The sequence below is a fragment of the Cupressus sempervirens genome, chromosome 6 (genome assembly GCF_028749045.1).
Source record: "Cupressus sempervirens isolate cs-2001-9-10 chromosome 6, ASM2874904v1, whole genome shotgun sequence".
NCBI lineage: Eukaryota > Viridiplantae > Streptophyta > Pinopsida > Cupressales > Cupressaceae > Cupressus > Cupressus sempervirens.
The window spans coordinates 410,050,495-410,122,583 of record NC_143123.1 but is presented as its reverse complement, the minus strand read 5'-3'; the positions used below and the strand labels follow the sequence as shown (position 1 = coordinate 410,122,583).

Below are 72,089 nucleotides of genomic sequence, written 5' to 3'. Positions count from 1 at the left end.
GAGTGCCACTCTTAAATACCACACATTAAGAAAAAAGTTAAACTTTAAAAAAATAGTCAACTTTGACTATTAAACACTTTTACTCTAAGAATCAATTGTTTGTATATGATTTTTACAATTGAAAATATTTAAGTGATTATTTTTCATCATATTCAGGATACCATTCATTCTCATAATAAACTGTTTCTTGTGACTCATTGACACTTTACAAATGGCACTTTCTTGTATAGAGTTTAAAAAGGAATTTCGTGGCGTGACACAATCTGCCCATAGACTTGGTCGCCCGATTCCCATGTAAGTTTGAAAAAGCAGCACGTCCAAATTAAATCAAGTCTGCATTATATTAATTGAGACTCTCCCTGTTCACATCATGCTGACAAGCTTATATTGAATTCCATCTCCAATAATTCTTCACTATCGAATTAAACCTGTCCAGTTTCGTGCGAATCGAAACATGAATTATTGGACGATGAAAGTGACCTCATACTTTTCTAAATTAAATACTCACTTTTCAACATTATTATAATCGACCATACAAAGTGATAAATATCTTTTACGTATGCAAATGACTTGACTAACATGATTGTGCATAAGAGGCGGGTTATAATTATTATCATCTAAAGAATTGATAAAAGACGCGTAATATGTGATATTTACATTTCATGAGCTCAACAAACTCCATCATTTCGCACGTAGGCTGATGGTTAAAACAGATCTAACAGACTTTGCAAATCAGAAGAGCATGATATTTTTTATTTTATTGGTATTATATCTTATATTTGTAATCATTACACTTCATTTTAGGTAGAGGAAATCGTGACGAAGTTCTCCTGATTATTCAAAGTAAAGATGTGGTTTCTGACATTTTGACGAAAGCTTATAATGCGACCAAGTCCTCTTGATTGTTCAATGTAAATGCGAGAGGAATTCTTCACGCTCCTCATTAACATGCAGCCTTTACACGTAATCGTTACGTTGGGGTGGGGTAGGGTATGGTTTCATGGGCGAGAGTTATCTCTAGTGCGGACACGTTGACAATACATTAGATTCTTGTGTGATTTCAAAAAAGTTATTTTATTTTAAAACAATATTATAGTAATATATTATAATTAATATTAAATCAATGTAGTTATAATGTATTTAGGGTGGTAATTGAAACATTTTGTTATTAAGATTCAAAGTCCAAGATTATTGCACTCTCAAGCTTTCTACTTATATTGGATCAATGTGCTCGCAAGCTTGAACTTGTGGAATCATTGGAAACATAAAAATTCACAAATGTCAGTTATGATAGTTTTGTCAATAATAAATTATCATATAAGATTGTAATATAATACCTCATTTTTGTTAAAGAATGATCTTGCTGAAAGATAAAAGCAAAAAATTATAGAAATAGAGGAAAAAATAAAGCTGGTTAATAATGAAATTCTATTATTCATTCATTGTGTATCAATTACAAAATATGAGTATTTATACAAAACCAATCAAATCATGGTGAAATACCCAACAATAACTGACACAAGTAAGTTTTATCCCAAATTAACATAATGCAACATGTAGATAGTCTGGTTTCACCATCCAAACTGGAAGTAAATTAGAAGTTAAGATTTAGAGGAGTAAGGGGTTATTAGTTTGAATTAATCACCAACACCCCCCCTTAATTCTAACTAAGGAGAAAATAAATATCTAAAGAAAAGAGAGAGGAAGGAGGGAAAACCCTAGTGGGAATATACACCCCCCCCAAATAGATGCTAGTAAAGCAATAAAATTACCATGCTACAATTTCTTTCACTCCAAGAAGCTCTCTAAGAAAGTGAATTAGGAGAGAAGATAGATCCCTCCGCAATGTGTAGTCAATAGTATATGCTCGAAGCTAAGTGCAGAAGGTGGTCCATGATCTTCAAACAACATTCTTCCCTTTAGGAAGAAACAAATTTGAAGATGTATGGATCAAGTCTCCCCAATCCTGAAAAGAATATGTAGGAAGAAATCTCAAAATGTATGATGCCTTTGAAGACTACTCCATGGTCTCTATGTAGATCTTGAAATAGCTGAATCTTTTATAAAATAATGAATAACATAATCAAAAGATGCATTTTTCACCTCAAAAGGAAAATAGATATCCTCCTAATGTTGTGCAAATGTATCCAAAATCATATCTATCTGTGAAGAATGACCATATAGAGAAGGAAGAAGAGGACTAGAAGGTTCCCTCGTGACAACTAAAGAAAAGTCACCTTCATCAAAGAGAAGATGAAAAAAATTAGTGTTGTCATCTAGATCTGAAATGAGGGATTCTACAAACAAAAATGATATGTCTGGTAGAAATCTATCCTAATGAGCTAAATCTAGAAGACACAAATGATCCTGTTGCAAAGAAACATTGGAAGCTTTCGATGAAGCAACTCTAATCGTTGAAAAAACAATAGGAGCACCAGGGTTATCAATAAACTAATCATCCACAAAGGATGTGTTGACATAAGATGAGGCAACTGAAATCTTAGTATCTCCCATAGAAGCTTGGTTATCCAAGGAATTATCACTTCAGATAAAGAATCATGTCTCCATACAATTGCCAGATGATGGTCCAAGCAATGAAAGGGCACTCTATATGCTCTATATGATATAAAATATCCTCAAAACTAGTAAGAGATATTAGTCCATAGATAATATCATTACTACTCAACCATGCAATTTTCTGTTCATAATCACTTGACTTAGAAATATGTCTGAAGAGATAGGGCAACAGATCTTCTCTATCCCCTTTTTCCAAGATAGATAATTCTTTGAGGTTAGCTTGACAACAGAAGGATAAAAACAATACTAGATGCCATTGATCTCCCCCCAAAATGAAACGTTATCTCAATTCATGATTACAAAAATAAAAACATTAACAACCCCCAATCTAATGAAAAAGTTTCATTCTAAACAAGCTCTGGGCTGAAATACCTGCAAATAAACATGAATACTTCTTCTTCCAGCTCCCTTTTCTTTGATACTATGTAAAAATTTCTACAACTATAGATCTAGCTAGGAATTGAAAATAAACATGCAGAGAAAAAATATTGAAGAAATACAGAACTTCAAAAATTGAAAAAAATGTATTGATTACATTGTGCTCTCCATTCTTTTATTACATATTGCATGATTTATATAACACATCAATGCATGAATTTAGAAATTTGAAGCTAGCACTTAATTATTTGGAGTAATTATGATAAAATCAACCTAGTTGTCTTTGAGTTTAAACATGCAAAGAAGATTGGAGATTGCGGTATCACCATTCAAACTGGGGTTCACTGCTTAAAATGTTGAGTTAAAATTAATAACATCAACTATTTTTTATTGAACATTTTATGAAAAGAAACTATATTGAGATTAAATTCTTAGTAGTGCATTTTTATATCAAAATGGATCTTTAGGTGTCATGCTAGCATGGGGAATATATGATAAGCAAGGTGGATTTTGGAGCAAAGGTTTACAAGCTAGTGTCTTCAATATGCTCTAGAAAACATGATCAAAACCTCTAGTGATTTACCCAATAGTTCTAGTGTTTCCAATATATTGTGGATGTGTTGTATGCATGTGTTACATCATATCTCTTGGACATATTCAAAACATGGTAACATGAAATTCTAGAGGAATAGTTGGATGGGTAAGACTGCCTTAAAAAATCCTTGCACATATGACCTTTAGAAAACCCTTCGAAATCTAGATTGGGCAAACCAAAGAATATATGATTGATGATCATGACCAATAGAGGTGGATTTCTCTTGAGGAGATCATGGAGGGATGTTTGATGCTTGCAAGGAGATTCAACATAAGACTAAAGGCTTTCCTATCTCAAGAAAGGGTAATAGAAAGATGTAGAAAGGAAATGTCAATGGTTCTATCTTAGTGAAATCAACTTATTTCCTCTTATTTAAGAATGAGCATTGTATGTGTGATAGCTAGTAAGGCTATATGAAAGGATTGCAACCTCAATAAAGCTACTTCCTTCTTTTGGGTGGCCTAGAAGCATACAATCTTGACCAAGGATCGATTGAAAATTTTGGGGTGCAAGGGTCCTTCAAAATTGCTCTTTATAAAGTAATAGTGGGGATAATGACCATTTGCTTCTTCAATTTAGTTTTTCTACACAATTTTGGCAATCATTCTTGAACAAATGAGGGATGAATTAGATAATGCCTCATAATTTCCCCTCTCTTTTGGATTATTGGTATTTTAATATTGGAAATCCTAGTCTCTAGTATATCTTGCTTGTTGCTCCTATCATTTTATTTATAATTTATGGTTGGAAAGGAATAGAAGGGTGTTTTAGGATATGGAAAAACCATCTTCTAAACCTTGAGATCTTGTTGAGACCTCTCTAGAAATAGTTGGTTTGGTGTATTATAAAGATTGTTGGTATATCAAGGGTATGATGTGAAGGTGTTAGATGATGGTAGGCCTACTTTTAGATGGCTTGGGAGTAGAAAACATATTAGGGAAGCAAATATTAGTCATAGTATTTAGTAGCACCCTAGTGTAAATAAGATCAAATTTAATTTCAATGTTGTTGTCAAAGGAAACCTTAAAAGGGCTTGAGGTAGAAATATTTCCAAGGACCATCTAGGTTGATGTTGAGGTTGGTGTATAGAATAATTTGGGGTGGGGTCAATATTATTGATGAAGTTCATGATCTATGGTTTGGTCTCAAGATTGTCATAAATCAAAATAGGGATAAGCATTGGGAAGATTAGAATTCAATATTAATTATTGATTTAATGAAGGGAGGTTCTTCTCATTATCAAAAGTTGAACAATATTATATATGTACTCATATTTTTCTTTCTTTGTATAAGAAAACTTGCAACCAACTTATAGAAACTTCCACATAACCAACATAACCCATTACCCATTTAAGATTTCATATATATATATAGAATTCACATGGAAGAAAACATACGACATGCACACAAAAAATGCATGCCATAGTTTTAAGAAATGATTTATACCATCTTTACTATGCATGTGCCTAAGAATCTTAGTCAATGCAAGCAATGAAACCAAGGAGTTTAAGTATTAGATGAAGCTAAGAAACAGTCAAAATGTTGTTTTTTTTTCACGGTGAGACTTTGTACCTAAAATTGAATGTCAAAGTTATTATATATTGTTGTATTTGAATAGTCTTCTTTCTTAACTAAAGGCTATCGAAAACTGTCAAGTCAGATGGTCAAATCTTGTAAAGAGTCGACTATTTTATGAAGTATGTCCACGGGGGCTTCTAGTTTTTTAAACGGACAAGTGAAGATATTTACATTTCAGTTCAACTAACTTTAACATTTCGCGCGTTGGATCATTATTAAAATAGATCTATCAAACTATGAGGATAAGAAGAGAATAGTATTTTATTACTATTATTATAATATTTAGTTTCTTAGAGGATAGTTGTAGAATGTAGTTTGACGTTTTCTTGATTGTTTAAAGTAAACAATGTGTATAACATTTTAAGAAAAGTAGTGTGAACCGTTTGCGAGGACTAAAATTTTCCTGCAAACGTGACAAAATGTCTTCATGCCCATTATTAACATCAACTATCTTTACACATATTCATTCATTCATGAAAGTTATAAACGAATATAATGGACTATAAAGTTTATCTTATAAACCAAGGTAGCATCACTAGGGGAGAGTATCATTTTGCCACGACTAACACCTAATGAAATATATGATTAAATATATAGAAATAAACATTCTAGCTTTCCAATATAATTGAAAAATTATCTCCATTATCATTCACAAATAGTTCACAAGAGAACACTAAAATTACATTGAAACCATAACAAGGAAAAAAATACTTGGGGCCATAAATCTCATAGTATAGAAGTTATCTTTGTTTTAAGGTTGCAACTGAAGAAAGAAACAACTCCCTAAAATAATAGTTTCCTAACTATGACATAGACTATTACTAGTGATATCATTCAAGATGACCTCCCATTAAAGACTTGATGATTAATAGTTTAGTGGCCCATCTTTTCAAAATTAGAGACATCAATAATCTATCAAGTTTCTACATTCAATGGTAGTGACTTATCATAATAAAGAATATTTTAGAACATAGATATGTAGGTAATATATCATCTCACTACATGGTTGTGATCAATCATCACAATGGCAATCAATCTATAACACAATTTTAGTAATTGAGAGGAAAATCAGGAAAATAGAAAATAGGGGAAGATAGGTTTTGAGCTAAGACACTTTACTATAAACCACTTCATCAACCTTATGCACTTGATTGATAGATAAGGAAAGATCAAAGGAGATGAAGATTTCTAATTATTTTGTTGTGAAAAAAAAAAAATGTATATTTTCCATGATACCTAAATAAACAAATTGGAGCAAGATGGATGGACTTGAGATCTTAAATGAGTATGGAGTGATCATTAGTATACTTTATGTGCAAATTTAGGCTCAAATGGAGCTAAATCATGACCTCTATTGTGCTCTAGATATTTTATTAGTGTAAGTAATGTTGTCTATTATGTCTCACTTTGTTAATGGAAGGGGGTTTCAATTTACTAGATACATGGTCAACTAAATCTTGTATAGATTACCTCATTCTAATTACAAAATGAGCTTATAGTTTGATGGAGCAACTAAGGTAATCTAAGCTTTTCAAACAAGTTTGGATCTACAAATGAACATAAAAGAAACCAAATTTGATTTTTTTTTCTATTAATTTAGAAGTAAATAACTTCACTTCCTTTCAAAGAAGGTCTACTACAAATATTTTTTTAAAAAAAGTATTTTACCACATATCTTAGATTCAATTTCCACAATATACTCAGTTGGGAGATTTGTAAGATAATATATCTACAAGTGAGTGGAAATTTTAATAGTTCTCTACAAAACAAATGGACCGTTGAACTATAAAATCAAAAAATGAAGAAATACCTTTATGATTTCTTGTTTTATTTGTAGTCATATATAAGTGTGAATTATGAGGCAAATAACATTTTACTTTGCACCCAAAAAGAACCCAAAAGTATCTAATCATAACAAGCCTCAAGATAAAAACTTTAGTTCAACGGGAAATCCATTAGGGTGAAATATAGTGCTTTTACAAAGATAATAATCATACAAATGAGGACTAGATCATATTTTCTTTGCATGAGAATAGAAATTGGACAATAATCAAGAAAGAGTGGTAAATGAGGAAATGAATTGTTTGCAATAAAGGTGTGGTTGTTCAACATGACACTACATCATATAGTGCAAATAATTATGAATAAAACATGAATGTGGATATCCTTACCGATTAATTTTGAGAAGCTGAAACTAAGGAAATCTTAAAATTTTCAATCATATACGTAATTAAATGTCTAATATGAATAATTTATTATTTTCATAACTTTTTGAAACAATTCCATTATCTAAATTTTTCTAATGTGGTACTTATTTACACCCACAAGTAACTCTATACTTTATGTCATGAAAACTATGATATTTTTATCACAATTCAATCATGTAGATTTAGAGTCAAACTTATTTATCCACGTTTCATGAGTAGTAGTTCAAAAGATTCCATCTCTCATGAGAATGAATAATGCATTTAGCATTCACTGCATTAAGGGTCACTCTTAAATACCACACACTAAGGAAAAAACTAAACTTCAAAAAGTTAGTCAACTTTGACTATTTAAAACTTTTATCCTACGAGTCACTCGTTAGTGTATGATGTTTACAATGGAAATATTTAGGTGATTATTTTTTATCTTATGGTAATTACCTATGTGCAATGTATATTCGATTCATTTTCATAATAGATTGTTTTGTATGAATCATTGAGAATGATGGGTTCTTACGAATGTCACCTTCTTATATAGAGTTGTATAGAGTTAAGAAAAGGAATTTTAAGAAGTTTTAAAAATATGGAATTTTAGGAAGTTATTAAAAAGGAATTTTGTGGCGTGACACAATCTGCCCATAGACTTGGTCCTCCGATTCCCATGCAAGTTTTGAAAAGGCACCACGTCCAAATAAAGTCTGCATTATTTTAATGAGAAAGGAATGAAGGCTCTCCGTGTTCACATCATGCTGACAAGCTTATATTGAATTCCATCTCCAATAATTCTTCACTATCGAATTAAACATGTCGAGGTTCGTGAGAATCGAAACATGAATTATTGGACGATGAAAGTGACCTCATACTTTTCTACTTTAGATACCCACTTTTCAACATTATTATAATCGACGATACAAAGAGATAAATATCTTTTACGTATGCAAATGACTTTACGAACATGATTGTGCATAAGAGGCGGGTTATAATTATTATGTAATATGTAATATTTACATTCTGCTCAACAAAATCCATCATTTCGCCCGTAGGCTGATTGTTAAAACAAATCTAAGAGACTTTGCAGATAAGAAGAGATTGACGTTTTTAATTTTATTGATATTATATCTTATATTTCCTCTTAAATATTGTTTAAGGTAGATGTGTCAGGAATTCTTCATGCTACTGATTAACATCGAGCCTTTACACGTAATTTTTACGTTGGGTTGGGGTAGGGTATGGTTTAATGGGTGAAATTTATCTGCAGTGCGTACACGTTGACAATACATTAGATTCTTTTTTGATTTCAAAAAAGTTATTTTATTTAAAAACAATATTATAGTGATATATTATAATTAATATTAAACCAATATAGTGGTAATGTATTTAGAATGGTAATTGCAACATTTATTATTAAGGTTCAAAGTCCAAGATAATTGCACTCTCAAGCTTTGTACTTATCACAAGCTTGAACTTGTACAGTGTTTGGAAATCTAAAGACTGTCATTTATTGAAAAAAAAACAATAAATGTCAGATATATAACTAGCTTATATATATATATATATATATATATATATATATAGATATATATATATATATATATATATATATATATATATATATATATATATATATAAACTAAGCCAAGAGATATCCTTCTCGAGACATCTATTGCACTTAGTGAGATTATGGAAATAGGCGCCTCGAGAAGGATATCTCTCGACTTATATATATATATAAGCTAGTAGCATTCATGACACAAAATGGAGACATTATTATAGTTAATATACAAAAGTAAATTATAGTTATTAAAACTATATATATATATATATATATATATATATATGTATGTATGTATGTATAATATGTTCACCTAGAAAATATGTATAATGCAAAAGTTTCCCTTTAAAAATAAAAAACTTGTGTGACTTGATAATAAACATGATCTTAAAAATATATTTTTAAGGAAGTAATTATAATTAAATTTAGCATTGAAATTAGAGTTTTGATTTTCATTAGCATTAGCATAAGTTTCATGTTGAATAAGTTAGATTATAAATTGAAATAGAGAAAATGTTGTATTGGGGCTAATTTATTCTATAATATGTAGGGAAGTTATATTGGGGACTCTCTCTCTCTCTCTCTCTCTCTCTCTCTCTCTCTCTCCCTCTCTCTCTCTATTTAATGCCCTAGTTATTATCTCTCTCTACTTCATCAATCTTCTCTCTTTCTATGTCCATATATTCCATGCTCTAATTATTACATCTTTCTACTTCATCAGTCTCTCTCTCTCTCTCTCTCTCTCTCTCTCTCTCTCTCTCTCTCTCTCCCTCCCCCTCTCTCCCTTTCTTCCAAAATCATAATCCTCTCACCATATTTTCCCCACCAGGGTAACCTAATGCAAGTTATGTAATAAGTGATAATCTAGTAATTAAAATTTATGGGGGGGAAAACACACTAAAAAGATAAGTTAGAGATTTTTTATTTACCCATGCCTTGAGTGCTTGTATAGACTAAGGATGGGAATGAGATGAGTGCCTCGTCTTCTTGAGAGGGCTTTCTAGTTTCCATATGTGTGATGTTGAGGGTCCGGGGTTCATAGTAACCAGTCCAGGGTAACTCAATGCTTGAGGGTCCAGGGTCTCTTAAGAGATCAGTCCAGGGTAACTTAAGCAGCCATGTGATGACACTCCCTAGTATGTAGCCTGAGTCTCCTCTGTAGATCTTTGTGGATTTTTGTATCTCTGGTGGTGTACTTATTGTTGGGTGTGGTGTACTTATTGTTGGTGGTGTATCTATTGTCAGATGTGTTTATTATAGTTATTTACTTTCATTGATGATGATTGGTGATTCATGATGTCGTAATTTTGACGTGTGGCTTTTGACTTAAGGTGATTATCTTTTGTTGACTTTTTCTTATGACCTTGGTATTTGGTTTATACTTGGTTCATGTATGATGTTTGATTATGTGGTGTCGGTATTGGATTGAGTGTTCTTACTTTTGGATTATTTTATCTTCTTGAGTAGCATGTGTTACCTTTCAGGTAGATTTGGCTATTAGGGGTACCTTGCCTAGGAATGTTTTATGTTTGATAGTCGTATGTGGATCGTTCATTATCTTCCCTGCACGGTGGGAGTGGAAGCCTGACTAGGTAACCACGCAGTTGGGAGGTAGTGTCTTCTTACCATTTGGGTTCCCCCTTCACATTGCCAGCTGTTGGATGTTCGTTGCAGAAGATGTACCTTTATCATTCTTATTTCTTATCTCAAAGAGTTCTTTTCAGATGATGTATTTATGCTATCATGTATTATGATGTATTGTATCTATTCTCACATACCTTGCAACATGTGCAGTGGATGTTATTGATTGGATGTACTTTCATTGTATTATTTATACTTATGCATTTGCTTATGCGATTATGTATTTGTTATTTCTTTATGTCCATGAGACATTGTACTTGGAACTTAAACTAATTAATTTTAAAATTATTAAATGTGACTCAACGTAAAGGAACTCTTGAGGAATTGAAACTGTATCTATATTTGCATATGTGTATTTGATGTGTATGTTCATATTGCTTCCGCATTAATGTTATCTTGATGTTGTTTAAACTTCAAAAAAAAAAATAGTTTAGTAAATATTGTAACGTGTTAGGTTTATTTCTCTTAGGTTCCCAAGCGGGGCGTTACATATGAGAGAGATACTTCATGCCATGGTAAAAAGCTTTGAAAAGTCGGACAACATTCGAGACCCTTATTTCACAAAGAGGGAAAGATTACTTGAAGTATTTGCAAGGTGTAGATTTGAAAATATTATGCTATCAATTGGTTGTATTAGTGACATTCGCAGGATGTTTAATACATTTTGGAATATTATGGACGAGTTTCATCCTAGTAGAGTATTTGCATCAATGCACTCCATCATGTTCACAATCTTGTTTGAGGGGGAGGATGAAATTTCTAAACTTTTGGCAGAAGAATTATGGTATGTTTGGACAAAAGAGAGGAATTTTTCACCTATGGTGTGTACGTGGTTAAAGAGCCTGATTGATAGGCCTAAGGATCGTACCTTCCCTATGACAGGTAGAAACTTCTATGAGGAGTTCAACAGACATGCAGATTTGATACAAGGAGACATTAGTACATCTTCAGGTAATGGTTTATCTGCATCATCTTCACAGGTAGAAGGGGTTAAAGATGTTGCATAGGTTGAGCCAGTTGCATCAGAAGGTGATATCACAGACACACTAGATTTTCGTGATTGACATAGATAGTGATTCTAGTATAGTTGGGCTGGATGAAGTTACTACAATTGAGGATACTATCATGTTTGAGGATAGTACAGTTGATTAGAAAGTGAGCATTCATGACTTTTCTGAGAAAGAGTACCAGGCACAGTTAGATCCTTCGTCACATGAGGTTGAGGTTGGTAGAACTCTGCATGATTTGTCTAGCCAGCTGAAGGTGAGCAAAGACAGTATTGTGACTTCATTATCTCATCATGATAGGATTCAGGATATGATAGAGGATCACATTTGGATGATTCAGTTATAGGGTAGACATAAGGGAGTTCAGGAAAAGTCTTCTTGTGTTGACTTACAAGCGATTAGGGAAGGAATGGGAACAATGAAGTTGAGTTATTTACATCTTCTATCAAATCGTGACCATCTTCTTAGCCTTGTCAGAGACTATTCAGATGCCTTGAGGAGAAAGGAGGAGGAAGTTGACAAGCTTTCTCGCGAGCTTGAGGACACTCAAGCTTCTTTGGTGAATACTCCATTGGCATTACAGGACTAGGAGAGACATAGGGATAAGCATGGCATGGAGTTGAGTTTAGTTTCATCTTGCACTCCTAATACTCAGCTTTCTATGGCAGGCAGATCATATGTGGTCGTTGATAATGTTGCAATTTCATCTTGCATTCACATCCAGGATACAAGGGCAATGTCAGACAAGTATGTGGAGTTAGTTGGTATTGGTCATATTACCCAGGTGAGGAGTTTGTTTGAGTTACCAGCTAATTCTAGTTTATGGATATGGACTCAAGATTGTTATATTGGCATTTGGGATTTAGTTGACTGGAGATCTTATCACTTTTTGGTAGCAGTGATTGTTTGGGTGCTATCATGGATTTGATTAGTAAATTGCATGGTGTTGTCTTTTCTTGTGCCAGCAGCTTGTCCAATGTTGGTATTAGTTTTTATACACTGGTGTTGGGCTTTGTTCATATATCCAGTCGACCATTCTTGTTGGAATGTGTTGATGATCTTTCATACTTGGCAGTGTGTACAGATGAGTCCCAGGATCATATTGGCATTGATGACATCCAAGAGGATGCAGTGGGTAGTTTTGAAGACTTAGTTTCCTTGGTAGTTTCTTTTGGTATAGAGGAGTTGGATAGCAGTGCTACAGTTTTTGATACTCTGTATGTTGATATGAGCTTTGGAGTTGATTTGCAGGATATGGATGGTAATACTCTAGAGACCAGTAACTTTCAGGATACTCCTTTAGATAGTGTGTCAGAGGAGGTTTGTAGGAGATAGTCTAGCCAGTGTCATCATGTGTCTAGTCAGTTGAGAGTTAGTGAGTGAGACATTTCTATCGCTTGCCAGCATTTCGACACTGCTCGTCAGTTGTTAGCAGTTTATGGATGGGGTTCTCCTACTAGTGATGAGCAAGGAGGTAGTTAGCTTTCTTTGACAGAGATCCACTCTTTGTGGGAGGCTATTCAGATTCTGAGACAGAATTATATGCAGTTGGTAGTAGACAAAGATTATCTTATGGAGTGGGGGAGTACAACATACGATGTATTATTGGCCAAGGAAAATGAGGTGAGCGAGCTTACTTAGTAGCTCAAGATGACTTCTGAGATTCTTGAGAGTACATAGTTGGCTTTTGAGGAGTCATAGTTTCATTTGGCTAAGGTGACCGTGGAGTTAGAGCGACTGTAGTCTTTACCAGATTCTATACAATCACAGACTGTGGTGTCTAGTGATTCACAGATGTCCATGGTCGAGGTTGATAGAGGTAGTGGAGATGAGGATATATCTATCCATGACACTAGTATTGGCATATTTGGTCTGTTTCCACTAGAGGCAAGTTCAACTAAGTTGGGCACTGTGACTGAGCATTGTGATATGTTTGACTTGGAGGGCACAGAGACTAGTGATGTTTTTGTTGATTCTGCACTCTTGGCTATATCATCCTCTGACTTAGCTGATGATCAGTCACTGTTGGGTGTATCACATCTGCAGGATGAGTCTTTGACTGGGATTGGTTCTTTTTATCGGCATTATACTATAGGATATGTTCATCGATTTTCTTTTGATCCAGGTGTTGAGGAGTTGATGGCAGATAGGTTTGGTCTGGGCTCTCATTTTTTCTATCTATCGTGTCATGACTATTCACCATCAGCAGTGCATGGGTGTTATGGTTATGAGATAGTGACCAGTGATCTGCAGAGTTGTGTTAATTGCAGTAGGTGTGCAGTGTGTGGATTCTTTGTATTTGGTGCAGTTTCATGCAGGAGTATTCATCATTGTTGCAGAATTGTATTGTACATTCCACATAGGCTAGTGGGATGTGTTGATGGTATTTACTATGTTGGCAATTTGGGTTATCTACTCTACTTGGGTTTTGATATTTCAAGAGCTTGTTTCTCATGGGTTCTTGACTTTGGAGTTTGGGTGAGTTGTATTCGCCAATTTGATTATGGATTCCTCTTGGTTAATTTTTAGAGGTTGTTGCAGGAGCCTATGTTGACTGACAACAGTATAGTTCATGACTACATTTGGGATCTAGGTAAATTGATTGGGTTGTTGTTTGACCATTGCTTGGGGACAAGCAATTTTGGGAAGGGCAGACTGTAATGTCCCCTTTTTAGCATTTATAGCATGATGTTGTTGTTAGCCTATTTCCCCATGGTCTCGTAGGCTAACTAGGACATTAAAGAGACTTAGAGGCCATTTGGCCTAGATAGTTTTAGCTGCAGGTCTTTCTGTGGGGTTTTGAGGCAACTTTGGGCATATTTACTATTTATAGTAAGTCATCTTGGGTATAGTCGGACATCCAGTGGTAGCGGTATGTCAATGGTAATTTTTTAAAATTGACAAGAAGACTTGTTTATCATTGATAAGATTTGTTATGCATTGATAAAGCTATTTTATAAAGTTAAATTTAAATATTTAACTTTATTAATGCATAGACTATAGTTTGTGGGAAATATTTAAATTAAAAGAGTCCCCTTTATTTTATAACACATTGGAGACATAAGTTACATAAAGGGAGTGACGTTTTATCCCACATTGAGAAAATGAAGGATTGAGCTCTTGTGAGAACACTATAAAAGAAAGGGAAGAGCTTCCTTTTAGTAGGCTTGGAAATATCAAAGAAATTGAGAAGTTTTCTGTAGATTATGTCTCAATAGTTTGAAGGACAAAATCCCTTCAAGCTGGAAATCTTGACGCCATTGGAAGATATGGTCTTGAGATTTAACATGGTAGCAGTATGAAAAAGCAGTCTGTGAAAGCAGTCTGAAAAAGCGGAAACAAAAAAGCAGGTTGAAAAAGTAGTCCGTAAAAACAGTGGAAAAAAGCGAAACCAAAAAAGTAGGCTGAAAAAGCAGTCTGTAAAAGTAGTTCAAAAAGCAGATCCAAAAAAGAAGTTCGAAAAAGAAAATTGGAAAAGCAAAGTAGAAGGGGCAGCATTGAAGGAAATTATTACAGCCATCTACAACCAGGTTCCTTTGTTAGTATTGTTTTTAGGGTATTATAAGTTTCAGCTCTAAGCGTGCATTATACCAGCATTATCATTTTGTAATCCATGTAAATGCCAAAAGTCTTGGCCATATTTCATGAGCATTGTATTAGAAATTTCATTGCAAATTAAGAAGATAATAGTTGCTGGTGTTATTTAAGAAATTCAATATCATTATTTATCAGCTAGTTAGTTTGCATACCAACTGTTTGTAAAAATGTCAGTTGGCTGTAGGTGTTCATTTCTCATGTTTAGATCATGTATATGCACTGAATATTGTCAAAATTAGTAGCACACTCATGTTAGGCCATTGTGTAGTCCATTTGGAGTCTTCTAGCACAAGATTCTCATTGATGCAAATTGAAAAAGAGTCATTTAAAGCTAGCTGAAATACTATATCAGTCATACGTCCCTTGCATGTGAATTGTTTGATGAAATTCCTTGAGCTTTCATCAGCATTTTTGAGAGCAGATTTGAGGAGGGTCATTTCAAGGTTTGCAAGCCACTATCTTCAATATGGTCTACAAAACATGATCAAAATCTTGTGTGTTTTACCCAATGGTTCTAGTGTTTCCAATATAATGTGGATGCGTTGTATAGATGTTTCACATCATCTCTCCTGGCCAAATTAGAAACATGGATCTACATGAAATTCTAGAGGAGTAGTTGAACAGGTGAGACTGCCTTAAACAAATCCTTACAAATACAACCTTTAGAAAACCTTTTGAAAACAAAATTGGGCAAACCAAAGACTATATGATTGATGACCATGACCACGCAAAGGTACATGTCTCTTGATGAGATCATGGAAGGATGTTTGATGCTTGCAAGGAGATTCAACATAAGATTGAAGGCTTGCCTATCTCAAGAAAGGGTAATAGAAAGATGTAGAAAGGAAATGCCGATGGTTTAGTCTTAGTGAAATCAACTTATTTCTTCTTATTTAAGAATGAACATTGTGTTTGCAATAGCCAGTAAGGCTATATGAAAGAATTACAACCTTGATAAAGACATTGCCTTCTTTTGGGTGGCCTAGAAGCATACAAACTTGACCAAGGATACATTGCAAGTTTTGGGGTGCAAGGGTCCTCCAAAATTGCTCATTGTAAACTAATAGTGAGGATAATGACCATTTTCTTCTTCAATTTAGTTTTTCTACACAATTTTTGAAATCATTCTTGAAAAAATGGGAGATAAATTAGATAGTGCCTCATAATTTCCCTTCTCTTTTGGATTATTGGTTTCTCAATATTGGAAACCCTAGTCTTCTAGTATATCTAGCTTGTTGCTCTTGCCATTATTATCTATAATTTATGCTTGGAAAGGAATAGAAGGGTGTTTTAAGATAAGGAAAAACCATCTTCTAAAGCTTGAGATCTTGTTGAGACCTCCCTAGACAAATTTGGTTCGTTGTATTGTAAAGATTGTTGGTATATCAAGGATAGGATGAGAAGGTGTTAGATGATACTAGGTCTAATTTTAGATGGATTGGACTTTTAGAAAACATATTAGAGAAGCAAATACAAGTCATAGTATTTCATAGCACCCTATTGTAAATAAGATTAAAATTAATTTTGATTGTGTTCTCAAAGGAAACCCTAAAAGGGCTTGAGGTAGAGATATTTTCAAGGACCATCTTGGCCAATGTCTAGGATGGTGTATTGAAGACTTTGGGGTGGGGTCAATATTTTTAACGAAGTTCATGATCTATGGTTTGGTCTTAAGATTTTCAAAAATTAAAATAGGGATAACCATTGGGGAGAATGTGATTCAATGTTAATTATTGATTTAATGAAGGGGGGTCTTCTTATTATCAAAATTTGAACAATATTATATATGTACTCATATTTTGGCTTCTTCCTGTAAGGAAACTTGGAACCAAATTATAAAATTTCCCACATAACCCATCTAAGATTCCATGTGTGTGTGTGTGTATTGGATTCACATGGAAGAAAATATACAACATACACAAGAAATTTAAAAATAAGACATGCCCTAGAAAAACCATCACAAGGAAAAACCATACTCCATGTTTTATTTAGTAATACAACATTACAATACATCCACAAGAGCCTCTGAATTCTCAACTAGTAACAAACACTCTATACATGAGTAAGAAAGAAACCACACATCTCATCTAATGATGTAAACCTTGTCAAAAAATGTTAAACCTAACTTACCTCAACAATTGCCCGGTATGATTTCTTTTATAGAAACTATTTTCTTTAGATCCATTGTATTTTTACCTCATTTTAGATGATCAAGGGAGCCTCCAGACATTAGGAAATTAATTTCAGTCACCCCCTACACCCTAGTTACTCTTGAAAGGAACTTTATGTGTAGTTTAGTTCCTATTTTAGATTCTCATATTTAGCTATTAAAATTCTATTCAATCCATTAAATGTCTTTTACATTAGAGAAAACTTTCCTTGTTATTTATCTTGCATTTTTTCATTCCATTTACGCAAACCAAAATTCATATATTGAAGGAAAACCCTTACACTTGTTTAAAGCTTGATTCTCCTTTAGCCCAGTGTGTTGTTTTCCTTCCTAATGTATCGAGAGAAATTTTGGTTGTGGATAACATAGTTTGACTAGATCCATTCTAGTGATCTCCTTTCAAACCTTACCTATTTATTTCATTACATTTTGTTAATTAGATGTCCTTACATTTTCATTTTGACTTGAAGCTTAAAGATATGATTTTTATTCCTAGATTTAGTTTGGGTATCTTTCATTTTCATCATGGAATTTACTAAATTAGACTAGTATCTTACCTCTCATGTTATTTTTTCCCTCTTACTTCCATTTATCAATCACATGATGTAGGTAATACCATTTTTCATTTCATGTTGCTTGCATTCCTTGATTTGGATATGGCATCATAAGAATTTCAAATATCCTTCCCTCTTGCAAATAAAATTTTCAAGATCTATATCCATAAGTTATGTAATTTTATCATAAACTTTTTAATGGAATGCATGGATTTTATTAATTGCATGAGTTTTTCTTGAAAATTAAAAATCCAAAAATATCCTTTCTATAAAAAACCTTAGTACTTCTACTAGGGTGCCTTTTAATAATAAACATAGTAATAATAATCCTAAGAATACTACATTATAGAATCCTAGATCCTCTATTCCTAAAGACACTTTAATGAAATAAATTACAAAGGTGAACTTGTGCACTTATTATCCTTGCCTTAAACCTTCTAACCTTTATCAAAGTATTTGTAGTAATCTCAATGTTCAACATTTCATTGATAATTTACCTCCCAAGATATCATTTAGTAAATATGAAAATCTTAATAAAACCTATTATTTCTCTCAAGATAAAGAGGATGTGAATAATTATAAGATTTCTAATCTCTTCAAAGAGACCAAACTTCCCATTCAACTATGTACTACACATTTCCCCAAAGATCAAGGTGAAACTCCTCCTCCTTCTCAACCAAATGCTAATTACAATGTAGGATATGATATTAATTCTCAACAAGGATATAATAGACAAGGTCTTGACATTAATTAATAAGGTATAAAGCTTCCTATATATCCTCCTATACAAATAGCATAACATTGATACTTGAAGACGATAATTTTCCTTCTTTCAAGATCTTATTAATCCTTCTTTCTATAACTAAAACTTCCTTGTTTATGAATACTTTTTCTAAACTCATTAATATAATAGTCCTCTATATTATTTCTTGACCTTAGCTAAAATATACTTTTGGAGACACAAGTATGATATGAAAAATCATTTCACTTTTCATCGTTTTGCAAATATTAAAGATATCATAATTTTCTAATGTACATTCATTTTATTTTTATCAATGAAACACACATTATTTTGTAGATAGTATTGAATTTAGACAACCATTTGATAAATGTGTACAAGTTATACATAGAAAGGAGAAGTGCCATTGCACCTTCACTAAAACTATCATCACACAAATTAATGAATAACTATGAGTAGACATATATTTTATTTTCTTAATAATATATCTCATACTATTTCTTAATATTAAAATTATACACTATTATTCCTTTTACCTATTATGTTGTCCATGCCATGTGATCCTAGTAGTTTATTTCATTAGATTCTCTTTGTTTTGCATTATTTTATACTTTGCTTTCCAATTTTCCTTTATAAGAATTATAATATATAATTTTTCCCTACTTGTCTATGTGGTGTGCAAGGTTTATCTTTATTCATCCTTCTAAAATCCATTTTCTCTTTGTTTTAATGTTTCTTTAATGATATTTTTGCATTTCTTATACCCACACTTGCTTTAATTTACATAAGGATTTTCAATCTTGATTCTAATCTCTTCCTTTCTTGGGATTTTATATCTATTATATTTGAATTAAAAGAAAAGTAAATATTAATATTAGACTTAAATAGAAATCAAAATAATATTTTTGAAATTAAATTGATATTAAGATTTAATATAATAATAGACATTTATGTTATTAATTAAATCATTTGTGATTTAAGATTATTTTAATGGATAACATGATAATATTGGATGATTGAAAACCTTTATTCAACTCTGAAATGATTATGAAATGAAAATTTGAATTTGGTGTAAATCAATTTTTCTGGAATTATATTTAAAAATAAAATAAAAATGGCTAATTAACTACACTTATTTTATAGACCTGTTGAGCTTTGTGTTTTATCTTGTGATGAATTTTTGGGGAAATCTAGTAGTTTGACCAGATAGGCATGTTTACTAGAGGTCTGGGAAGTGGTTGTTTTTGTGATGCTTTTATATGATGTTTAGTCCCAATTATTTTATTCTTAACCAATGTGCTATATTCATGTGTTTTTGTGATGTGATCGAGTTAATTTTTTGTAATCTCATTTATTGTGATTTTCTTGGTGTAACCTTTGAGATTTTTCAGTCAATTATCTATTAGTGCTTTCTAGTTGCTTGTATAGGATTGAAGTGAATAGTTTGACTTTTTTGGTGTAACCTCTAAGGTTTTGATCAATTATCTTTTGGTGCTTTCTAGTTGCTTGTATAGGACCGAGGTTCAAATATTGTGATTTTATGATATATACTTTTATGAGCTTAGGGTAGGTTATCTATTTGTATGGTGAGAAGTGGCTTGCAATGGAGGCTAGAGCCCTAAAGAGGTTGTTAGAGTAAAAGGTTAATTTAATTTAATTTATTAAATTACCTTTACTCCATTCTTAAGATTTCACTTTATGCACATTGCATTTCCATTTAATAGTCAGTTAGTAATGATTAAATGCCATTTACCTTTCAGGGTTTCCCTTTTAGGTTTTTGATCTCCTCATAAGGATAGATTAGTTGTAAATTCATTCATTCTATTTTGCACAAGTAAATTCAATCTTCTTGTTTATTGAGCAAACCCTTCTCTCTCTCTGCCTTTCTTACTTCCTTGTAACAAGTTATTTGCATGCATGATATCTAGGGATCTATGAATTGGGTAGAAGCAAGGTGTTGGGTCTTAATTTTGCGGATGTTCTCGAATTGAGATCGCTTCTACAATATTTTTAAAAATGGGTACCTATTTCAGGCTCGGGCATCCAATCCATTTTTAAAAAAATGGACAGGCATTTTTTAAAACATTTAGCACCCATTTTTTATTTTCAAAAAATGGGTACTCGTTTTTGAAAAAACATAAAAAGTTTGTATTTTTTAGAAATGGGTACCCATTTTTTTTCAAACTTTTAAGAAATGGGTACCCATTTCTAAAAATTGAAAATTTTGTTTTTTGAGGGAATCTCATATGCCAATTTGACTTTTTCAAAACAGGTACACACTTTTTGAATTTCAAATAATGAGTTCCCATTTCTTACAACATGAGGCAGGATTTTTTTTCTCTTACCTAGAATTTTGGTTTGGGATAGGCTTGATGAGACCAATCATATGCCTTGACCTCTCAAGATTTGGCTAAGGCATAGAACTAACAAATTCATGCCTTGCCATAATTTTTAGAGATTCTTCCGATCAAATTTTTTTATGAAATAAGAACCCATTAGAGCTCACTGTCCTAATTTTAGAAATATAAATTTTATAGTACTATGATTTTACTTACTATTTTTGCATTATTTTTTAATGAAAGGTGTTACCTAATTGTAAAATAGCGAAGTTCACTAAAACTTTAATAACATTTTTATTTTACAATTTTTCTTAAATTAATTTATATGTCATCAATCTAAATGCAATTATTTTGAGGTTAAAAAAAAAGAATTTTTGAAAAAAGTGAAATTTTGATCAAATTATCATGTCTGTACATGAGAGGTTAAAATTTTTACCTTTATAGCCAATTAATAATTAATAATAAAAAAATTATTCAATAAAAAGTAAGGAAAATATTGTTGTCAATCTTAGGTGTATTAGGTAACTGCCTTTAAAAGGATTTACGAAAATTCATTTATTTGTGTCAAATTATGGTGTCCGTACACAAGTGTGGTATGGTCCTAAAACATGCATTTTGAAAAAGTGGTTTTTAAAGATCCATACCAAAAACAAAATCTATCAAATGGATACACAAATAAATTACATATTCAAAAACTAGATTTTGAACACTAAAAAGTTTATTTCTAAATTTTTTTAATATTCAATACCTAAATGCCTCAAATTTTGACATCAATTGACAATAAAATTTGAAAATAAGAAAAACACTTCCACTTTTTTCCCAAAAGCGAGACCCAACTTCTTACACTTACCCAATTTGTTCATCAAAATCCTACATGGTATCAGAGCCTTGCCTGTGACTGCCTATTTGTGTTGAAAGGAAAAGCAGAACATGGATTTGACATAATAGATCTAGCATTTTTTGGGTTTTACTTTGAAAATAGGAGGTCTTTGATTTTTGGAGCACTTTGAGGTGAAATAAAACTCATGGTTGGCTTCATAAGGCATCAAAACTCTCATTTTCATATAAAGTTTGTCAATTTTGGACAATGTTGATAGGATAGAAAATTTCTTTTCATATCAGAGCCGTATGGCTTTTGGCATGCATTTTGATGCAATTTTTGGGAAAATAAATTTTTTTTTAATGTATTTAGAAAAATGCATGTGGTATTAAAAATACTGCACCATCATTGAGGGTGGACTAACCACCGTTCAGCCACCAATAGACCACCATCCTCATGCCCACGCTCGGCCTTTGCCTATTGCACCACCTTTCTATCGGCTTTGCTTGGCAGCACTTGCACTATTGGTGTCTCCGCCAACAAGTGCCACCATTGCCACTCCTCCACTTGAGCACCGAGCTACTAGGTGACTTTGTCCCTCTCTGCCCAGTCCATGGCCATGTGGGGGCCATGGGCCAATTTTTTAGCCCTTTGGAGAATTTTTTGGGCTTTTAAAATTTATTTTTACCCTTCCAGAGGCCCTATCAAGTTTTTGGCTATAACTTGAGTATATTGAGGTGTTTTTTTGATCTAGAAGAAGTGTCAGAAAGCTGATTTAGAGACAAAGATAATGGTGTAGATAATTTTTGGAATTTTTTTCCAATTTGGTACCTATTTTTGCACTTGAAGTTTGATGATGTCTTGAATCTTCTAGGGGCATAACTTGTTCATTATAGTTCCATTTTTTGATCTGAAAAAGGCACCAAAAAGCTCTTCTCAAGCTCTACATAGATTCTCTTCTTTTTTTCATCAATAGTCCTCAAAGGTATATGTGATTCTCAAATTGAATCTTTTTTCTCTCTTCTTATTTACGCATTACTTCTAGTAGCTTGGGTTTGGTTTTTTGTATTGTGGGGGTATTTTGTATGATTGTTTCTATCATTAACATTAGTAAACTAGAAAATTTTCAAAAAAAAATCCAACACCTTTTAAAACAAGGGCCAAGATGTCTTCTTGGCTAGAACTTCTAAGCCCTCATAACTATCACACACGGAAGACCTTGATGACATAGCTTCTTCAGTCAAAAGGGCTGTGGTCTTGTTCAGATGAAGTGTAGCTAGTTTTACAGAGGCCTTTTGAGGTCATGTAGCATATGAATAAGATGGATGAGGAAATGGGGTTGATTTCTTTAAAGGTATCTAATAGTTTTTAGTTTCATCTTGACGGGTGCAATACCCCTCTAGCTATGTGTACCAAGCTTGATGGCATGTTTGGTACAATGAATGAGTTCAAGTTACTTCAGATCAACATAGAGCTTACCTCTCTTATACTCTAGATTCTTTTCCTTCCATTGAGGACTTCTTGATTAAGTTCAATCAAGAGAGATATTTATTATAGGTTTGTGGGAAAACTAAGACTGACACTAAGTGCATCTACATGATTCTTTCTAAGCTTCATGGAAACTTTTAGATTTTTGCTTCTACCTTCTATTTTAGCAAAGATTCTTTGGGTAAAGGATTTACCATGCCATCCTTTGAGGTTTTTTGTGATCATTTGACTCAAGAGCAAGCTAATCTCTCTCAATTGGATTCTCTCACAAGCTCATTGACTTATGTATTGGTAGCTTAGCCATCTTTAGGGATGAAGAAGAAGACACATAAATCTCATTATACAAAGTCTTAGATTGATTCTAGCACTCACAATTCATCAAGGCCACCTCCTCCTAAGGGGGGTAAATGAAAGCTAGAAAGACTAAAGTGTGCTTATTGTAATAAGCCTAATCATGATGAGTCACATTACTATGAGAAGAAGTTAGATGGCTATGCCAAATAGGTTTCATATTTGATAGCTCTCTTTTAGAAGAGAAACATTAATATTCCTTCTACTTCCCATAGATCATCTATATCATCATCATTCTAGTCAAATGGTAAAGATATAGGAAAGGGTCATGCACTATGTGCAACTGCTACTCCACATTCTTCTAGATGGTTACTAGATTTAGGTAATTCACACCATATGACATCTTCTTAGGATTTGTTCTCTTTTTCTAAGGCTTCTCTTACTCCACACATTTTGATGGGGAACAACATTGTTATGACTGTATGTGGGAAAGGTTCTATTGGTATTGATGATGGAGCATTTTATGATGTACTTTGTGTTCTATTTTTGTCCTCTAACATTCTCTCTATTTATCAGATTACACACAATGGGACATCAAAGATAGTTAAGTTTGTACAAGATTTAGTGCACATTGGAGATATTTAAATAGCAAATATTGTTGCTATAGGGATTTTTGATCACTTTTCTTGTATATACTCTTACTCTCATTTTGGTCCACCATCTCCACTATCAAAGACTCACTCTTCTTCTTCATGAGAGAATACTAAGGTGAAGTTAGGTCACTTGAAATTATGTGTATTTCCTAAGACCAGTGTTGTGACTTCTACACATCCACCTCCTATTTTGATTTCATCTATCACACATGTTTACTCTTCAACATTGCCTACCATTGTAGCTCTAGTCATCGAGCAACCTACTATAGTTGTTGAGTATATATCAGAGGACACAGATCTCCTCATAGATGATAGATTCAACACACTTGTTATTCCACTTTCATTGGAGATTCAACTTCAAGATTCTCATGCATTCTCCATTGAGCATCAACTAGGACTTCTGGCTTCACCTTACATTCATGGGTTTTATCATCCTTGTCCACTACCTTTCTTTCCTTTAGATTGGAGCCACATTGTTATGTTCATCAACACAGGAGTTCTACCATTCTCAAGTGGGGCTATGGAGTCTCAAAATTTTATCATTGGGGCTTTATTGTACTTATGGTCTTGAGAGGATCTATTGAGATGTTTTATTTGTGTATCTTTTTCTATCTCTTTTTGGAACTTAGGGTTTTTTCTACTGGGTTTTATCTATTTCTCTATTTCATAGAGATTTGGTTGTGATTAGGTACCTCATCAGGCCTTGTTGCTAGGATCCAAGTTTTCTTTTAGCATTGCATTGTAGTTTCGCTCTTTTTGCATTGTTTGTAGTTGTATTGTTTCTCATCTTCAAAGGGTTATTAGAGTAAAAGATTAATTTAATTTAATTTATTAAATTACCTTCTTAATATTTCACTTTATGCACCTTGCATTTCCATTCAATAATTAATTAGTAATTATTAACCACCTCTAAGGGTTTCCCTTTTAGGTTTTTGATCTCCTTCATAAGGATTGATCAATTGTAAATTCATTCATTCTATTTTTCATAAGTAAATTCAATCTTCTTGTTTATTGAGAAAACCCTTCTCTCTTTCTCTCTACCTTTCTTACTTCCATGTAGCAGGTTATTTGCATGCAAGATATCCATGGATCTATGAATTTGATCATCATCAAATTCTACAGAAGCTACCTGGGTAACTCCTTGTAAGTTATATTAACAAGTGACAGCATTTCATTAAATGGGTTAAAATGAATTAACAAGAGTCAATTTTTAACCTCGCCCATTCCTCAAGTGCTAGTATAGGCTAGGATGGGAGTAGAGAGGATGCTTGGTTGCAAGCTTGCCTCATTAGTATGGCTTGTCTATAAGAAATCATACTGATGTCACATAGAGTCACTAGGGGGGTGAAGTCCAGAGAGGCTGCTAGGGTAACCTTATAGTTGGCTCATGTGATGACACTTTCCCACATGCATATTAGGTTTTCTATGTGTCTATGTTTCCTCTAGGATTAGATGTTACTTGTGTACTTGGTACCTTTCAGATAGATTTCTATCATGATTCCTTGACCTATATTCATGTTTGACTTTTGGATTGTTATCAATTTGGGACTTGAGATTATCTCCTCAGCATGGTGGTAGTGGGCCATTTTGGTTCCACAAGGTTGGTTGGTAGTGTTTCTTATACCATTGAGATCCAATAGTTGGATGTCATTGATGGATGTACTTATGTAGTTGTTCCATTCTTCTGATCTTGTGATTTTATTTATGGCCTTATGTTGATTACCTGTACTTCAATTTTTGAAAATCTTATGAGATGTACTTTATCATGATGTATATTCTTTTATCATTGCATAGCATGTGACTTGTATAGAGGATGATTATGCATTCTAGTTATGCCATATGGCATCTTATGTACTTGTATATCATTTCATTTTATTTTGTACTTATGGTTATCCTATGATTAGGATTTTATTATCTTAATAAAACTTATGTATGTGATTCAACGTCATGAACCCTTAAGAGATCTAAGTATTAATGTAAATTTCTTATGTATGTATGTGAGTTATTGCTTCCGCTATGTTATTTCTTGTTATTATATTCTTTATAAAAAAAAACTATTTAGAAATCTTTGTGAATTAATCTAGTTAATTTCTTTTGAGTTCTCTAGTAGGGCATTACAACTTCAATAACATATAGCATCTTGCTAGACTATCAATTCCATCTTTACATCACCATATTTTTGGATGAGTAGAACTAGTATGACATAGTTTTCTATAAACTATTTCCTACTCTTCCTCCTCTTTTCCAAGGATTTGCTAATATTAAAAAACATGCTAGCCTATATCATCCATGGTTTATTTTTTTCCATTTTTATGATTTGACAGATTTTCTAGTTGGTTGGATCATTGAGTCTTTTCTTATCGTTGATGTGCACTCTTTCTCTTTCTATAGGACCACTTGTTCATTTGCAATAACATTTTGAATATGATACTACCAGTTCAGATGTTTAGTTCATTAAGCTCCCTTAACTTAATCAATTTGGAGCCTTTTTTTAGAAATAACCCTTTGCATTGTAATTTGTCTTTTTTCTTCCCTTGCACATGTGATTACATCAGCCAAGATCCTTAATTTGTACTTTATTCTTCCCTTGCACATGTGATTGCATCAGCCAAGATCCTTAATTTGTCTTTTTTCTTCCCTTGCACATGTGATTGCATCAGCCAAGATTCTATCTTATTTATTTATTCTACTTTACCATGTTTATGAATGTATATTTGTACTTCTGCTAAAGTAATAGGTAAATGTACTATTGTAAATTATACCCATTTCCTTATGTTTCTGACTGCACACTTGTGTAGTTCCCATTTTTAGTGTGTATTCATTTTGTATACTTTAGAAGACTTTTTCTATGCATTGAAGTATTTTATCTCAAGCTAAATAATTTTGGCTCTTAATTATAGGCATTATATCTTTAATTATTGTATTTAATCATTATCTCTTGTGTACATAGATCCTATTTAAGCATTAGTGGTCATTTACACATTTCAATTTATCACACCTCAATTTTGCACATATCTTATATATAGCCATTGTCAATATGTATTTTGAATTTAAATTTGAGCCTTATTTCATCATAAAGGACCATCTAGAGTGTGTGGGGCAGCCCAATCTCCCCTCTACATTCCAAGGCACCCATCCATGATAAATTAGCCACAAATTTTAATAGGATATTGGTATTGTGGTTTTTGGTGACATCTCAAATTAATTTTAACCTACTTTGAGTTTTATGCCTTTAAATGGACGAGACATATAAAATCCATGTTACCTCTCCCATTTAGGTAATTATTTATTAATCAATTATATTTATGCATGTTATCTCATCCCTATCATGTACTCAAATAGCTTATTAAAGAATTCAAGCAATTCATGTCATTGTAGTGTCAAGCCTTGCAATCATTATGTAAGAATACATTTTGCGATACTATTTTAGGTCTTTACAAATTCATGGTATTGCGTTAACACTTTGGATATCATTTCAAGAGGAACTTGCATCATCAATCTCTAAAACACTTACCAATCCTTTTCTATTCAAAAAACACTTTTTTTTAAATCTATCAAAGGCTAATTTATCATTGTATTTTATTAATATAATATTTTATAGTTTTTACATTAGGGCCTGCTCAAAGTGGTGTTACCAAGGGGAAAAGAATGGGGAAGAAAATCCCTAGTGTATTTTGGGATGATAATGCCATGTATGCTATTTCATCAATACAATTTCCCCATACTAAAGTTGGGCATTTTGAGAAGGCATTCCTTCCCTTTCATAATTAATTAACAAATTAGTGTTGAATTCTTATGGTGCATCTTTATCCATCATTGGTTGGGTGTTGTACATCATATTTTACAATTGTTGTGAACTTTATTGACAACACACTTGTTATCCTTCCATGCATTTTAATTTAAGGTTAATTCCTAGATATATTTTTTACTTCCTCAAACATTCTTCTAATTTAATTTGTGCATATATTTGGTGGTAGAGTTTTAGATTTGGTCATGGGGAAATATAAGTCTTCTTCAAATACATAACTTCTTTACCTCCTTTTTCTGATAAAGGTTGTCTCCTATCATCAAGGGTGAGTCTATTAAGCCTAGTTCAACCCTAATAGACATTTTGGGATGAAACACTTTGTGCAGGTTAGTCTTTATGTTGGCTTTTTATATATAGTGTCAAAATTTGTCTATTTAGTCTTCTATTTCATCTACATGATATAAATAATTTCTAACCATTTATCTTTCATTTCTTCACCCCTCTCTTAGAATAAAAATTCCATATATGAAAGGATAACATGAACACTCATTCATAGGTTGTTTTCTTGAGCATAGTAAATTACTCTCTTTCCTAATGTAATAAGAGGACCTTGGAGGTTTGGAGTTGTTGTCATTATGGTCAAGTTTGTTTATTAGTGACACACACTTAGTCAAATGGTTAGCAGCTACTAAGATTTTACAGTTTATAGTGTTAACCAAGTAATTCAAGTTCTATCGAGTTCTACATTTGCTATTGAGTTCTAGAAATAGTATTCAGTTAGCATTGAGCAATATCTACTGAGTTGATGATTATCAGTGTAAACTGAGCTTCATAGTGTTTACTGAGTTTCTCAATGCAAATGGAGTTCTCTAGTATTTATTGAGTTCATAGTTTCAGTGATGTAAACCTAATGTTGGTCGAGACAAGATCTATCAACCAAGTGATTTAGTTTATATCGAGCTTGTAGTGATAGTGTTGACCGAGCTATGCAATGTTAACCAAGTGATTTAATTTATTTTCCAAGTTTTGCAATGTTCATTGAGTCACCAGTGCTAACCAAGTTCAAACTACTTAGAAGTGATTAGCATGAATCGAGCTTCTATGTCTACCAAGAGCATGACAATGTTGAGTTTTAACAATGGTTGTTGAGTATTAGAACCTCACTGAGTTTGTTTTCAAAACTCGAGTTCTAGTAGTTGGGCCAACTTTTTGTATTTTGATAGAACTTTTATTGTAGCTAACTTTGATGAATTGTGATTTGGATTGGTATATATGTAATGTATTGTATCACATCCAAAAGAATATATATGGTATGAGTATAAGACACACTAAGAGTAGAAGTGCAAAGTAAGAAGGCTCCAAGTAATATAAGGAGAAACAAAGATGTATCTATTATAGTAGGAGATCATTACACTCCAAAGGAATCTCAATCAACAAATCAAAGTTCCAGATTAGAGATCAGCCACTAGTTCATCCTAACAAGTGGAACAGTTAAATGATTTCACAAGGTAGACTTAGTAGTCTTTTTTAAATCTCTTTACTGAGTGCATACTTCATTCTATGTTTTGTAAATCATTTTACAAGGTGGACCTAGCAGTCCTTATTGCTCCTAACAGGGCATATCATCAGAAGTGATCATTGTAAGCCTTAACTAGCCAACTTTATTTTGCAGTAGTAAAGCTTGTGTTTATCATCCCCACCCTAGTTTCACTCTCTATTTGGAAGGTTTTTGGGTCACCATATCTTTTGTCAAAGTGTTATGAATGTTTTAACACTTTCAGTTTTTCATGCATGCAATTAGATCAGAATACATATGAAGAGTTAATTGGTGAATTAAGAATGAATTTTATTGGTTCTTGATTCACCCCTTCCCTCTTAATAATCTAGCCTATCTTATATTTCCAACAATTGGTATCAAAGCTTTGTGGTTCTCAAAGAAGAAGTTTAATAGCTTGAGAAAAGATTAGAGGCAATGGAGGTATTCAGACTTGATAAGGCTATTGACAATGAAAATCTAGGTTTGGAATTGACTATTAGGAAACTTAATAAAGCAAAGGGGAAACTCTCTCAATCCTTGAAAAGAAGAAAAGATCTTACAGTATAGATGAATTAAAAGTTTGACACTAAAGAAAGAATTGAAGATAAATATTCAAAAAGTAATTCAAATGAAGTTGATGTGGCAATCAAAGAACTATTAGAAAAGAATGGTAGCCTTCAAGAAGAAGTTATAAAGCTAAAAAGAGAATAAGAAATTCAATTAGTAAGATTGTGTGAAGTCATGGAAGAAATAGACTAGGATAAAGAAGAGATAAAAGAAAAGAACAATGAAATTCAACATCTATCCCTTCAGTAGGCAGACTTCATTGGTCAGCTTACTAATGCAAATGAAGAAATGAAGAATCTAATCAAAGAATGCAAGATTGCAAAATGATCTAAATGCTGAAAAGAAAACCAATGAGAGGATGATGAAATCTCAAGTAGACATGAATCAGTTGAATATGAAAAGTCAATATAGATAGAAAGGCAAAGAAGGGATATGATACACAGAAATAGGTGAATCATCCAAGGAAGGATCTCAAAAGAATCAAAGTCCTACTTGCAATCACTATGGTAAGTTAGGTCATACATAAAACAAATGTTGGAGTAATGGTATATAAAAATTCAATGGAAAATGTTACAACTACAATAAGCATGGTCATAGAGCTAATGAATGTAAGGAGAAATCAAAATTTGAAGGAAAATGTCACAAATGTAAGAAGCATGGGCACAAATTTTCTAAATGCAAAACCAAGATATTGAACCCAAAAAAACAAATTGCGAAAGCTATATTTGGTTGGGACTAAAACACATGGTGTAGATGTCACTACTATGGAGAATTTAGACATGTTGGAGAAAATTGTGTTAAACATCACATGAGGAAAAGATACACCACTAGAAGATGTTTTATTTATTCAAAATTTGGACACCTTGCCAAGAACTGTATGAACACTAGAAGAATAGAAGATGAAAAGAAAGCCAAGTCTGACATCATTAGAAAGAAAATCAGATAGTAATGGATTCCAAAAGCCAAGTCTGACATCATTAGAAATAAAATCAGATAGTAATGGATTCCAAAATCTTCTGAGAATGCAAGTCTGAGCCATGAAGCACATGTCACTCAAGAATTGGGTGACTCAAGAATTTCTACTTGATCTCCCACAAGGATAACTAGAACTAAGACTCTAAAGTAGACATCTTATATTAGTTTTAGTCAGCTAGGAGGAAATATTCATATCAAAATTCAAGATGAAAAGGGATCATCAAGTGTCTAAGGAAAATCTAGACCTTATTGAGCTAGGTCAGGTTACAAGACCCTATCGAACAAGGTCAGGAGAAACTAAATATTGCATAGACACTGAGTTGTGGATGACTTTGCTGAGCACTAAGATTGAACTGAGTGGAAGATAGTCTATCATCAAGCAAGTGATTATACAAAGCATTAATGGTAATTGAAAAGTAAAATTGGTTAAAAGGGTAATGAATCAAATTCATTTATCACCATGTATTTTTAAAGAGCTATTTGTTGAGAGCAATTTCCATGCTTCCAAGTGATCTATATGATTTTTTGCTAAATATTTTCATGTTTTTATAAACCCTACTAAGTATGTTATCCTCCAATAGTAAAATTAAGAAGCGATCCGAGATGTTAGTTTGAGGAGTTGATTGCAAGGTGCCAGACTTCAAGTTAAGTCCAAAAATTATGGAAATGCTTTATCCAACTAGAGCTCAGTCATAGATTCCACAAAATGTACTAATAATTAATGATATTCAATTGCATTTTCATTGTTCAATTCAATACATTGGAACCCTAGAGATGGATGAGGCTCTAGAAAAGTTGTGTGTGAATGGTGCTTTAAAAAGTGAGCATCAACACTTGGAAACCAAGGGTTTAACCAATTTTCCACATATGCCTTAAGACTTCTAGATAAAATGGGTAAGGTTTATGCTTAGCCATGTACACAATGGGAAGCTATGGTTAGAGTAGCCTATTCCAATAACAAAGAAAATGACTCATCAAATCATAGGGCTCTCAATGTTGAACAAGGCAAAGATGACCAAAACCCTAAGTTGGGTAGAATTGGAAAGCAAAACTCTTGCTGAGTGGGATGGAAGAGGTATGAAGATCAATAGTGTGACTGACATGAAGCTGAAATATGGAATCCATGTAATAGCACATAAGATCTACAAAACCAATTGTCTCAACAATGTGTCATGTGAAGTAGTTGATCTAGCTCTTAGGGTGGTGAATAACAACATGTCCTTTGACCTTGCCAAGATGGTATTAATTAAATTCAACAAGAACATGGAGAGCATCAGAACTTTGAAGAGTAACTAGTGTAATTTTGATTCACTTTTAACTTTTTTATTCTTCTTTGTGCAAAAGTTTTTCCCTTCAAATGGTTCAGTCATATGGAGAAAAGATGTGCCAATATTATATCAAATCAACGAGTATATATCAGAGATAGGTGAGAGTTTTTTTAGTATCATGGATAATTATATTGATTCATTCAAAGGAAAGATGAATAACATATTTAAAATTCCTAAGAAACTTGTAGAAGATTACTAGAATGATGTTTGTTTCATGGTAGACTACGATAAGGTGTACATTCAATCAATCAAACCTAGAGTAGTCTGGGTTAAGCCTCTAAGCTATGAGGTTAACATTGATATCAACAAAGACATCACTAAGGAATTGTAGAATGAACCTATGGATCCCAAGGCTACATATTTTAGTACCTATGATGAAGCCAACACTAGAATAGAACTTGAAATAAACCTTCCTCAAGCAATTAGCAAAGGAAAGAAGAGGATAGCAAAGCTGAAGCAAGAAAGTTATACTCTCCTATTGACAGAGGGTAAAGCAGATGATGTGGAAGAAGATGATGTAGAAGATGAGGCAAAATAAACTAAATCATAAGAAGAAGAGCCAATTAAGAGGAAAGGTAAGGTTATCATAACCAGACCTACCAAGTCACCTACTACAATATTCACTAGAAGAGCATCCAGATCAAGGAAGAATTTTAAATTAGGTGAAGAAGAAGCAAAGGATGTTATATTCAAAAGGCCTCCACCTACATTTCAAGAGATATTAAAAGAGATTGATGCAAGAGTTGGCATGGAAAACTTTAAATCTCTCATATTGAGACCAAAAATATAGATGAAAAGAAGCAAGTTGAAGACATGACTATGTCTAAGTTAGGTAAATGGAAATATTCACCTGATCAACTTGTACAAAAAATTCCCTATGAACTTATGGAAAGAATCAAACAAAGATAGGAACATGTCAAGAAGATTGCAAAACATATGTTTGAACAAACTCTAAGGCATCTCATGCTAAGTCTTAATGATAAATAAATAAAAGAATCCATGAAGAAGAAGGAAGAAAAGCTTACCTCAAAATTCCACACTTTCTTGATATTGGTGAATGCAATTGAACATATGGTGAAGTCAGCTACTACTATATGGAGAAATATCTACAATCTTCATCAAAAGAATGATTTTGTTGTTCATGTCAGGGACAAAGATGATGATGAAGATGAAAAGGATGAAAAATAAAATAATGGTGAGGAAGAGATAGAAATAGATGATGTCAATCTGGATGATTAGGAGTAGGAATAGGAAGCTACTAAGGAGAATCTCCCTAAGATTCAAAGTATTGAATAAACTGACCAAGAGAAGATTGTAGCAGTAGTTATGGCCTCATTTCTTCACCCTCTGAGAAAATCTTTAAATCCATCAATGTTAGAGAAATCTTGTGCTGAGTTGGTTGTGGCAACCACTAAAATTACAAGCACCCAACCAATCTTTGCACCTATTCATCTAAGTACTACATTGACTAAAGTGATCGATACTTCATCTACTGAGTAGCTAGTACTTCCTCCTTCATCAGATTTGGCTACACAACAACTAGGTATTTCTACTATTAGTGTAGTATCTACTTTTTTTTCTAGTTCTTCTATTCTTACTATTGTTACAATCTCAAGTCTACAGATAGTCTCTATGATGATAGATGAGACCAAGCCTCAACTGAGTACCAAAGCTTCAAGCAAGGACAAAGGTGAAGAAGAAGACATTGATTTTGATGAGGATATAGTTATCCTAAATTGGGATATCCCTACCCTAAATCTTGATCAAATGCACATAGTAGGTGAATTATTGTAGAAGAAAGGTAAGCAATAGAGGCTTAGAGAAGAGAAAATTAGAGAAAACCAAGTGCTAGAAGATGCCAAGAACATATTTGTAGATGCACTTGGTATCGAGGTTGATAGTACTCAACCTATTTTGGTTTAGTTAGTAGAAGTTGTTCAAAAAATCAATGAAGATTTGGATGGCCAAGAAAATTTGTTATAGAGAGCAGAGAAGAAATTTGAGAATAAAGTATTGGAGCTAGTTGCACAGAAAATTGCTATATATATCAAGTAGACTTGTCTACTATTCTCAACTCATTGGAAACCTCTGCGAACAATGTTACTCCATTATTTAGTAAGTTATGTGATACATCTATCTTCACTAAGGAAATCAAAGATAAAATATCTAAAATAGATGAAGACTTGAAGGAATGTGCACACCAGTTGTCATTTGACTTGAGCTATAGTTCTACTCATTACTCAAAAATCAAATTTCTAACTATTATGCAGGAAAAATTACTAAGGGAAGAAGCCAGGATCAGGGCCACAGTTGTAGACATTCAAGGCATAATTATTCTAAACATGGATGAATTGTAGAAACACATTGCACATGCCAAAACTCTCACCCATGACAATAACTTCTCAAGAGCTAATCACATTATGGAGTTATCAACAGAAGTACATATTGCATTATATGAAAGAAAGGTGTTACAAGAAAATTTGGATAAGACAATGTCATTGATTTTGAAGGTATATTCTGACTTCTTGTAACATTTTAGTATTACCATGTGGCATACACCTTTGGTATTAATCTCAAAAAGGGGGAGAAAATGAGAAGATGCAATAAAGGGAGAGAAGATGAAAAGAGAAATGTAATATAAGGGTATGAAATTTATATAGTACGTAAAATGTATACATGTATGCGGAAGCATCATAATAGTATACATATACATCTATAGATAATCAAAAAACATCTCTCACAAAATCAATTTTGAAAAATCTCAAAAATAAAGTATGTTACCGAGTTGAGCACACATGACAAAGACTAAAGATTGTTTGAATTTTAAATTTTGAGAATTTGGTTTTGATTGATAAGTGTTTTTGTCACTAATGCTAAATGGGGAGATTATTGACATTATGGTCAAGTTTTTTATTAGTGACACACACTTAATCAAATGGTTAGCAACTATTGAGCTTATCTTGTAGTTTATAGTGTTAACCAAGTAATTTAGGTTCTACAAAGTTTTGTAGTTACTACTGAGTTCCAAAAACAATATTTAGTTCACATCGAGTAGTATCTACCGAGTTGATGATTATCAATGTAAACCAAGCTTCATAGTGTTTACTAAGTTTTTCAGTGCAAATTGAGTTCTCTAGTGTTTATTGAGTTTGAAACTTTAGTGATGTGAATCTAGTGTTGACTGAGCTAGGATGTGTCAACCAAGTGACTTAGTTTATATCGAGCTTGCAGTGATAATGTTGATTGAGCTATGCAGTGTGAACCAAGTGATTAAGTTTATATGCTAAGTTTTGTAGTGTTCATTGTGCCACCAGTGTTGACCAAGTTTAGACTACTTGGAAGTGATTAGTATGAATTGGGCTTCTATGTCTATTGAGATCATGACAATTTTGAGTGTTGATAATCGTTGCTAAGTATCAAAACCTCACCAAGTCTATCTTCAGAACCCGAGTTCCAATAGTTGGGCTGACTTTGTGTATTTTGGTAAAACTTGTGTTGTAGCCAACTTTGATGAATTGTGATTTGGATTGGTATATATGTAATGTATTCTATCACATCCAAAAGAATATATATGGTATGAGTATGAGATGCACTAAGAGAAGAAACCATGTGAAGTAAGAAGGCTACAAGAAGTATAAGGAGCAACAAAGATTTATCTATCACAACAAGTGATCATTACACTCCAAAGGAATCTCAACTAGCAAATCAAAGTTGTAGATTAGAGATCAACCACTAGTTCATCCTAACAGGTGGAACAACTAAATCTTTTCACCAAGTAGACTTAACAGTCTTTTATAAATCTCTTTACTAAGTGCATACTTCATTGTATGTTTTATAAATCCTTTTACAAGGTGGACCTAACAATCCGTATTGCTCCTAATAGTGTAGATCATCAGAAGTGATTAGTGTAAGCCTTAATCAACCAACTTTATACTACATTACTAAAGCTTGTGGGTATCATCCCCACCCTAGTTTTACTTTCTATTTGGAAGGTTTCTAGGTCGCCATGTCTTGTTTCAAAGTGTTGTGAATATTTTAATGCTTTCAGTTTTTCATGCATTCAATTAGATTAGAATACATATGAAGGATTAATTGGTGAATTAAGAATAAGTTTTATTGGTGTGAGGTTTAAATATGGTTAATCTCAATAGAACATAATAAGGGCCATGATAATGAAATACATGTTAGTAAGAAATTTGAAAAGTGCATACCAAAATTCTATACTAAAGTGATCTAGTTTTGTTGTAGTCTTATACCCTATACTCAATCACAAGGTGATGATTAATGTCATCCAATATATCATAAATTATCTATAAATTAGAATAAAACATCATACACAAAAAATATTTTAGAATTATTAGTTATTTGTATTAATGTATCGAGAGACATTCATTACATTTATTATTCATCCTTACATCATATATAATCTTCTTCTTCAATCATATTTTACTCTTAAAAAATTACATCATATTTTGGTGGATATATATCACTATCTATTTATAGTTACAATAACAAACATGAATCTTAGATAAGATCATTGAAATATATTCTATCTTCCCAAGATCACATTTTGGACAAGTTTATATACTCCATTTTTTGTCCAACAATAAGCTTCATGGATGGGAAAAATCTTGAGCCATGGTCCTGTCTTCCAAACTTGCAAGTGACTGTTGTGGTTGATAATATATCATTCCTTGTATTTGGACATCATTGATAGCGTTGACTACATGTAATGAGCTCACATAAATGGTACTATTTTTATACCTTATTCATGTGCTAATACATGGATTATGAACTTACACATATGAAGAGTACTATGAAATTATATTATTTGAAGTTATTTCTTTATTGCCAATATTAATGGAAATTAAAGGTTTTATTTATTTTCATCTTATAATTTAAGGATAAGCTACCTTGCACTTAAGTATGTAATAGCTCACCCTTTCATCCCAACTTTATGCAAGATTAGTGTACAAATACTTTTATTAATAGTATACTTAGAATGAATTAAATATCCTTAATAATGGATCATGTATCATGATCATAATATTGAGTAGCAAAAAAAAATAAAAAAAGATATAAAATACAAAATAAAATGCCTAAGACCAAATATAGATTAAAGATTATATCTTATACAAAAGTATACCATTCAGATATTCAATTATTTTTTATTAAAGGCAAAATAGGTTTTGAGGGGATCCAAAACTCTATTGCAAAAAGGTACATAAAGATGTTCAAAGAGAGTCCCAAAATGAAACTATGTATTAAACCGATAACACCAACATTAAAATAAAATAAAAACCAACATAAAAAATAGACAAAAACCAACACCTAGACCCTAAAAGAGGTAGCCAATAGAGAAACTAGATACATTAGAGCATCTTTTTGATGCAAGCCACCATGCCCTCCTTAAGCCTTAATAGGCTACACACGTAAGACTTGATATCAAGGAGAGCCCAAGTAACATCAATGGCCAACGTCCTCATCATCACTTGAGTCCATACCTACCCACTCACATTGCTAGCTTCCACATCAAGACTCAAAGGAGAATAGAACTAGCTTCCAACATACCAAGCACTTTGTTGAGGCATATCATCCAAGGACCAAGAATTTTATGAATATTCTAGTTAATGTTCATCATACTAATTTCCATGCTCCCCATTCTCTCCATCAATTCAATGACCTTCTCTAGTCCACCATCATCAATATTATCCTCCACATTCTTACTATTATGAAAATGGTTATGGATGTCATCAAATTTGGCCACTAAGGCCTTGCACTTTAGATGTAAAGATTTAAATATTCAATTGTTACATTATAAAAGTGATTCAAAATTTAAAAAATAAATTTATTTTATCACTCCTTAACAAAAAAATGTGACATAATAGAAGATAGAAATGTCTAAAATATTCATAAGCCAAACAAAGAATATGTGTTATTGGTAAAAGTTATTATCTAGACAACATTTACTTTGGGTCAGTATGTATGCCTATGCCCATCATACATAAATCCATATCAATTATGGTCAGTGATTAGAAAGGTCAAAATATTACTTATTTTTAATAAATGTGAACCATTGTATTGAATAGTATCACCATCCATATAACAAGTTAAATAGTCAATTTCCTAATAAAGGATAAAATTCAAATAATAATTTCATTCTATAAAATTATGTGATATAATTGAAGATACCACTATCATTAAAATGTTGGTAAAATCAAGAAAAGCTTACAAATCATTAGAAAAAAGTAAATATCTAGACAAAATGCACTTAGGACCACCAAATGTCTATATATGACCAGAATAAATGGATCCATATCATGTATGACCATTTGTAAGAAAGATAAAAATATTACTATGTTTAAGTAGATGCAAACCATTACACTAAATAGTATCACCACCATACAAGTTAATTAATTGGTATACTAATAAAATTTAAACTCAAACAATACATTAATCCCACAAAAAATGTAATATAATATGAAATAACACAATCTTTAAAATATTCACAAATCAAACAAAGCATATGTGTCATTGGTAATATTTATTTCCTAAAAAGAATACAATTCAAATGACTAAATGCCTATATATATCCATCATACATGTTCCCATCTAAGAAAGGTGAAAATATTACTTATGTTTAAATAAATGTGAACCATGCCATTAAATAATATCACCATCCATATAACATGTTAATTAATTAATATACTAATAAAAGATAAACTCAAATAATAACTTAACGAGTCATAGATTATGTGATATGATAAAAGATAACTCAATCTTTTAAATATTTACAAACCAAACAAAGTATGTATTATGTGTCATTGGTAAAAATTATATCTAGATAAAATGTAATTAGGACCACCAAATGTCTATTTAAGTCTATTGTACATGGGTTCATCTAATGCATAACCAATTATAATAAACATCAAAATATCACTCATGTTTAAATAAATGCAAACAATTTCATTCAATAACATCATCATGCATGCAACAAAACTATCTTATTCACATAATATATAAATCATACATTCAAATTGAAACGATCCCTATGACATTCAAATGTTTTTCATATATGAACCCATATTGTGAACGATTATTTAAACAAAAGTCAAAATATTACTTATTTTTAAATAAATGGGGATCATTGCATCAAATAGCACATACCATCATCCACAAATAAAAATATTTAATTGACCTATTCAAGTCATAGATCCCATAAAAACTATTTTTTCAGTACACTTTTAGATATTTTTTCAATATACTTTTTTAAAGAAAAGTTTCTTCATGAGAAGAAACAAACCAATAGGATAACAATTATCAACCCTATGATGAAGCAATACCATACACCACCCAATTTCTCATACTTCAACATAGAGTTATACATCCTAAAGACTAATTGTAAACCATAGCTTTATTCTTTCTCTTACATTGAGACATCCTATAAGTAGGATGTATGTGTCAAACAAATAGAACTTGCTATTATAGAAATTTCAACTATAAAAATAGATATGAGTACATTCAATTATCTTTAGTGTATTTAAAGAAGAGTTTACCCAGTCTAGTTATATCTCTCCCAACCATTACAATATGTATTTAGAGAAGACTTTACCTAGTCTAGTTACATCTCAACCAAACCATCTTACAATAGAAGGCCCACGTACTTGGTACCACGGCATGATTGATTTAGAAATAGATGGCTAGGGACCCCCCACAATGGGAATCTAAGACAATTTCTCACCCCCTCTTGTAGTTTTTTGCCGCGTGCTTTTATTCTCTTATCACCCATCCAACATAGAAATGTGACGTTATATAAAGGCAGAGGTGCCCAATGCCCATATTCATGCACTCCAGTTGTTGTCCTCACAAAAATGAATAAGTCAATAATGTCGGCAAAGATCTTCCTGGGCTTACAAGTTACAGCAAGAAGCCAGGCATCTTCCCATATAAATAATGGCACACTCTACAGCCGCCATGTAAGAAAATAATACCAAGTTACCAACTCCTCATGATGTCATTCATGACGCCCACCACCTTCAATTATCATTAGAAACCTTCAAACAGCCAAAGAAATCCAGTTTCGTGGGAATCAATCATCTACACTTATGACAAAAACTTTACTCTCGCCCTTGTAATACTTTATGCTTCTTTGTCACCCTTTTCCTTTATCCTCTTCACTTTGTTTTTAATTCATGGGTTTCTTGTGGGTTAGGTAGACCAATTCGCAGCTGTTGTATATATAAAGAATGCATGTGATTTGGGTTTTACCCAATTTGTTTCAATAATGGCGGCGCCTGCAGGAAGTATGGGACTTCTAGCAGTTATTATGGTCTCTGGTGGAGTAGCACTTCTTGTTTGTGGACGTCATAAGCTGTTGGAGCTCACCATTCTATCTAATTCTTCTTCTTCTTCTCCTTCAGGTAAACTTTATGAATGAAATGATAAGGAATATAGATTTCAAAGAGTACCCAAATCTTGTTATGCTAAAATATAAGATAATAATGTCTCAGTTTAGTCGAGAAGTGCAAATCCAAGTGAAAAACGTTTTACACAACAAACCCAACAAACGAAAGATTACCACAAAGAAGATGAGAGACGGAGAAATATACATGTTTTAGCTGAATTTCAGGTTTCTTTTTCTCATGTTTTGTTTTTCCATTGGCAGGGGAGAACTTGGGGAAGAAGAAGAGAAAGAAGAAGAAGAAGGTTCATTTTGCTGAGGAATTGGAGGAGTGTTTTGGAGAAAAGCAAGGTGATGATAGAGAGGTGAAAGAAGAATGTAGAAGAAGAGATTGTGCAAAATTTGGAGGCCCAGCTGAAGAAAAGAGGGCAATTGGTGGGAAGAACATTCCTGCCAACAGAATTGCTCTTTACAATGGAATGCTTAGATATCGTATGAACCAGGCATCTTTGTACAGGTAGGAGATGGTTTTAATGGTTTCTTGTGAATCTTTGCCCATGTAAATTGAGTCTTAGAGTTCAAGAATGACAGGCCATATGAGTGTTGTACAAATATAGGAAAAGTGCAAGAGCTCAAGAATGTAAATCTATGTGAGAGTTCAAGATTGTAAAGCCATGTGAGAGTTCTCTTGAAGAGTTTAAGAATGTAAATCCATGTAAGAGATCAAGAGACTTACTGTACTGACATAAAAAAGGTTGAGAATTGTAACTTGTAGATTAAAAGTATAGCACAACAATGCTGTATAAAGTTGCAGTACATCTGTCAGATTTTGTCCATCACGATGTTTATATATATATATATATGAAATCTGTGGAAATTTATAAAATTTGGCCCTATTAATTGACACGAAGTTGGAGAAATCATTAGAAGAGATTCTACTGAAAGAAAATTGTGAGAATTTACAGAGAGAAAAGTTTGAAGATTTTTTTATGTATTCTTTTGCATTAATAAAGGACTTACATCCTTTAGTCAATTGTTACAAAAACATGATGATCAAGAAGTAAGAAATGAAAAAATAAGACTGAGGTATATGAAGCACAAGATTGAAGTTAAAATTTGGTTTTGAAATTTGTTGTTTGAATATAATATTTCTGTTGCAAAAATAGTTTTGGATTTATTACTGTTCCCATTTCCTGTCAGCTGATTGTTTTCGTGCTTTATCTTTTGTTTTAGCTTTGCTACTTTTCGATGCCACGCTGCCTTTTGTGCTCATCATTTCAAAACCTTTCTCATATAATAAAAAATATGCTTTTTATTTGTATAATTTTTTATCTCTTATATTGTAAGATTGAGACCCACTTCTATTTTATTTAATATAAACATCAAAATTCCCACCTATCTATTGTTGACCAATTAAAATTTACCTTCTATAATGATCATAGTATATCAAACACTAGTTATTATTAAGAATTATAAGGACGACTTCTTGAATTCTAGTTAATTTTTAATTATCATTGAATTAGATTTGACCATTTCAATTGGAGTTGGGGTCTATAAATCTGGCTTTCTAATAGATACAATAGACTTTGTCTTTCTCTATTATTTCATAAAAGACAAACAGTGTATTGCTTAAAATGTATTATGTCTATAAAAAGACAATTTTTTTTGTAAAATTGTATGTCTTGTCTTCAAGATTTTTGGTTTACATTCTTCTAACTAGTTTATTCCTTGATTTTTCTAGGCCACATGATGTAAAACATGTTCGATTATATGTGTTGAGTTTGTACAAAAGGTTCTGTCTTTTCAATAGAAATATCATATTGATGGGTAGTATCTTAAAGAGTTTTTATTTTAAAAAATTGGATTTTTTTTAAGCCATGTGCGTTAATATTGATGTTGTTATTATCTTTTCTAATGATTGAATATTATTATTTTAAGCTAATTATTTAAAAGAAAAATCTATGATTCTGCATTTGTTTGTTGTTTAAATAAACCATATGATCTTGTATGTAGTGTAGTGCCTCTCATGTATTCTATTCCATCATTATTATGAATGAAGAGGTACTCTGATAGATTTTCATGTGTATTTGCATGCTGAGATGCTTCAATGATTGTACATTATTTTGATTACCAGTATCATAGATGCTAGATGTTAGATGTGTTACTATTTAGTTTGATCATGTTTGCATGATGATGTTGGTGACATGACATGATGCCTTATAAAAATGTCTGGTTTAGTTTTTATTTGGACATGGATTATGAATTCTGAGCTATAAGATGTATATTATTGGATTCATTACTAGTGTGTTCTACGTTGTGTAAATCTTTCTTCTAGCTTAAATAAATATATGCTCTATTGTGAAAATGGATTATTAAATGATTCTAAAAGTGCTATATTATATGATTATATGATGTTATGTTGTACTGTGCAACTACTATGTGTGGATAGCCTATTGGTGCTAGTACAAAGTGGGAACAGATTCATAGTCACACACTTGCGAGATCTACATGGTGTCCTTTTTTCCTTCACCTAATTATCTATTCTTGTGTGCTTTGACTATTTTATATTGAACATCTACACTTGATGTTTTCTTATTTATTGAACATGTACCAAGTACATTCAACATAAGTTCAAGATCTGGCTATGCATCTATATCCATGACTATGGTATTAGGACATAGTGATTTTTACCATTCATGTTGAGTAATTATCATCCATGTATGGATGATGTATATGTATAATTATATTATTATGGCCCTCGTATAATTGGTAAACCTCGATTCATGATGCATTATTTGATTATACTCATGAGAGTGTCTATGCATTTAAGATTCTACAATGGTCACAAAAAATGTTATTAAAATGTTGATTTGGGAGAGTTTTATAATTGATTAAATATATTTTATTAACCACGTCATTTTCCATAATTGAATTCCAATTACTTGGAATTTCCTAATTTATTTGGGAAAAGAGGACCAACTAATTTATTGAGTTATTTAATAACCTAATTTATATGTCACTTCAACTAAAGTGTTGATATTGGCAAAAGGAAATTTTGATTCCCACTTTTACACTTGCAATTTCATGCCTTGGAGAAAATTTTATCAAACCTTCTTTGGGCATTTTTCTTGATTTTCTTGCAAGGAACTACCTAAATTATCATGAGGTTCATCTCATTTCCTTCATACCAGGAATCTCCATCTTCATTGTGTTGGAAATATAGATGGAGTAACTAAGAGGGGGAGGGGTGAATCAGTTACCACAAAAAAAATTCACAGATCCCTTAGATGTCTCGTAAAACTAGTTACTATTGTCACTTGGTAAACATACATAATAATGTTGTAACTTGATAGATGTAGTGTATATTAACTTATTACTGATCTTTAAACATTCACAATGATTAGCATGCAACCATAAAAAAATAACATAAACACATGAGACACCATATTTAACGTGGAAACCCAATATGGGAAAAACCACCAAGTAAATAGCTATCGATTCTCACTCTTTTGAAGTGAGCCCTTTTAGGAGCCAACCTAGTTAAAGGTTACAAAACACACTGTTAGGTGTGACCTTGTTAGAGGATTTAATCACCATGTTAGGAGTGGCCTTGCAAAAGGACTTTAGAAAAATTCAATTGAACTGTCACCTTGTTAGAGGATTTACAAATGGCTGTTAAGCCAACTCTGTTAAGAGACCTAAGAATACTACTACAATGGTAAGAAAGTAACAATGAAATGACCAGAATGAGATGCAACTGAATTGCTGATATAGATCTTTATTTTGCTCCACTAGATCCTTCTTGATCAAATAAAACTTTGTTGCTTCTCAAGGATATCTGACCATCCTTCAAAGATCGCTCACACTTTCTTATTCAATCAATATACTTGCATGCTCACTCATTACACTTTAGAATTCTTAACTTGACCTTTCATATATAAATTTTAGATTATCAAGCCAGCTCAATTAAACATTACAATTACCAATAAACATTACCTCAGTTAGCTAGAATTAATACTTAAAAAAATTAAACTTTATTTCCCAAATGAACAAAATCCTTCATTGACCTACCTTGCTCGATAAACATTGTTCCAAAAATGATTTCCTGTGTTAACCAATTGAAGCTTGGTTAACATTGCAAACCCTGCAAAATCCTTTGGAGACCGAGTGAACTCAGTAAGAACTAACTTTCCTTTGTTAACCATGCGAGCTCGGTTAACACTACTTTCTGCCACATTTTCCTTTGACACCTGAGTGAGCTCGATAGACACTGTTTCCATAGAGTAATGTCTAGGAATGCTCGATAGACTCTAAAAATTGCTTTGCTGACAACTGAGCTTAGTAGACTTTGTCTCCCAACTGATCTGACATTTGTGTAACATCAAAGACAACACACAATTGGACAATTGTATCCAACAATCTCCCTCTTTGGTATTGATGGCAACACAACATGTCATAGCACAATGAAAATTGAAAACTAGTCTTTTCTTGATAGAAAGTTTCTCCCTCTTAGATTTTATGCCGCAAACTTTACTAATGCAGTAATCTCCCTTTGTGAATTACATAGCCTCTTTCCTTAATAACAAACTCTCCCTTAAAAAAATTTAAATTTTAGAAAGATATGACAGTAAACTCTCCCTCTTTGACAACACATGCCAAAGACAACACATACCAAATGAGTAACAGTGTACCTTAAGTACTGATTCATATACAATGTTCCCATGACTATGCCGCATCAACTAATAGATCTTCAACTTGGTTCATGTTGATGCATCACTAAAACTTTATCTTAGTGAGCTTCATATAGGGGAATGACCCCTAACTTACCTCTTAGATATAAGAATGCATCCTTAGGTAATGGATTGGTGAATATGTTTGCAATATGTTCTTTTGTATGGACATATTCAAGTCTGATCTCCTTATCCTGCACCAATTCTTCGATAGAGTGATACTTTATAGCAATGTGCTTGGTTGTGGAATGCATCATTAGATTCTTGGATATGTTAATTGCACTTGTATTATCACAAAACATAACAACTGGTTCTTTGATCTCAATCTTCATGCCTTCCAACAACTATTCAAACCAAACAATATTAGAACAATTCACTGCTACTTCAACATACTCTACTTTTGCTGTAGATTGAGATGTGTAATTTTGCTTTTTGCTTGTCCAAGTTACCAATCTTTTTTCAAGAAAGAATGCACCTCGACTTGTACTCTTTCTGTCATCTAGATTTCCAACCCAGTCAGCATCAGTGAACACTTTTAGGTCCAAATTTCCTCCAAGTTTATACCACAAGCCATAATCTTTAGTTCCTTTCAAGTATCTCAAGATCCTTTTGATTGCCATCATGTGATTTTCTCTAGGTTTAGCTGAGAATCTTTATATTATACCAATTGCAAGAGCAATATCAGGTCTTGTATAAACCACATAGTGTAACTTTCCAATCATTTATCTATATAAGGTCTAATCTACCTCTTTTGATTCATCATCTTTGATAAGCTTTAATCTAGTACACATGGGGGTTCCAACTAGTTTACAATCTTCCATACAAAACTTCTTGAATATCTCCTTGATATACTTAGACTAAGTGATGCAAATACCATTCTTGCACTGTTGTATCTAAAGACCAAAAAAGAACTTAATCTCACCAAACATAGACATTTCAAATTATTTGTTCATTTTCTCTGAAAAATCTTTGCATAGATCATTATTCCCTATAAGTAAAGTATCATCCACAAATATTTCTGCCAAAACAATCTTGTTATCTAGTCCTTCCTTAATGTACAAGCTATTGTTATCATTAGTTCTCTGGAAACCAATCTAAATAAAGTAGTTATGTAATCTCTCATACCATGTTCTAGGAGCTTGTTCTAGACCATACAATGCGTTGTGTAATTTGTAGACCATGTCCTTTTTGTCTAGATCAACAAAACCTTTAGGTTTCTCAATGTAGACTTCTTCCTCAAGAATACCATTGAGAAATACAAATTTGACATCCATCTAATATACCTTAAATCCTTTATGTGTTGCATATGCAAGTAAGGTCTTGACACCTTCCAATCTTGCAATAGGAGCAAAAGTCTCTCCATAATCAATTCCTTCTTCTTAAGAGTAGCCTTTACATACCAATCTAGTTTTGTTTCTTGATACCTTACCATCTTCATTCAACTTATTCCTGAATACCTACTCTGTTCCAATCACATTTTTATCTTTAGGCCTAGGTACAAGAGTCCAAGTTTTTTTCTTCTCAATTTTCTCTATCTCTTCATTCATAGCCTCAATCCAACTTTCATTCTCCAATGGATCTTTGACATTTCTACGTTCAAAATTAGCAAGTATACAAATACCTTTTAGCTTACTTCTTGTCATAGTACCTTCTAATTTGTCTCCAATATTTTGATCTAGTGCATGATGTCTCTTGACATACTTGGCTAATACAAGTTCATTGCCTCTTGAATGAATTTCATTGTCATCCTCTTGGACTTAAACATCAGGTTTTGGCTGCTTTGAATTAGTAGGCATTGGCTCAGTAGCTTCAGAATGTGATTCAGGTTCTTGCAACTCTATTTGAACTTCTTGCAACTCGGTGATTGATGAAGACTCGAGAGTACAAGTCTCCTGATTGACAGATGTATCTAGAAATGTATCAGGTTCAATGAAAAAAAATCTCTTGTAATCTTTTGTTTCCTTTTTTCTTTCTTCTTTAGTCCTTTCTACAAACTCATTAACATTCACATGTGCACTTTCTATGATTTTGTGAGTAGACAAATTCAAACATCTATATGCCTTACTCTTGCAAGGATATCCAAAAAATATACCTTCATCACCCTTCACATCAAATTTTCCTTTTCTAGATTCTTTCAAAATGTAACATTTACTTCCAAATACTTTCAGGTAACTTACATTGGGTTTATAGCCATACCATAACTCATAGGGGGTTTTGAATGAGTCCTTCTTCAACTGTACTCGGTTCAAGGTATGAACTGCAGTGCTGATAGTTTCCTTCTAGTATTTGATAGCAATGTTCTTTTAAATCATTAGATTCCTTGTAGAATCCATGATAGATATGTTCCTCCTTTCAATTATTCCATTCTGCTTGGGAGTTCTAGGGGCCGATATCTGTCTTTTGATTCCTCTTTCAATGCAAAAGTTATTAAATTCATGGGAGGTGAATTCACCACCTCTGTTTGATCTTAAACATTTTATTCTTTTCCCTGTTTCCTTTTCTACTCTAGCCAAATACCATTTGAACTTCTCAAATGCTTCTGACTTCTCTCTCAAATACATAACAATCATCATTCTAGAGTAGTCATCAACAAAAAGAATGCAGAACTTTTCTATAGTATAGCTCTCAATTCGAATAGATCCACATAAATCAGTATGGAAAATTTCCAAAATATCTTCAGATAGATAGTTTTTTTACTTTTAAAGCTAGTCTTTCCCATCTTACCAATCTGACAATTCTTGCATAGACCAATATTAGGTTTCTTTATACTAGGAATACCTCTTACTTTCTTGAATTTTCTTATCTTTACCATGTTATCAAAGTTTACATGACATAACCTTCTATGCCATAAACAACTTTCTTCAACTTGAGCAATAAAAAATGAGCACTCACCAAGATCAAGATAAAACAAGTTACCTTTTGTTTGTTTGCCTAATCCAATCAACTTTCCTTTGTTATCCAACAGTCTTGCCTTTCCATGTATGAATTCCACCTTGAATTTAATATTGATTATTTGTGCCACACTCAACATATTATATTTTAGTCCTTCAACCCAATAGGCATTATCACATACGAGCTCTTTGGTTAATGAGATTCAGCCTCTTCCTCTTATACAACAAGGTTCATTATTTCCAAACCTTACACTACCACCATCATAGTCTTCAAAGTGTTCAAACTTTGTTTTGTCACCAATCATATGATGTGAACAACCACTGTCTATAATCCATGTATCATTTTTGCTCACATGAGAGATAAGTGCCATCTTATCTTCCTCATCATTATCAGATTCATCTTTCATAGCAATGTAAAAAATTTCATCTTCACTATTATCAAAATCCTTATATTCCTTAGCCATAAAGCATGTTTTCTTACCTTTTTCCTTGAATGATTTGAAATCTTTCTTGCCATTTCAATTATGACCTTTCTTCTCATCCTCACTTTGCTTGTTTGGGCACCTAGCTATAATATGACAAATTTCCTCACATGAAAAATAGATTAGGGAAACCTTACCTTTGTATTTTCCTGTGCCTCTAGAATATTTCCTTGCAAATAGAGCTTAAACTACTTCAAGATCACTATCAAAACTTTCTTCTGATTCTTCTTCACTTTTTGACCGAGTTTCCTTTACTTTCTTCCCTTTTTCTTTGAGTGATAGCTTGGCCTCAAATGCTGATTCAATGTTCTTGGAAGCTAGAACATAATTGTCATAGTTATATAGCTCAAATCTAGTCAATCTTCCTACTATGGCATCTGAATTTATCTTATGATTTGCTTCACATCTTCTTTCTTGAATTATAGATACTCTAATTGCATAAGTGGGAAGCAATATTCTAAGAACTTCACTTACAATTATTTCCTCCTTGATATCTCCTCCAAAAGCTTTGATTGCACTAACACTTGCTTTGACCCTTTCAACATATTTGGCAATATTTTCATCCTCTCTCATTCTCATCTGATCAAATTATCCTCTTAGACTCTCTGCTTTGGCTTTTCTCACATTGTCATCACCTTCATAGATATCCTTTACCTTGTTCCACATAGCAAAGGCAATTTTTTAGTCTTTTATATCATCAAATTCTTCATAGCTTAGATCAGATGCAATGTCTATCATCATGGTGTTTTGAGTCTTCTTCTCAGCAATGTCATTAACAAATAATGTACCAGAAGGAGTTGTATATTCTTCATCAAGATATTTCAATCTTGTATCTCCAATGGAAACTAGATGAAGCCTCATGAGACTTTTCCATTCAAAAAGTTATATCTATTAAGCCTTCAAATTTCCCTCTTCTAAGACATCTTGATCTTTAGCTTAGTTCCTTGAAACCCTTCCTACAAGCTCCAAAAGCTCTAATACCAATTGTCAAAAATATAGATGGAGTAACTGAGAGGGGGGAGGGGTGGGTTGAATCAGTTACCACATAAACAAATTCATAGATCTCTTAGATGTCTAATAAAACTAGTTACTATTGTCACTCACTAAACAGACAAAAAAATGTTGTTACTCGGTAGATGCAGTGTATATTAACTTATTACTAATCTTTAAACATTCACAATGATTAACATGCAACCATAAAAGAAATAACATGAACACATGAGACACCAGATTTAACATGGAAATCCAATATCGAAAAAACCACCAAGTAACTAGCTACTAATTTTCACTCTTCTGAAGTGAGCCCTGTTAGGAGCCAACCTAGTTAAAGGTTACAAAACACACTATTAGGTGTGACCTTGTTAGAGAATTTAATCACCCTATTAGGAGTGGCCTTGCAAGAGGACTTTAGAACAATTCAATTAAACTATCACCTTGTTAGAGGATTTATAAATGCCTGTTAAGCCAACTTTCTTAAGAGATTTAGGAATCACTGCTACAATGGTAAGAAAGTAACAATGAAATGACCTAAATGAGATGCAATTGAATTGTTGATATAGATGTCTGTTTTGCTCCACTAGATCCTTCATAATCAAATAAAACTTTGCTGCTCCTCAACGATATCTTACCATCATTCCAAGTTTTCTCACACTTTCTTCTTCAATCAATATACTTGCATGCTAACTCATTACACTTTAGAATTCTCAATTTGACCTTTCATATATACCTTTCAAATTATCAAGTCAGCTTAATTACACATTAAAATCACCAATAAACATTACCTCAGTCAGCTAGAATTAATACTTAAAATAATTAAACTTTATTTCCTAAATTAACAAAATCCTTCATTGGCCGACCCTACTCAGTTAACACTATGAACCCTGCAAAATCCTTTGGAGACCAAGTGAACTCAATAAGCACTGAATTTCCTTTGTTAACCATGTGAGCTCAATTAACACTACTTTTTGCCACATTTTCCTTTGATGCCTAAGTGAGCTTAGTAGACACTATTTTCATAGAGTAATGTCCAAGAATTCTTGGTAGACTCAGAAAATTGCTTTGTTGACCAACTGAGCTCGGTAGACTCTGTCTGCCAACTGATATGACATTTGTATAACATCAAAGACAACACACAATTGGATAATTGTATCCAACATGTTGGGCATTTCATATTTTGGTGTGTTCTGTGAGGTAGACATTTATCAAAAAATTTAATAGATTTTAATAGATTTTAGCTCTCATTTTATAGTGCTATTTGGTTGGAGGTTGAGAACTAGTTCTCCCCTCTATTTTTGTGTGTTAATTTGATTCTATTAGATGGGAATGAATTTTTTTTTTCATTTATGTGTTTTAATTTGAAATTTTTCATCGTGTTATGCCATTATAATTTTCATATAATCATGTGCTCAAATTTTTTTTGATCTTTGGGCATTTTAACTCATTTTGGAGGTGGGTTTTTTATATTTTCAAATTCCCCAATGTTTGATTTTAGGGCTTTTTTTCTTAGGCCTCTTTTTGTGTGCCATCCAAATTTTGTGGGAATTCGGTGTTATGTGTTTGGTTTATGGATTTAGAATCTCTTTTAGGTTTCTAATCTTTCCATGGTTTTATTTTGTGGTTATTGGGGTTGATGTATAATCTGAACTCCTAGCAAAATGTTGAGTTAAGTGAGATATTTACACTTGGTTATTTTATTGGACTTTTCAAATCCAACCCTTGCATTGGTATTTTATTGAGTATTTTTTAGGGTTGACTATTCCCAACTACATGCATGTGTGTGTGTATGATAGGATATTGTGAGAGCCAAAGTCACAAATTGAGGTCTATTGATTGATTTTTCATTTGGGGTTGGGTTAGGAATTTACCTTTCTTCAAGACAGTTATCATGTGGTGACCATGGGCATGTAGGGTAGATGTATGGAGTGGCTTTTCTAAAGAACCTTGGTGTGAAAGTGTTAACTCCGGCTTATCCTCTTCAGTTGGTTTTTAATTGGGTTTCTTCATTTTTGTTGGGCATTTCATCCCATTCAACAAGTTTTTCATTATGTGTTCTAATCCCCATATTTGGGCAGGTTATGTGAGGTGAAGATTAATCATTTTTTTAAAATTTATTTATAGATTTTAATATATTTTAGCTCTCATTTTTTAGTGCTATTTGGTTAGAGGTCAAGAACTAGTGCTCCCCTCTATTTTTGTGTATTAATTTGATTCGGTTAGATGGGAATGAATATTATTTTTAGTTATTTATTTTAGTTTGAAATTTTTCATCGTGTTATGCAATTTTAGTTTTCATATAATCCTATAACTCAAACTTTATTTGATCTTTGGGCATTTGAACTCATTTTGGAGGTGGGTTTTTGACTTTGTCAAATTCCCTAATGTTTGATTTTGGGGCATTTTTTCTTATGCCTCTTTCCATGTGTCACTTAGATTTTGTGGGAATTTAGTGGTATGTGTTTTGTTTATGGATTTATAATTTCTTTTAGGTTTCTAATCTTTCCACGGTTTTACTTTGTGCTTATTAGGGTTTATCTATAATCTAAATTCCTAGCAAGATGCTAAGTTAAGTGAGATATTTACACTTGGTTATTTTATTGGATTTTTCAAATCCAACCCTTCCATTGGAATTTTATTGAGTATATTTTAGGGTTGACTATTCCCAACCACATACATGTGTGGATGTGTATGATAGGATATTGTGAGACCTGAAGTCCCAAATTGACGTCTATTGATTAATTGTTCATTTTGGGTTGGGTTAGGAATTTACATTGCCTACACAAACTCATCGTGTCGTGAGCATGGGCATGTAGGGTAGATGTATGGAGTGGCTTGTCTAAAGAAACCTAGTGTGAAAGTGTCTAACTTGGGCTTATCCTCATCACATTGTTTTTAATTGGGTTTCTTCATTTTTGTTGGGCATTTCATCCCATTCGATAGAATTTTCATTATGTGGTTTTGATCCCCATATTTGGCATGTTATGTGAGGTAGAGATTTATCATTTTATTATTATAGATTTTCATATATTTTAACTCTTATTTTTTAGTGCTATTTGGTTGGAGGTTGAGAACTAGTGCTCCTCTTTATTTTTGTGTGTTAATTTGATTTGGTCAGATGGGAATGAATATTTCTTTTTTGTTACGTATTTTAATTTGAAAATTTTCAATGTGTTATGCCATTTTAATTTTCATATCATCCTATAGCTCAAATTTTGTTTGATCTTTGGACGTTTGAACTCATTTTGTAGGTGGATTTATAATTTTGTCAAATTCCCCAATGTTTCATTTTAGGGTATTTTTTCTCATGCCTCTTTCTATGTGTAGCCTAGATTTTGTGGGAATTTGATGGTATGTGTCTGGTTTATGTATTTAGAATTTCTTTTAGGTTTCTAATCTTTCCATGGTTTTACTTTTTGGTTATTGGGATTGATGTATAATCTAAAACTCCTAGCAAGATGTTGAGTTAAGTTAGATATTTACACTTGATTATTTTATTGGATTTTTCAAATCCAACCCTTGCATTGGTAGTTTATTGAGTATTTTTTAGGGTTGATTATTCCCAAAAACATGCATATGTGCATGTGTATGATAGGATATTATGAGACCCCAAGTTCCAAATTGAGGTCTATTCTATTAATTGATTGTTCATTTGGGGTTGTGTTAGGAATTTACATTGCCTACAGACACTCTTCATTTGGTGAGCATGGGCATGTAGGGTAGATGTATGGAGTGTCTTGTCTAAAGAACCCTGGTGTGAAATTTTCTAACCATGGCTTATCCTCTTCACTTTGTTTTTAATTGGGTTTCTCATCTTTGTTTGTCATTTCATCACATTTGACTAGTTTCTCATTATGCGGTTCTAATTCCCATATTTGAGTGTGCTGTGTGAGGTAGAGATATATCAACTTTTTTTTTTAATAGATTTTAATATATTTTAGCTCTCATAGTTTAGTTCTATTTGGTTGGAAGTTGAGAAATAGTGCTCTCCTCTATTTTTAAGTGTTAATTTGATTTGGTTAGATGGGAACTTTTTTTTCTAGTTATGTACTTTAATTCAAAAGTTTTCATGGTGTTATGCCATTGTAATTTTCATATAATCCTATAGCTCAAATTTTATTTGATCTTTTGACATTTGAACTCATTTTGGAGGTGGGTTTTTTAATTTTGTCAAATTCCCCAATGTTTGATTTTAAGTCATTTTTTCTTATGCCTCTTTTTGTGTGCCACCCAGATTTTATGGGAGTTTGGTGGTATATGAACATTGGTTTATTGATTTAGAATGTCTTTTAGGTTTCTATTATTTCCATGGGTTTACTTTGTGGTTATTGGGATTGATGTATAATTTGAACTCCTAGCAAGATGTTGAGTTAAATGAGATATTTACACTTCATGGTTTTATTGGATTTTTCAAATCCAACCCTTGCATTGGTACTTTATTGATTTTTTTAGGGTTTATTGATCCCAACCACATGCATGTGTGCATGTGTATGACAGGATATTGAGAGACTCAATGTCCCAAATTGAGGTCTATTGATTGATTGGTTATTTGGGGTTGAGTTATGAATTTACATTGCCTATAGACACTCATCATGTGTTGAGCATGGGAATATAGGGTAGATGTGTGGAGTGTCTTGTCTCATGTACCCTAGTGTGAAAATTTCCAACAAGGTAATGTGAAGAGGTTCTAATAGGTGATAAAAGAATAAACAATTAGGATAATAAAAATTATTGCAAGATAAGAGAACACCTAAATGGTAGTTGAGTATTACAAAGGAAGCAATGTGAGGGTGTGGCTATTGGATGGTAACTAGTCTTTTATGAAATTTTGTGCAAGGTAATGATGTGAGGCCTCATTTTAGAGTTGAGTTACCACACTTGGTATCAAATGTCTTTGAGTTACCATACTATATACTACTTGGACTTTTTGATGTCAAGAAAATTACACTCCACTAGAGTCCCTATGTATAGTTATTAGGTATAGTGTGTCTAGCTATTGAGCCATTATACTATATTGTCTTCATGATACTTAAGTTGTTGTCATGCACTAATTTTTATTTTTATTTATTGTGTGTGTGTGTGTGTGTGTGTGTGTGTGTGTGTGTGTGTAAGACTTGTATATTTTGTCTTAACTAACTGTGTGACTAGTTGGTTGATAACTTACAAGAGAGCAGCTGGATCTTTACTAGAGATTTTAATATGATTGAAGATAGTCAAGAAAAGAGTAGTGGGCTAAGACATGAATGGAAAGGTAATGGGTTTCTTTTTGGTCCAAATTCAAAAGAAGATTTAAAATTAGAGACCATTTGGAAAAAAGTAAGCAAGAACTTCAAGGGGTTTGGTTTACTTGATGCAACAATCAAGCTAGAAATAGGAGAATTTATTGTAGATTGGATAAAGTATAGCTAATTCCTTACATCTTCTTCATGCAACACAAAATAGGGAAATTACCCATAAGGATCATGTCACCTAGTTTGTCTGACCACTCTCCTATTTTAGCCTACATTCATTTTAATAATGATGTTATCATGCCTATTAGAAGGAGTTCTTTCATATAAAACATCTACCTATTGGAGGGTGATGATTCAATTAATGCCATAAGAATTGCCTCTCTTCTCTCTGAATTTTGTAATTTTAGTTTCTCTCTTCAAATTAATTGGGATTAAATGGGGGATACCTAGATGAAGATGTCTCATATTATTGGAACTAAGGAGGCATAAGATAAGAGGATGAAACAAAATTTGTATCAAAAGAGACTAAATGATATTGAAAAAGATCTAAAAGATAACGGGAATGATGATTCTCTTGAAACTAATTTAGTAAGTACTAAAATGTAGCTAAGGAGAGTTCAAAAATATGAAATTCAAGGGCACAAAGTCGAAGGCCAGGAAAATTAGCTTAAGTATGGAGGTAGAGTTCTAAATACTTCTTTAACCTAATGATAGCTAAATATTCTTGAAAAAAATAAAGTATATTCAAATAGCTAGAATGACCTTATTAATGACAACAAGGAGATTCTTGGAACATTGGAGATAAATATTATAAAGAACTATTCACTTCAAATATTGGCAAGGATAATTGGGACTATTAGAAATTGTTTGAAGTTCATCCCTCATGAAGTCACAAGAGAAAAAACTAAAACATTGAGTTAGATTATTAACATTTAGGAGATTGAAGATACCATCAATTCCATGGCTAATGGGAAGTCACCTAGACTTGATGGAATCCTAGCTGAATTATACAAGAAAAAAGGAATGGATCTCAGTGCAGTTGTTATATCTATATGAGGAAGATTTTGAACATTGGTCCCTTCACAAAAATATTAATAGATGGGTTATCAAGTTGCTACCTAAAGGGGATAATAAATCACATGTCAAAAATTGGAGACTGATAACTTTACTAAAATTGTCTTACAAAATTATTGCAAAGCTCCTGGCTAAAAGAGTTTCCAACATGCTTAATGATATTGTCTATGTTACTCAGACTGGTTTTATCAAAGGGAGGTTCATTCTGGAAAATATGATCACCAATTGGGAGGCTATGAAGTGGGCTAAAGATAGTGGAAAATATGCAAGAATGGTTCTTCTTGACTTTGAAAAGGTCTATGATAAAATTGAGTGGAAATTTGTGGTTAGAGTACTACAAAGCATGGGTTCCCCCCCTATTTACAAATGGGTGAACATAATTTTTAAGGACTCTTCTGTAGTTATTGAGGTAAACAAGGAATTACTGGATTCTATTCCTCTTAGCAAGTACAATAGGTAGGGCTGCCCCCTTGCCCCCTCTTTATTTGTGGATGTTATCTTCTATGTTCTCAAATCTAATGAATTGGGTTCTCCTCTAAAAGTTATAATGTTGCCCAAAAATGAAGATGTGATTTTGAAAAAGTTTTCTGATGACACTACTTTGTTTATTACTCTTACAAAAATAACTTTGACATCGTGTTGGATATACTCCTTTTGTTTTGTAAAACCTATGGGGCCAAGATCTCTCAAATGAAATCCTTTATTTTTGGGTGGGATAATTGCCCTCCTAATTAGATCTTGAATAAATATTGGAAGTTGGTGGTACCTCATAAGATTGTAAGGTACTTAGGTATACCCTTATCTTAGGTATACCCTTATCTATAGATCCTTCTTTGAAAGATAGGGAAATGGATCTATAAAAAAATTGAAAATAAACATATTAAATGGTAGACTCACATGCTTTCTCTTGCTAGAAGATCTCAAGTGGTCCAAAAGGTACTTTCTTCTCATGTAGTTTATTATGCTTCATCTTGGATATTTTCCAACTACCAATATAACAATTATCAAAAAATATTGAAAGACTTATTTTGGTTTGATGGAACTAGTAATACGATGAGGCATTGTGTAAAGTGGGAGTGGTGTTGCCTTTAAAAGGAGCTTGGAGCTATTGATATGAGGCATATTGGATTGTAAGATGATTTTGTTTCTTTTATATGGATCATTAAGGCTGTTAATGGAAATCAACCTTGAAAGATTTTGATCATGAATATCCTCTCAAGATCCAAAATTAAGAAGGGTAATAATTAGATAGAGGCCCCAATGATTGATATGGTCATGGGTGATTTTTATGTCAAGGTTGTAGGCTTCATTTTTTTCATTCTCCGTGCAAGACTTGGAACCAGGTGAGAAATATATTGTGTTCTAGGAATATAGTGGGAAATAATCCATATTATACTTGAATCTGGTAAATATTTGGATTGAAGGTGATTCCGTCAACATTATAAATTGCTTAAAGAAGATATACCCACCATCATGGAACATTAGTAACATTATATCTAAGGCTAGGGATATTATTAATTCTTCCCAAAATTGCATTATTTCCCATAATTATAGGGAAGCAAATGGCTTAGCTGATTGGGCTTCTAATGTGGCATGTTACAATGATAAAAAAATCATATGGGATTCATATGCCACTTTACCTGCTAATGGTCGCGAGTTTGTCAAGCATGAAAAATGGAAATCCCTACAAACATCTTTTAACAATGATGTTGTTAGGGAATTATGATTTTTACCTCTTTGTAGTGAAGTGGGCAATTAGTTTTGGAAATGCAGGTAGCTCGCATGGATTATGGGTTACTTCTTTCTATCAGTGTTTAGGTTGTGGTGATTGCAGGGTGATTGGGGTTTTTTAGTGTGAGGAAACCAAAGCTTCATCTTGCAAAGAGTTTGGGTTTTCTTAGTCTGAGAAAATTAGGGTGTCTATTGTAGAGATTATGGGGGGAAAGCAAAAATGGGTCGAATTTCCTAGTTGCACAAAATGGAAGAATAAACTAGGGGTTTGGGATATCCTCATGTGTGACAATTTTATTGGCTACATGGAGAGACTTAAAGGAAATAATCCTTCTATCATGCACCGATTTGTAAAATCTTGGATGGCTTGATTTTGGTTGGGAATCAGAGGATGGAAGTTATGGTTGAGATCATTATGAAGGCTATTGGGTTGGATTTGGATAGAATGAATTTCTACAAGGAAAGGAAGATATCGAACAAGGTAATTGAGGACTTTGTTGAGACTAAATAGGAAAGAAACCATCTCGTTAAGATAGGTACTTCTTACTTTAACCCAACTTTTGTGTCTCATCTGTGGAAATTTGTTTTCTTTGTCATTATGGAATATTTAACTTTGGATGGTAGATATACCAAATTGTATGGTTATCACTTTGTGCTTGCAAACCATTTTTGACATAATAGTAGGGTGAATTTTCCTTCCTACCTATTGCAATCTCTTGCCATTCTACTCAAGCCATTCAACGTGACCCAACTAGGGAACATGTATGCCATGAAGGGCTTATGGTTTTGATCATGAATGTGCTCAAATCTAAAAAAATCCAAAAATCAAGGAATTTTAAAGTGGAAGATCAAGATACTGAAGGGAATATTCAAGAAAAAGGCTATGACTTTGATACACAAGATGAGGCTAAAGGAGGTCTAGCCAGCCCTAAAATTGGTTCTGGTGGTAGCAACAAGAAAAAGAAGAAGAAAAATGAGGAGGATTCTGACTAGGAGAGGGAAAGTGATTTTGTTGAAGAAATTGTTCGTGAGCACATCAAAAATAGGGGAGGCAGTAAAGGTAAACACAAGGGTTGTCTAGATGAGAGAGTGTCTATGCATTCTGATGATGAGCCTTTGGCTCAATGCCTAGCTAATATTGATGAGTAGGGATCTAAATCTGATGGGGGTGATAGTGGTTTAGGGTTTTCTAAAGGTATGTTTGGCAACTCAGGCTCTATTTAGAAGGACATTTGCATCTTAAAGTAGAAAATGTTTTTGCTAAACAAGGAAATGGAACAATTTTCCAAAATGGCTAGAGGGGAAAGAACCCTAGGATAGCATATTGACAAGCTCTCAAAGGTCATAGGAAATGCTGAAGAAGTTAATAATTTGATGCATACGATTCTCGTGATGGAAGCTAAATAGAGGGTTATGAACAAGGATATTAGTAGTGTCCAGGGGAAGGTGTCAAAACTTGAATCTGGACTAGGGAACATGGACAAACAACTTAAGAAAATGGTGGAAAATATTTCTACCTTCATGAAGAAGAATGAGGTAGATAAAGACTAGGATTCTCCCTTGGGGGCTGATTCTCAAGGACCAAGTATGCATACCTGGGCCCAGTCAAAGAAGATTGAGGAAACTAGTAGGAAAGATGAGGTCAAAGCTGCTACTAAAACCATGCATTCTCTGGTGGACTAGGCTGTGAATCTGATCAATACTCCTTAGCCAGTCAATTGCTATTCCTTTGTTGGACTTTTGCTATTTTTTCTAGCACTATCCTTTGTGACCTCTTTTTGTTGTTTCAGGTCAGTTTCATGCTTGGTCTTGGTTTCTTTTCTTTGTAGTTCTTTTCTCTTGCTTGTTTCCATAAGTTTTTTGTTTTAAAGGTTTCGGGTCCTTTAAAAACCACTTTTACTTAATTAAAACAATCCATATTATACTGTCAGAGATAAATCTTTATGGTGGGATGTTTCTCTTAATAACAAACCTCTAGCTCTGACTCAATGTTTCTTGACTAATTCTTCGAACTATAAAGACATCACTTTGATGTAGGATGTTGTGATGGAGAACTAGAAGGGTTCTTGGGAAGATCATAGAACTAAGTTTCAACTTCCTTATTCCCAGAAGAAAACATATACTTTAATTGCTAAAGAAGTTGCTAAATTCTTCCTTGGCAAGATCTTTAATACTAATTAGTTCATTGATCAAATCAAGTGGTCAGATGGTAAAGTTTTGAGAGATATTTTTTGCAAGAAGATCTATAAAATATTGAATTATTATTTGGCCATTATTAGTAGAATTGACTAGGTATAGGGCTTTAGTAGGTCATGTACTAGATGAAAATTTGTCTTTGATTTATTTTGGCATTGTCATGTTGAGCCATAAAGTTTTGTTTTAGATGGTTGTTGCCTCTTCAAAAGCTTGTTGCTGGGTGTTTTCTTTCTCCTATAGGAAAATAACGTAGTGTGTGTTCTTTATACAATTCTTTCAAATCGTTTGAACACCTTTTCTTTGATTCTAGTTTTTCTTGAAAGGTGTAGTCTATTTTCTTTTGTGACTCGATCAATTGGATGCATAAACCTGGTCTATCTTGATATGAAATCCTTGTAGGTTTTTTTGATACATTTGATGTCAAATTTAATGTATTTTGGTTTTCTCTTACTAATGAAATTTTATGCAAGTCATCTTGAAGTAAAGGAATGAGGAAATCTTTCAGCATAGACAACTCTACCTTACTGGTTTTTCTTATGAAACTCGCCCTATCTCACATAATGTCATAGAAAATTGCTACTATGGAGGTCCCAAGGGATATATTTTTGTCATTACTCAAAGAAGATAATAAGTTAATGGATGAAGAGGACATCCATCTATTTAACATTGTGGCATTAAAGAATGACAATAGGAGCATCATTGAAGATAATTAACATGATTTGAGCCATAGAAATGTGGAAGATGTTATTAATGACCAAGGAAACCAAAATAATATAAATTGAGATACACTTTTATTTTATTTAATATAAATTTCAAAATTACAACATTTCTATTACTGACCATTAGGATATACCTTTTATGATGATCATAATTCATCAAACAATAGCTATAATTAAGAATTATAAAGACTTCTTGAATTCTAGTTAATTTTTAATTATCACTAGGTTAGATTTGACCATTTCAATCATAGTTGGGTCCATACATTTGAATTTTTAATAAATTGAATAGAATTTTTATTCCTCTTTTATTTAACAAAAGATAAATATATATATATAATGTACAATATATTATATTTATGGAAGACAACAAAATGTAAAATTATATGTCTAGTCTTCAAGATTTTGGGTTTATATTCTTCCAACTATTTTATTCCTAGGTTTTGCTAGGTGACAGAACATAGAAAGTGTTTGATTATATGTGCATGAGTTTGTACATGAGGTTCTCTCTCTTCAATAGGAATATCATGTTGGTGAGTACTATCTCAAAGGGTTTTTATATAATTTTAGATTATTTTAAATCTATGTTCATTACTATAGATGTTATTACCTATTCCAATGGTTGAAGATTATTATTTTTAACTAATTATTTTAAATTTTTATTCTATGATATTGCATTTGTTTGTTTTTTTAAATAAATCACATGATCTTGTCTATAGTGTAGTGCCTCTCATGTTCTATTTCATGGTTATTTTGAACCAAGATATACTTTGACACATTTTGATGTGTATTTACATATTGATATTCTATGATTGCAATACATTATTTTAATTACTAGTATCATAGATGTGTTACTATTCATTTTGATAACATCTTTTGTTGGAAGTAGCAATGGGAAAGTAAGTTATGAGAGTGGGGGTGGGGGGGGGGGTGTGTCGGGCGCGAGTGAATCAACACTTAAATTTTTAACCTCTAAAACATTTCAGCATTCATCCTTCTCATAAATTAACATGCAAAATGAAATATGTAAGCATGCATAGAATCCGTAACATAAAGTAAATCACATAAAAAAAGAGATTTTGGTTACCCAAAAACCCTCCAAGGAGAAGGTAAAATTGGGGTGGGGATGACACCCATAACTCTTCACTACTGCAACGATAAAGTGTGGCCAATTATGGCTACAAAGTTTTGATCATAACCTATGATCTACCCTAGGAGAGGTCTACCTTGTTAAAGGCTTACAAATATTGCTAGGTCTCACCTTGACTAAAGGATTTAAACTCACAATTAAGTAAGCACTCTGTTAGGAGATTTACAAAAGTATGTTAGGACTACTATGTTAAGAGATTTACCCTATATCACATGTTAAAATGATTTGGTACCTAATCCTTTGGTTTGAACCTTTCTAATAGATTTTATATTTCCTCTTTATAGTTTATATCTTGATCCTCCTAATCTAATATATCTTCTCTGACCTTTCACTGCTTGACTTCAAAACTGTTATGTTCTCCTTAACTGATTCTACTCTATTGCTCATTCAATTATCCATCTTCTCCATGACTCTTTTGCACATGATACTCTCCTTAGTATCCTCATTCACACTCTTACTCTCCCTTAGGGTTTACCTCTTTAAGTAGGCATCTAGAGATGATCTTAGGTTAAAATCAACAGCTTTGGTTTATTTTGATATCCTTCTAATGCTTCTCTTTTTTGATTGGTTGCATATATTACATAGGGATGTATGACATGAATTGATCCTTATCTCTTCATATTGAAAATTTGAGATTATGTCAGCCACAAATGGTTTACATAGAAGTTAGTGCTATTAAAAACATCTATGTCATTGACTAGTTACTCAACATCAATAGGCTTATGATGTTAGGGCTTCACTATGCTCTTGTGTTGTTTACTCAGCTCTTGAATCACTCAACATGGACTAACAATTTGGCATACACTATATACTTATCACTTGAGTGACTCTAGACATACTTGACTAATTGAGACCTACTAGTGCATGACACTAATTGTCATAACTCTCAGCATGTATTGTCTGAAGAATTATGCTCAGCATGCTCTGATCATGTGGCTCCCCCTGATCACTTAGCTCACTATGTTCACTTGGTACACACTATACACTTAGCCTAAATAGTAGCTTGGCCATAGTGATGACCAATCTAACTATGATAGATGATGACTAGGTGTTTTGTCACTACAATGTCAAAACCATAATGAGAAAAACAATCTCCCTCTTTGATATGAGTGAAAAAAACACATTTTCATGGCATATATATTCTTTCTTCATGCATAAGTCAAAAAATGTATACATTTTGATCAGTCTCTATAAAAAATTCCAAAACCTTCAAAATTTGCAAAAATGCAATTGTTACCTTGTTATGTTACTCCCCTTGAGTAAATACTTCATTTCTATTCTATGACTCCTTCTAAGTAGATAAATGCCTTAGCAATGTCTTCAAAATCTTCAAAATATTCAAAATCCCCCTGTTTTATACTTATGTCTATGAGGGTTATACACTAACTATAAACTTATCCAAGAATGGTTTGTGTACTTCCATTATGATTCCCAAAGGCACTCCCAATTCTCTTTGGCTGCATCAAGTGATTGAATCTATATTTCTAGCTTTGCTGCCATATCTACTAGACCTTCTTGGGTAAAAAGATGAGAATCTTTCTTCATCAATGTCTTTGCAAAGGCTAGTTCCTTCTATAAAAATTCTATGTGTGGAGTCAACACAGATTGTATGATGATAAGAGTGGATCTTATATTTGCATATTTTCCTTGCAACTCGGCAAGCCTTCTCTATGCCAGCATTAGTTTCTAAAAATGTAATTGACTAGTGCTAGGAGATGTCACCAATGAAGATCTAGTAGACCTAAGATCTCCTTGCAACCTATCAATTTAATATTGAGCCTCTTAGATAAACATATCAACATTACATAGTTTATTTTAGAGAGAGGTAATGTTCTCTAAAACTTTCTTCACACTGTCCATTTTAGTTGATAAATCAACTTGTCTTAGTTTTATAGCACTAGATATCTTATCCATGACCTTAGTGTGGAATTTTTTCTTAGACCATTCCAATAACTTTACATTGGTCTCTATATATTCATCTTGACTCTTATCAACTATATGCACAAGTAAACTCTAAGATGGGCTTATTGGACAATCAGTCTAAAATATCAAAAGCATCAATGAAAATATATTTTATTTCATGCAAAACCTATTTTTCTTATGTTCTCTTTTGAGCTTCTGTGTTTTGATTTCCTCTGTAGGGCCTCTTGTATTATCTCCATCTCTTCCAATGTGACTGTTGTTTGATTAAACTATGGTAGAACAATCACCTCATCCAAACTCACATCCTCCAGTGATGTAGTTTCAACAATATTTGGTGTTTTTTCACTTGGCATTGATATTTGCAATGGTGTAGCCTAAGTACTCTATTGCTAAAGAGTCTGGCTGATAGGAGGAGTTGAAATGGATGGAAAAGTGACCATTTTTTGAATTATTTCTTGTTCCTCAGTCTTAGCAGTCATATTTTCCTATTCATCATCCTCTTTTTTATTTTAAACTTTCTTTGGTGAGGTGGGTATGGGTTTTTCTTCCTTATCCTTATTCTCTCCATTTCCTTCCTTATCAATTACCACAATTTCTGGCATACCTAAGCTGCGTAGACTAGGTAGTGATATAGCTGGTGTATCTTCCTATTTCTCTTTCATCTCAGTGACAGATGTTGGTATTTTAGATGGTGTATTACTAAGCCCATATGTCCTCTCCAAAAACTTATCCTATGATATTGTTGATTCATTTGACTCTTTCTTCTTTGCCTCTACAACAAGTGGGTGCATAATAGATGTGTCTTGATGTTGCCTTAGTGGATGCAATCTCAACCTTTTAAGATTCATCTTGATCCTCACCAATATAGGATTAATGCATAGAACTATTGTATTGGTAGATCCATGTTGCAATTTCTTAATATCATCATCACTGGGTGGATTAACATTCAATGTGATGTTATCAATGATATCCTCAATAGTTACAAAGTCTTGTTGTCTCTCTTCCTTTCCTTATGGAGGATTAATTCTTGTCTCATTAACATTTGTGGTTTCTTTTATGTCATCCTGAGCTATCTCATCCTATTCTATTTCATTCTCCTCTATCTCTATTCCTTTCTTCTCTTCCATTGTTTCCACTATTTGTGTGGTCAACCCATAAATTCTTTTCCAAAGTAATTTTATCTAGGTTACCACCTCTTCAACTCTACTTCTCAAAATATGGAAGGCTTTGTATTTAGGATAAAATCCCCCTTTGTGTTCTCGACATCCTTTTGAATCATTTTCTTATCAAATTCAGGCATACATTGAGCTAAAGTAGCCTCCTTGATTTGTTTTTCAGTCTCCATACCGAACTTCCATTTCTGCTCAACTCTTTCATGCAAATTTTTAGGTATTGAGTTGGGAATCTCTAAAGGAGTAGTCTAAAAAATATCCATCATATCATAAATAGCTTCTTCAACATTATGCTTATCTCCATTGTCTAATTTATCAAAATTAATATGTGGAAATCTAGATAAATCTAAAGTTCTTCAACATTATGCTTATCTCCATTGTTCTTTACATTGTCACATAAATTATCAATATCAAATGAAGAATTGTGGCTTACCACTTTGAATTGACTAATTCCATCTGATTTGGTTTTCTCATCATCTAATTCTTCTTGAAATTTTAAACTTGTCTCCAATTTATTAGCGAGCATCCTTGGCTCTATTATATCATTCTTCATTTTCCTTTTGAAAGATTGTACTTTCTTGGCTTGTATAGTGGCAGCCCTTGTGCTTGACCTTGTCAAAGGTGTAGTTGGCTTTTGTTATGTTTTCTTTGTTGTCTTCTTAGATTTGTAATCTTTCTTTCATTGTTCTTTCCTCTTCTTTCCTTTTTCTTTGGATTCTTTCTTGGTTTCCTCTTCATCATTTGAAGCTTGATCTTCATCTTTTCCTTGAGTTATCTGTAGAGGTCCTTGACCTTCTTCTTCTATATCTTCTTCTTCTTCTTCTTCTTCTTCTTCTCCTCCTCCTTCTTCACCTTCACTATTTTGTTTTTCTTTGTAAATATGGTGGAAATTTTCAAGTTTATAGTAATCATTGACTTAGCTTTGTCATAATTTTCAAATGATGTAGTATCCTTGTCAATTTCTTCTTCCAAAAATGCAGTGATGGTTGTTGATTCTTCATCAACATTTACCTCATAAGGTAATGCTCTCAACCATATAACCCTTGGAATACTAAACATATGTATAGTCGACATCTACTAGGAAAAATATATCATTATAATGTTGCTCCACTAGAGATGAAGGAATTCCTAATCTTTGCTTCATAGAATTCTTAAAGTCTTCAAAATAGTTAGTCATTATTGAATCAAAAATTTCACCTAACTACTCAATATACTCCTCTATCTATTGTCTAACTGACTGATTGCTCTTCCAAACTACCTTTCCAAATGTAGGAAAATTATTTTGGACATAGAAAAATATGCAAATAATGAGTGAACCATAGTTACATTGTGAATTATTTGCCTTCCTAATAGCTTCTAGGTTTTCTAAAAATTACTGAAGTTGTAGCTTGACTAGATCATAGATGTGATCATGTTTAACAATCTTATAACCTAGCTAAGCCCATGAAACCACATGGTACACTATCAATTCTTCTATACTAATAAATATATGAGCTATCACGCACACTGCAGATGCAATTATAGGGACTGTGATTGTATCAATTGAAATTCCCCTCTTGTTCCATACAACTCTAGTATTCTTCTCAAATTACTTCCTTGGCATCACTCCTTATGGTCTTGGGTTTTTCTAGGGTAGGATACCCTATAAACCTATGAATGGTTCTTTTAGAAATTCTGATAGGACCACCCTCTAACCATAGTTGATTATCATGAATTGTGCTCAACATTATCTTTATCCATTCTTGAAATCCTACAGAAAATCAATGATACACATTAACCCTTTTCTTTCTAGAATTTTGTTCTCTTCCTTCAAGACCCTATTCTCACATAACCTCTGGTAGGTCTCCCCAATATCTAGGTCTCCAACTTCATCTATCTTGCACATATAACAACACCTAACATCATGAATCATCAAAACCTTTTGTGGAATCATCGATAAAGTGCTTGACGAGTCTCCCTTATATGTGATTTTAGGTATAGCTTGAAAATTTAGAGGTTCCCACACATCATTATTGATTAACTTTACATTCATAACCTCTTTACCTTCCTTTCTCTTTTCCACTAATCATCTCCCTACCAATTTCATTATCTAGGGTTTGTAAACTTGAAACAGTGTAACTCAACACTAGTGAAATACCTTTTGAATCAAGAAAATAGTGTCATGTTGTAGTAATATTTTTTGCAATCACTAAAATCCTCTTCAAAATTCACCTTCTTTATCTTTGATCACCTAGTAATTGCAGCTAATTCAAAAATTGAGTATATAACCTTGAAAACCTTGCAATTAAATGTGTAGTACTTACACAGTTGTAAGCTTGGTCTCTAAATGATTTTCAAAATGCTTAGTTAACATAACAAGCTCAAGAGCCACTATGATACCTTCACAATTTGGTGGTAACTATACATTTATCTAATACTTAGCAACAAAACAATATATAACATATCGATAGATTAACTCTTTCTTCTAACTACTTCATTGCATATTAATTCATGTTGATAAAACTTGTCATTCCTCAAATGCTTGGAACTGATGCAAAATATATCATTTCAGATATTACTTCCACACATACCTTTTCTTTCTTTGTTGGAGGTGATGTGATCACCTGATCAATTGGATAAAGTGACCTCATCTTGGCTTTATGTGCTGCAATCTTCCTTCTTTCTCCATGTCTTGTTCATTTGCATCTTTGTCTTTTCAACATCTACCTTTTCTTTGCCTTTGTTGAATTCATTTCTTAATGCAAGTGACTGAGTTGGATAGCTTATGCTTAGGTGACTGACTTTAAGACAACTGAATCATACACTCTCTCCATTTAACCACTTTTTGTAATGGTCTTTAAAGTGAGTCCTTCTATAATTTATAGCAACATGACCATATTCCCTACAAAAGTGACAACTGTGTTAGAGTAAATAATTAATTATTAATTATTTATTCTATTACTTAAGCTTACTTAGGTCATGCATTTATTTAATATTTTGTATTTAATGCATGTAGTGGTTAGTTGTTGACAACATGAGAGTTTTTTCCCTTCTAGTTGTCACACTTATCTCCTAGCACCTTCTAGCTTGTTCTACAAGCTTCCATGAGCTCTTTATAAGCGGTCTCTTCTCATTGTAATAACATCATTATTGTGCATATTGTAAATACATTTTCATTGTGTTTGCATTCACGTGGTCTCTCATGTCCGTTTAGGGTTTTTCCCTTGCTCCATGTTCTTCCTCTTCATGGCTTCTCTTTGACAGGTTCTCGCATGTAGGTGATCTTGGGCATCTTCGGAGTTGTCTTTTCTCAACTCCAACATGGTATTAGAGCCTTCCTGCTGCTGCTTCGTTGAAGAAATTTTGAAGCCATGATTTGGAGTCACAAACCTTAGTTTGTTTGTGCAATTTTTCTTCAAATCGGGGGATCAAAAAAATTTCGGAGCACTTTCAGTCCAAACGGACATCACCATTGGATTCGGAAGGCCGTTTGCAGTCCGGATTCATATAAAACTTTTTGATTTTGGACATAGGGCATTTTTGGAGATTTTTTAAGCCTCCAAGGTCACTTCTGTACGGATCGTATGGACGCAGGGATGAAAAAAATTTAAAAAAATATAAATTGGCACTCCGCCGGGCGGCCACCCAACGGCCACCGTTGCGCCACCACCGCGCGGCCTGCTCACCTCCGCCGCCAGTGGCAGCACCGACAAACCGCCGCGGCAACAGCTCTGCCTTCGTTGGTAGCCCCGCTGCCCCTGCGGCCACCTCTACCAGGTCTTCCACCACCCCTGCGGTCACCTCCGCCCGCCAACCTCCACCTGCAGCTCCGCTCTGCCAGGTTTATAGTCAGCACCCGTGCCTCGTCAGCGCTGTTTTGAGTGTGACACGTGGCAGGCGTGCCACGTGGCACATTGCCACGTGGCCACTGCCACATCATCATTCGCTATGCCACATGGCACCCTTTTTAGTGGTGACAGCCACCAAGCCGTTAAATTTAATCACTGGTTCTACTGATGTCAGCATGACATCATCACTGTGTCATCATCCTTGCTTGCACTCTCCTTCAAGTTCTCTTTTGGACCTACTTGTGGTTTTTTGGCCATAACTTTTGCATACGAAGGTATTTTTCCGATCCAAAAGAAGCACCGGTAAGTTGGTTCTGAGACGGAGACTTTGGTGCAGGTATTTTTTGGTTTTGATGCTTTTTCATTGCCCATTTTTTCAGTTGAAGTTTGAAGTCCTATTTTTGACTCTGACATGCATATCTTTTGCATCCCATGTCAATTTTTTGAAAACTTTATATTTTTGGAAAGCTGGTTTTGTCACCTTTTCAAAAATGCAGTCCTTGTCCTTAGTTTTTGGCCTCTACTCTTTCTTTCATAGTTTTTGCATTTTTGCTCTATGGTGGATGTTTTAAGTGTTTAAGGCTTGAGGATCATTTTCCTGGCATGGATTCTTTTGTTTTCGGCTGTACTTTCTTTTGTTATAGCTCTTTTTCCATTCTGATCATTGTAGCTATCATTTTGAAGCACTTTTTTTTTTCGCACTGAGATAAAGTGCCACTTTTGCATTTCGGGGATCATGAACGTTGTATTAAGTCAGTTGTACTTGCACTATTTTCATAAAGCACCATGGGGGGATTATTGTTTGCTATTTTAGGCATTCTCCCTTTGTCAAGTGAGTGTCCCTTCCATGACATTAGCCCCATGCAGAGTCAGCTAGACCGTGTCTTTATCGGGGTCTGTACCTCTTTTCCTCTCTCCTCGTTCTTGGTTCATTTGCAGGAGATTTTGGCCCATCTTCTCAGTTGCCTGTCATCACACCCCATATGCAAGGGGGGTTATGCTATTGTTCTAATGCATCCATGGTTCGATGGTTTGATACTGTGAACTATGTATTTAGTGGTTGATCCTATATACAAGGCGATTGCAGTGGCTGGCTACCTATGCATTTCGGTGAGATGGATCATCTACCATATAGACATGCTTGTTTTGTGCCTTCTTCTTCCATGGAGGTTCTTTAGATCATCATTTTGAAATATTTGCAACTTCTTCATGCTTCAGTGATGCTTCTTCATGATCACTCCTTGTTCCTGTTTTAGGGGACATTTTCCCTAGTTGGAGACTTCTTCAGTTCTTCACTAGGTTCTTACCTCTTTTTGGGGGAGGGTTTTTCCCATGTGGTTTTCTCTCTTTCCCCATTTACAGAGGTTGCATCTTCTTGCATTGTACTTGGGTACCTAAAATGGCCTTGTTGCCAGGACCCATTCTGCATTCATCTTAGTCTTGTGAGCTTAAGGCATTTCCCTAAGTTGCACTTAAGGGGGGGGTGTTAGAGTAAATAATTAATTATTAATTATTTATTCTATTGCTTAAGCTTACTTAGGTCATGCATTTATTTAATATTTTGTATTTAATGCATGTAGTGGTTATTTTTTGACAACATGGGAGTTTGTTCCCTTCTAGTTGTCACACTTATCTCCTAGCACCTTCCAGCTTGTTCTACAAGCTTCCATGAGCTCTTCATAAGCGGGCTCTTCTCATTGTAATAACATCATTATTGTGCATATTGTAAATACATTTTCATTGTGTTTGCATTCATGTGGTCTCTTATGTCCATTTAGGGTTTTGACCTTGCTCCATGCTCCTCCTCTTCATGGCTTCTCTTTGACAGGTTCTTGCATGCAGGTGATCTTGGGCATCTTCGGAGTTGGCTTTCCTCAACTCCAACAAACTGTACCTTGTTTTGTAATCCCAATTGTAATAATTTCCATGATGATGTACCCTCCTTTTCTTGTTTGATATCCACTTATATTTAGAGTTCCATTCATATTCTGTGTCCATACTTCAAAAAGTTGTAACAATATCCTTCAAATTTATGATTTTTGATGGTCTTTGTCCTACATTCATGTGCTTTGTGTCCTTGTTTCTTGTAGTTATAGTAGTGTCTTCTACTTTTATACTTAGGGGTTTGATTGTAAGTGTTACTCCTCTAGACATTTGTTTTGTGACCTAATTTTCCACAATAATGACAATTGGTTTTGTTGATCTTTCCTTATTATGCCTTTGTTCACCACTTTTAGATGATTCTCCTTCCTTAGTAGTAGAATATCCAAATCCAATAGTATCATCATTTGTCGTTGGTGTGTTAATCAGCTTGTCAAAGTGCTTTATGGATTCACTAGGTATATTGAACCTTTCAATAAATTCCTTTTCTTCTTTCAATTAATTTTGTAATAGGTCATTCTATGATTTTATAGTTTCAATCTCAATGTCTTTCCTGTTCAATTCTTGATTTACAATCATCAGTTGATTCATTGTGTCCAAATGCATGTTTGCCATTTTTTTTTACATCTGATGTCTTCTCCTCAAGTCTATTTGCCAATATTATTTATCTTCTTCAATCATGAATTTTTCTTCCTCAAATTTCTTTTTTAGTTTATTTATCTCACACAACTGGTTGAGTTTCTTGTTCCCTTCTTCAAATTCTTGACTTTTTCATTTAGGGAATTATTCTTGTCCATCAGATCTGCAATTGTTGCATCAAATTATTTAGAGTTATTGTCCTCAAAAAATACAACAATGTCTTCTTCTTGATATTGAGTTTCTTTTTTTTGAATGGCCAATTCCTTTCTTCTTTTCAATGAATGGTGTAGTTCATTTTTTGCCTCCTTATGTTGATGTAAGGCAAGCTATATTTCAATCTTCTAGTTCTCAATAGTCTTTCCCAATTTGTAGACTTCCATCTTCAAGATCTTTCCTCCAAATTTTTCAAACTTTACTTTCTAGAGAACAAGGCTTTGATACCAATTTTTGGAAATAGAAATAGGAAAGTAAGTTTTGAGAGGGCGGGCGGGGGGGGGTTTGAATTAGCACTTAAAACATTTACCTCTAAAACATTTCACCATTCATCCATCTCATAACTTAACATGTAAAATGAAATATGTAATCATTCATAACATCCATAATAAATCACATAACACAAGAGATTTTGGTTACCCAGAAACCCTCCAAGGAGAAGGTAAAATTGGGGTGGGTATGACACCCACAACTCTTCACTACTACAACAATAAAGTGTGG

At 33.1% G+C, this 72,089-nt stretch overlaps 1 protein-coding gene across 1 annotated transcript; it reads left to right on the top strand.

The window, feature by feature from the left end:
* The first annotated feature begins 40,500 nt into the window (after positions 1 to 40,500).
* On the top strand, positions 40,501 to 41,625 carry LOC149552801 (uncharacterized). The gene is made up of 2 exons (XM_089788337.1): positions 40,501 to 40,758; positions 41,004 to 41,625. Exons 1-2 carry the CDS (start codon positions 40,623 to 40,625, stop codon positions 41,258 to 41,260), a joined length of 393 nt encoding a protein of 130 aa, XP_089644463.1. The 5' UTR covers positions 40,501 to 40,622; the 3' UTR covers positions 41,261 to 41,625.
* The last annotated feature ends 30,464 nt before the right edge of the window (positions 41,626 to 72,089 follow it).

Bases quoted from the DNA above. Each gene is read 5' to 3' on its own strand.
- LOC149552801 (XM_089788337.1), top strand. From the start codon at position 40,623: ATGGCGGCGCCTGCAGGAAGTATGGGACTTCTAGCAGTTATTATGGTC. The intron at 40,759-41,003 runs GTAAACTTTATG...TTCCATTGGCAG, and splicing joins TTCTTCTTCTTCTCCTTCAG to GGGAGAACTTGGGGAAGAAG.